We start from the raw sequence: 71,291 nt of genomic DNA on the forward strand, positions 1-71,291 counted from the left end.
TCTCCTACTCTGTACTGAGTTGTCTCCTCTTAGTCCCTTGCAGTCCTGTTTTTGAAGGCACATGAGACCATGTCACACCCCATTGTGAAAGTCATTTTTCTGTAGAATCTTTAATTTCTATGTTTCCCCTTTTTATTTGTTTAACCATTTGGCTTATTCATAACGTTAAGCCAGGGATGGGGCATTTTGAATAAATGAAAATGCTGGTGAGTTCTTTCAATGAATGTACAGCATAAGACAGATAGCATTTTTAGAATGCTTTTTCAGACTGTCTTCTGTGTTCATTTTAGAATGTGTAACAAGTTGACAAATGTAGAAAATTCATAGTTTCTGACACATGAGAAAAGTATGGGGAGACGAGAGAAAACAGCTTTGCTGATGCTTCGACCAGAAAGTGAGGTACAAAGGCAGTTAGTCTGAACAGAGGGGACAGACCCACAGGGAGGGACATCTCTGCCATTGAGACTCCACCTTCTCTTCAGTCAGTGGAATTTTTTTTCTTTTTTCAAACAACGAAATCTCTCTGACGTCTTAAATGCCACGTTTTTGCCTCCAAAACAGGAAGAGGTTGTCAAGGAGCCAGAAACATCCTGGAAATGAATCCCCGGGGGTCTGTGTCAAGGAGTGTGACTTAGCAACACACTGAATTAATCGTAAGAGCCATGGCAGGGAGGGGACAGGAGGGGGGACAGCAGCAGGACAACCAGCAGACCTTTGCCGAGTGACCACCACGTGGTGCCTGTCCACACAGTGCCCATCCGTGAGGCCAGGGGACTCCCACATCAGAACCCTGGGGAGAGGGGGTGGGGTGGGGATGCTAAACTAAACTACATGGCCCACTCCTCCCCAGCCTCCCAAACTCTTGTCATTGGTTGAGTGTCACATCCATCAGGCCTGCTAGAGGTGAGGAGTGTTGTGATCTGCCTGGCTTGGGATGGGTGGCTAGGAACAGAGGACAAGAACAGTCTCAGTCTTCGATGGTTTTATGGCATAATGTGCGAGGCCAGAACAACTCACATGGGACCGCTTGAAACATATAATACCACGGACAAATGGAGCAGGTTTGACTTGCCAACCCTGAAGCAGCTGGGAAACCCATCAGTTTCCCACACAAGGGAGGGAACCAGACGTGTTATTTGTCAGCGGAGGGCTTAGTCAGTTAGCAGCATTGATATCCTTTGCTGTGGGCTGGCTCAACTTCCTCTTGTGTGAAGCATTCCAAGGTGGGAGGTTTTCTTGGGGCATGGAGGTGATCAGGGCTAGCCGTCATCTAGCCGCTCTGTGTTCTGTCTTCTGAAAACAAAGAGGCAGGGACAGAATCCCACTTACTCAGGACACTGTACATCTAAGGTTTATAATTGTCCATTCATTCATTCACTTATTCAGCATGTGTTCCTAAGCACTTAACATGCTCCAGACTCAGCATTAGGCTTTGACATGACCTCTGTCCTTACAGTGCAGCAGCTGGATAGTATCATACAAAACAACCATGAAGGAAGGGTGTAAATGTCTAGAAGAGCCTACATTGTGTCCTTGTTTCCTTGTTGTTACATGTAAATTCCAACAATACTGTCGCCTGGGGTGTTAATGGCCTTGTGGCAGGCACAAAGTCAGAGGTGAGCACAGAAGTCCCCATTGCTTTCTGCGGTTTCAGTTACCTGTGGTCAGCCATGATCCAAAAATATTAAGTGGAAAATTCCAGAAATAAACAATTCTTAAGTTTCAAATTGCACGACCTTCTGAGTAGTGTGCTGGAATCTCATGCTGTCCTGCTGCATCCCGCCCACCTGGATTGTGCTGGTCACTTAGCAGCCATCTCGGTTACCAGGTTGACTGTCACGGTATCGCAGTGCTTGTGTTCACATCACCCTTATTTTACTTTTCAATGGCCTCAAAGCACAGGAGCAGTGAAGCTGACAATTTGGAGATGCCAAGAGAAGTGGTAAAGTGCTTCCCTTAAGTGAAAAGGTGAAAGTTTTTTACTTAATAGGGGAAGGAAAAATTATATGCTGAGGTAGCTAAGATCTACAGTAAGAATGAGTCTTCTAGGGCTGGCCCGTGGGGAGCGTGGGGAGCGTGGTGCTTACAACACCAAGTCAAGGGTTAAGATCCCTTTACCGGTCATCTTTTTTTTTTAAAAAAAAGAATGAGTCTTCTATCCATGAAATTGTGAATAGTATCTTGTTATAATTGTTCTATTTTATGAATAGTTACTGTTATTAATCTCTTACTGTGTCTAATTTATAAATTAAACTTTATCATAGGTATGTATGTATAGGAAAAAACAGTGAATATAGAGTTTGATACCATCTGCAGTTTCAGGCATCCACTGGAGGTCTTGGAACGTAAAAGGGGGACTACTATATACAGGTATCCCTTCCTATCCATGCTCTCCCTTCTCAAACTCTGCTATCTGCCGTTGGGGTCTAGCTAGATTCAGATAAATTTTTGGATGAGTCCCTCATTATCTGAACTCCCATATCCACTATCTGAAACCCAGGAACACGTGGATGCAATAACACTGTATTGCTCAAAGTTCAGACTTACTACCTGAACTCCTGATATTTGGATGCAATAACCAAATCGATTTGGATAGGAGGGACAAGTGAATGGGAAGTGAAGGGCTATACTGTCTCGTAAGTGGGAAAATAGAGGCCTGCGGTTTTCTGACTCAGTGACGACCAACCCTGAATGAAGGCATGCAGGTCTGCATGCAGCCATATAAAATGAAAATCATTAATGGAATTCAGCTCCCACTCAGGACTTTGGTAGCGTTTGGTGCATTTCTCATACTCTGTAACATAGCCTGGACCTTCACCTGCTCATTAGTGTCTGGCTTTCAGCAAAGGCTAGCTTTGCAGAACTTTGTCCTTTTGAAGAGGCCACTCTGGAGGATAACAAAAAAGGCTCCAAACTTTCTGAGCTTTCTCCTGGTAGGTATCTCTGGATGACCCTAACATTACCCCACTGGGTCTTTCTTTCCTAGCAGCTATCCTTTGACCCTGAAGTGCCCTGTATTTGTCCAGACTCAACAGACACCAGGAGTCAGACTCAGTTCTGCCCAATGGCCACAGACACAGCATTAACCACAACTTCCTCCCGAGCCTTGTGGTGTGTGCATTCTATCTGCTCCATTTGAGAGCTGAAGTGACTCTGATTTGTAGAGATGGTAGTTGCAATCCAGTTGTGTCTGAATCAGCAGGCTAGACCCAGTGGTGTATATGTGTCCCCATAGCACAAAGGGGGAGGGCTGAGCTCCTCTTCCTACAGCAGGAAGCCACTGTAGTGAACATCTGGTGTTTCTGCTGCCCAACGTCGGTATACTTCTCTCCTGATGACTTCACTCCACCTTGGATCACATTGTCTGAGTCACTGGATCAAATCTTACCGAAAGCCATCATTACGTCTGAACTTCCCACTTACCTGAGGTAATAAACTCCCTTCATTGTTAAAGCCAGTTGGGATGGATTTTCTAACACTATTGAAAGAATCCTTATGGACACAACTGTCTATTCTTTCCCCCAAGTATCTCTGGCTTTCTTCTGGCCTGCCCCTTATTTGTCAGGCAACCAGTAAATTGTTTCTGAAAAATATATTAAGGCAATTTATTGGTGGGGAGAGAGTTTGTGGAAGAGGAGGTAAAAAAAGAGATAAGCAGTTGTCTCCAAAGTCTTTCTTTATGACTGAGGAAAGGGTAGATTCAGTCATCCAAGGACATTTATTGAGTCCCTTCTGTGCACCAGGTGGTATTCAAGATGATGGAGATGGCTGTGGTCCACAACGTGAACATAGACACTGCTCTCCTGAAGCCCACATCCTAGGGAGGGGTAGGGGCAGGGAGACAAACAATAGTCAAAAGAATTAGTAAACAAGAGAAATATTAGGTAGTGATGGTGCTTGCAGAGAAGTAAAACAGGCTGGTGGTGTTTCAGCTCTGATCAAATAGAGAAGGATATTCCACCCTCTTCCTCCCACTGAGTGCAACTTTGGCAGTCTTGTATTTCATATAACTGAAAGTCCTGGACAGAACGCATGGAGCTGCTATCTGAGGACTCTTAGAAACAAGTGGGAGCTGGAAGATTTGGGAAAGAAACCAGGATTAAAAATACTAGCAAGCTGGTGTTGACTTTCCCATTTTCTTTCCTCTGGTACCTCCCAGCCTGTGCTCAGAGATCACCTGAAACCCAGAACTGTACACACAGTGCAGACAAAGGCATCTCCAGAGGAAGCCCTCTACTTCTTGTCTGGACAATGGGAAATAAAGCACTTATGGGTCAGAGAACTTATTAAAAAACAAAAACAAACTAAAAAACCACCATGTTTATGTTTGTTTTTTCCATTCTTTCATTCCCCAGCCCCTGGGCAATCTAGTGACACTGGTGGTAGCAATGGCAATAGCAGCCAGGCAGGGACCTACAACTCTGAGGGAGGGGACACCTTCTTTCTGACCAGAGGAACCAGAGTCCTGAGAGCATGTGGGAAATCCCTGTTTCTTTCTCTCTCTCTCAGGTTGCCTGTTTCTTTCTCTCTCTCTCAGGTTGCTTTTTGGCCCTGAAGATAGACAGTCACAGGAAGTGCACAGCAGAGTGGGGAAATAAAAACCCTGGTTTTTAGCCAGAGGACGAAGGTGAGAGTGGAAGGAGCAGGGTCTCCTGGGATCTAGAAATTGTCGGGGAGATCATGACAAGAAGGGAACTCAAGAAAGTGATCCCATATGGTAGTATATGAATGTGTGAGCTCACCCCAAAGCTGACCCTAAACAGAATGCCAAAGGATTTCAAAACTAAGCTACAGGGTCCCGGACTAGTCTCAGGCCCAAGACAAGCATGTACACCAAACAGATCAGAATAGTACTGCAAAGCCTTAAGAACTGAATTGACATTGGAACCATAGCCCAGAGAAAGCAGAGAGGAACTTGCAGCTTGAACCCAATCAGGCTGATTGCATGCTTTTTAAAAAAAATCAACATTCTCCATAGGATTTGATTTAATCAAAACCCATAATCCCATACCATAATATTCATGATGTCTGGGATACGATCCAAAATTACTTGACATTTGAAGACCTGGGAAAAATCTCAACATCTCTAAAAGGAAAAGACAAAAAGATAATCAAGAAACAACAACTCCAAAATGACACAACTGTTGGAATTGAGACATTAGAGCAGCTATCATAATCATGCTCCAAGAAGTTAGGGCAAACTCCCTTGAAATGAATAGAAAGATAGACAGTCTCAACAGAGAAATAAATGATACAAAAAAAAATAATAACCAAAATGAAAAAATGTAATAACAGACTCAATATATTGATGGACTCAAAACAAAGTGTAGATGACAGAGAAAGGGGGCAGAGAACTTAAAGATAGATCAATATAAATTGTCCAATCTCAACAACAGAAAGGAAATAGATTGAAAAAAATCAGGAAACAGATTCTCAGGAACCTGTGGGACAATAGCAAAAGGTCTCACTTCTTGTCATCAGAGTTTCAAATGGAGGAAAGAAAGAGTGTAGTGCAAAAAAATTTTTTTGAAGAAATAATGGCTGAAAACTTTCCAAATTTGGTGAAAGACATAAAGTTACAGATTCAAGAAGTTCAGTGAAACCACAGATAAGCTCAAAGAAATTCATGCCCAGCCTTATCACTTTTAAAAAATATGTTTATTAATTGTTATTATTATTTTACATTCTAAGATGTTGTTGTGGAGCAGTTGGGGGGATGGGGAGAGTGGAAAGGGAAGGAGAATAGGGTAGGAAGAAGAAAAGGGGGAGCATGGTCAAGGCCCATGGCATGCCTAGCCTTATCATAATCAAACTACTAACAATATAGACAAAAAAAATCTTGAAAGCAGCCAGAGAAAAACAATGTCTTATATATAGAGAAAAACATTTTTGAATGACTGCAGATTTTTTTTTTTTTAACAGAAATCATACAATAGAACATTTTTAAGGTGCCAAAAGAAATTCTATATTCCATAAAAATATCCTTAGGAATGAAGGTGAACTAAAGGCATTCTCAATTGAAGAAAAACTAAGGGAATTTATTACCAGCAAATTTACTCTATAAGAAATGCCAATGGAAGTTCTTTGGACAGAGAAAAATTATAACAGAAGGAAGTTTGGAACATTAGGAATAAAGGAACCACAACATAAATGGCAAATATCTGGGTAAATATAGCAGATTATTTTTTCTCTTATGTTCTTTAAAATAGGTACAGTAGTTGAAAGCAAAAATCATAGCATTGTCTGATGAAGTTTCAATTTATGTATATCTAATACGTATGATGACGACACTGAAAGGCGAGAGGGTAAAGGGACCTATATGGTGGTAAGGGTTCTCTACTCCATTTGAAGTGGCAAAATATTGATTCTGAGTAGATTTGAAAGTTAACTATGTATATTGTACCTCCTAGAGCAGCTTCTAAAGAAATAATACTAAGAGACATAGTAAAAACTCAATAGATGAATTAAAATGGATACTGAAATATTCAAAAAATCCAAAACATTTCAGAAAAATCCAAAACATTTCAGAGGAATTAATTACAGAGAGAACAAACAACAAAAAATAAAATGGTAGGCCTAAATCCACAAATATCAACAATTATATTAAATATAAATGGTATAAAGACACCAATTAAAGGCATAAAATTTCAGAATGGAGTTTTTAAAAAAAGCCCCAACTATATCATAGCCACAACAAACAAACAAACATTATAAATATAGTGATATAGGTAAGCTAAAAGTAAAAGGATGGAAAAAATATATACCATGCTAAAACACCAAGTGCTTTACACATGCAAATACCAGTTATAAGCAACTGCAACTTTTATACATTGTTAGTAGGACTAATGGTTCAACCACTTCGGAAAATAACTTGACATTATCTGCTAAAAACTCATACTATATGACCCACAGTCTGACCCCTAAGATATTCCCAACTAAAATGCATACACAGATACACAAAAGACATGTTCTAGAATATTCAGAGCAGTGTTTTTAATAACCCCAAATTGAAGTAACTCAATGTCCATAAACAATAGAATAAATAAAATGTAGAATATTCATATAATTCAGCAGTGAATGAACTACAGCAACATACAATGGCACAGATAAGTCTCACAAACATAATGTCAAGTGAAAGAAGCCAAACAAAAGGGAATCTTTTCAAAAACAGGCAAAACCAACCTGTGGGATCATGAGAGAATTTATTTTGAGAGGAAGAAAGGAAAAATGATTGAGAGTAGTCTTGCAATGTTCTATTTCTTCCTCTTGGTGGTGGTTTCACGGTCCGCATGTTTTGTGCATATTTTCTGTAAGTATATTACACATCAGTAAAAACTACTTAGGACAATTTTCAGAAATTGGAATGAAATATTAACAGAGGAGGTGCTGATCTTGCTGTGGAAAGGAAAGAGAGCCAGAAGAGAAATGATTTCAGTATTAGAATTAGGTTAATACGTATGTATTAAGCATCTGCCATATGCCAGAGTTGTCCTAGATATTTCCATATGTATTATCTTATTTAATCCTCCCCAACTGACAAATGAAAAACAGAGCCAGTGAGATAGTAATCAACAGTGCCAAGCACTATTTGCATGATTTTCAGGATTAATTCACCTACCCTTAGTCCTATAAGGTGGAAACCTGCAGGCCCTTTGTGGAAGAGTCCAGAAGGCCCTTCTTCTGGGCCTGGCATTCCCCACGCCTCACACCACACTTTTGACCTTGTGTCCAAGGATATTCATACCCACAGCCCCAGAAATACTGACTGGACTGGAAGGGGAAGATCCTCTTCTTACATTTATAAACTTCTACCCCTTATGGGATTGCACTGCCTGTGGTGCATTATGAATCCTATAGTTTCCTTATTAACAGTCTAATTACAGTGTGCTATACTTTGTTGCATATAAGAAAACATTACTTGGTTAAATGTAAACATATAAAATATGCCAAATTTTTTATAACCTTGTTTTGTCACAGCTTCGTTTCTTATCATAGACTGCTTCAGAAGGTGGAAGTGGCTCAGGCCTCAACCTGAGTCTGAGGGGCTGTGGGTTATATTATTACATCCATTTTTCTTCTTACTTTAAGGTTTTTGCACTATGCTGTGTTGTCCATGGTCAAGTCAAGTATCCTACAGTCCATAAGAGTGACACAGTGCTTATTTGCAACTTTTAGGAGAGGCAGAAAGAGGTGGGATTCCTGAGGAAATGCCTGCTCTGCTGGGGTTGATCCTGTAAACGAGGTGGGGCCAGTCGGCAGGTGGGATTGGGGCCTCCCTTACTCCTGGTTTCCACAGGCCTGGAGAAGGGAATGACGAGGCGGGCTTGAAGTTTTCTCAGGGTGCCCGGTGCCTTTCCTTGCAACACCTTTGCTTTTGTTTTCATTTCTCGAATCTCTTCTCTTCCCTGGCTCTCCCCAGACCAGGCACAGGCGGAGCTGGCTGCTCCACCCCTCTGTGCCCCAGGGCAGGCCCAGGAATTCACTGCTCTGGCTAATGAGGTCAGGGCACTGGCCTCTTGTTGAGAACATCTAATTACCCCAGCACTCTACCCCACATCCTCTCCTCACACAGGGAGCCGCTTCCCAAATGGCCCGAGGGGGTTGGCAGGGCAGGGAGAAGGCACCCCAACCCCCAGCATCCGAGCACACTCTGGGACGTCAGGCCTTTCTTCAGGGTGGGTCAGAAAGACGAAGATTCCAAGGCAGAGAGGAGAAAGGCTCCCTCTCCAGGACCTGTCTCTGCGTGAGAGGGGTTGCTTGCCCGGCATCACAGCCCTGCAGCCAGCCCCCATGCTCAGCAGGCGGGAGTCAAGAAGGAACTGCCTGGCCCCCCGTGGCTCCTGTTGAAGCACTGGCCAGGAGGGGACAGGGGAAAGCAGGGTCCCAGCTTGGGGCAGCAGCCAGCCCAGCAGAGCCCTTCTCAGGTGCTGCTGGGATGGTCCAGTCCCAGACAGGGAGACTCCCTCCATCTGCCCTGAGAGGAAAAGGGGAGAGGAAGACCATGAAGAGGGATCCAGAAAAAGAAGGAAACGCCGGGTCCCAGGGGATGGGAGTTGGAAGTGAGGGCTGCTCCTCTCCCTGCTGGGCGGAGGCTGAGGGTCCCCCGGGCCCCAGGGGTGGAGAAGCGGGGAGCCAGGCAGGAGCGGCAGCTCCATGACCTCGACGTGACTCACTGATTCTGTCTCCTCACTTGGAAAAGGGGGAACAGCCCTGTGTGCGGGGCTGGCTGAGCGCCAGAGCCGTCTGGAGGTGGCTTGGCACGCAGTAGGTCCTCAGCGCCCTTTGTCACTGCAGAACGGCCTTAGCCTGTACTCCGGGCCCGGGTTGGGGAGGGGCAGTGGCTGTGGCTGGCATCCCCCGGAGTACTAGGCTCCAGCAGTCGAAAGTTCCCGAGGGGGAAAGGTCTAGAAAGGGCTCCCGGCCCGCGCGGTGCCGCCGCGGCGACGGCCACCGGAGCGCGCCCCGCGGGTCCCCGCGGAGCTGCTGGCCGCAGCCAGTGGAAGGACCTGCTCGGCTGGAACTGCTTTCCCTCCCAGGCGACTTCCGATGGGTGTGTCGGGCAGGAGCTGATATTTGAAGGCTGCGGGCGCCGGCGAGCTGCCGCTGAGCCACGGGCGCCGCGCGGGGGTGACAGCATGGCCGCCCGGGACCCGCCGCCCGCCACCAGCTACGCCCCGCCCGACGTGCCCTCGGGGGTCGCGCTGCTGCTCACCATCCCCTTCGCCTTCTTCCTGCCCGAGCTGGTGAGTGCGCCGCCCGCCACCCCGGAGGGGCCCAGGCGGCGAGAAGCCGGCCCGGGGCGGGACCGTGCCCCCCTCCCGGGGGAAAGGGACCGAGAGCCGGGGCTGCCGGTCGCTCGTCTCCCACTGCGCTCAGAGCCGCGGTGCCCTCGCAGCATCGGCCTGATCCCACCCTGCGCGCTCTCGGTTTGTGCATTGTGGGTGGGTTTCCTCCCCCCAAAACAAAACCTCCCGTGGGTGCAGGACCGGCGGGCCACCTGGTTGTCCGACGGGTGGGGCACATTGCTGAAACAGCCAAGATCCTCAGGGAGACGCTGCAAATGGACTTTGAGTATATGGTTTATTTTCTACAACTATTTATCTTTTCTGAAGTTCAAAATGGGGAGACTCTCCTGAGAGGAGGTCTTACAGTATTTTCTCAAGTGTCACGTCAGCGACTTTGAACTTTGACTTATGTGGGCTCCCCACAGAGGTAGCTTATGGCAACATCTGCCATAAAACAATTGTGAGAAATGCCTGGTTACCCGGGAGAACCTGCCACTGCAGAATTGCAGCCCTGATCCCTGGCGTGACTGGCATGCTCCAGCCTGCACAGCTGTGCAGATACAGTGTCCCACAGAATACAGGTCCCCTCCCAGCTGGCTGCTATCAGACCGTTTTCACCTAGGGGGACATTCAAGTCTGCTGAACAATTGAGGGCAAAGGAGTGTGTTTTGTTTTTCAAACGCCTTCTGAGACCTCTAGCCTGGGGTAGTATTTTCTCCCCTGCTCTGAATTTGGCAGCGCTGCACTGCGCCTGGGCGGGGAAGAGACGGTAGAGAGTGGACCCGCCTTCACATCGGACATGACCAGCTCTTCTCACCCTCCTCCTCTGCCCAAAAGATTGGGCCCGGCTCACATTTAGGCAAACTGGTTAAAGGACGACTTCTGATGTCAACCAGAAAGAGAAGCCAGGCAGGAGGAGCCCGGCATTTGTGTGGCTCCGGTTGAAACCCGACCCACGAGTCAGGTTTCTTCCAAGGCTGCCACCCCCGGGGCTGATGACATCTTAGTGCTCTTATGAGTTCTGTGTGCCAGGACCTGGGTGTGTGCCTCACCTTGGAACAGCCACATGGACTGCCAGGTTCATGGTTGTTATTGAGCGGAGGCTTTCTGTCAGTTGTGCAAGCCACTGGCAACAAGGCCACTGCCTCCTGGTGGTTCCCTGTCTGCTGGAGAGAGACTTGTGAACATTTCCTCTCCACAGTTGGACTGTGGCACCAGCAGGAGAGACCATCTGACCTCAACAGGCCAGGGAGGGCCCAGGCCACTGGGCGTTGGACCTCAAAGAACAAGCTGGATTTCCAGGCAGCAGGGCCAGGAGAGGAAAAGGCCTAGAGGACAGGAGAGAACAACTGGCAGGAGGCTGGAGGGATGGAGCTCTTAGAATCAGAAAAGCACCCAGGGTGACAATCATTGTGATGGGGTCCTCATGTGTCCCCACCCGCACTGCTCCTGCAAAGGGAATTCCTGGAAGAGTAAAGTGCGTGCTTATGTCAGGCTCTGGGGCCGTAACTGGTTTTGAGGGGCGGGGGTTATTATCATTGGTTCTATTTTCTTCGTTTATTTTTATTTTTAAATAATTTTAGATTTACAGCAAAGCTGCAATAACAGTACAGACAGTTCTATGTACTGCTCACTCAGCTTCTCCTAATGAGCACATTTTCCATGGCACAACTCTCGACATCAGGAAATTAACATTGATTCTATGCCATCAACTATTCTGTACACCTTATTCAAATTTCGTTGATTTCCCCCACGATCGCTCTTTTTTGGTCCGGGATCCAGGCCAGGATCGCATGTTGTGTCTAGTTCTTGTATCTCCTTCGTCTCCTTTAACCTGGGGCAGTTCCTCAGTCTTGACGTTTTGGAAGGTGCTCATCAGTTATTTTGGACAATGTCCCTCCATTTGGCCTTGTCTGATGTTTCCTCATTACAACTTCATTTATTTTTAATTCACGAGTAAACTTTATTCACTGTTGAAAACTTAGAAGATAAAGAAATAACTAGAATGCACGTACAAGGGCACTTCAAAAAGTTAATGGAAAAATAGAATTAAAAGATAATACGAATCTTTCCGTGAACCTTTTGAAGTATGTGTATATGCATATGTGCGTATATGTACGTATACGTATTTAATGGAGTTAATCTGTCTATGCTGTCTCATACCTGCTTTTCCTTTCAATGAGAGTTCTAGCACGGAATTTAGAATCGTGTGTGCCTTATATCCGGGGTAAGGGATGGGGAGGTAAATGGGAGAGAAGGGGAGAATGTTGAGGTGGGTGGGTGATTCTGACCCCACTGCACAGAAGACACGCTGCGCTGGAGACGTGAGTGCAGAATCAGCCCAGCACAGGCCCCTCTCTGGCCCCAGTCGCCTGGGTTTGCTGCCCGCTGCTGCGCACTGGGGCTGGCCCCAGAGCACCAGGCCAGCCTTGTGGTCCAACACATTCTCAGCCTTGGCTCCTAAGGCAACATGAACAGGCATAAGTTTTTCTAAGGACACAAGTCCAGAGAGTGCATTGTAAAAATGGGAGTTCAGGCCAGCAAAGAGAGGCAGAGAAAGTAAAATTCAGTAACCTGGATTCCAGTGTCATCAAGATGGGGCAGCCCAGGGCAGACCTCACCTCTCAGCCTCTGGCTCTTTTTCTCTTCTTGACAATGACAGGCTAGGATAGCCCAGACTCCAAGGGGATCTGCAGTTTATCGCCTCTGCTCCCCTGCAGCCTGCTCTTACAGATCTTTGCCCAAGATGGTTTATTTTCAAGTCTTTGACATTAAAATTCATGTTTTTAAAACTTTTTATTTGGGAGCAATTATAGATCCATAGGAAGTTGCAAAGAGTTCCGAGAGGTCTCCCATACCCTTCCTCCAGCTTCCCCCAGTGGTTACTTCTTACCTATACTGTGGTTGCATCATAGCTATTGCAGAGGATCAAAAGCAGGAAGCTGGCATTGGTGAGATAAGTCTCTACTGCTATGCCATTTTTCTCACATGTATACATTCCTAAAATCACCACCATAATCAAGGTACAGGACTGTCCCATCACTACAAAGAGCTCCCTCGTGCTACTCCTTCAGAGCCCCTGCCACTGCATTCCACACTCCCCCTTGGAAACCACTACTTCCAGCACCGTAATTTTGTTATTTCAAGAAAGTCATAGAAATAAATGGAATCATACAGTATGTGACCTTTTAAGATTGGCTTCTTCCTCTCAGCATAACGCCCTTGAAATGCATCCAGTATATATATAATGCATCCAATATATATATAATGCATCCAATGCTATATCAATAGTTCATTCCTTCCTATTGCTGAGTAGTATTTATTCCATAGTATGGATTTACCCTACTTGGTTTAAGCGCTCACCTGTTGAGTTTGGTTGTTTCCAATTTCTTGGCTGTTCCACATAAAGCGGCTATGAATATTCACGTTCAGGCCCACATCATGTGCATGTAATTTTCGCTCCTCTGGGGAAAATGCCCGAGTGTGTCTGTTGGGTGGGATAATAAGCATATTCTTGGTTTTTCTTAAGAAACTGACAAACTATTTTCCAGAGAGGCTGTAAAATAGTTGTTGCATTTTACATTTCCACCAGCAGTGTACAAGACTTCTGAGACTTTAGCATTCAAATTCATGTTTTATTCAGTTTACAGTTGAATTCAGATTTCTCATGTGCAAACGATGTTAACTTCAAAATGTAATCCCTGAGTGTGAAGAACCTTTGAATTGATGGATTTTAAGATGAGAACAGACCTCTATTCATCTTCCCCTCTCCTTCCTGCGAGTGGGTGTGAGTGCCTGCTGGTGCCAGCTCCAGGCTGACTCACAGCCCTGCCTGGCTCTTCAGAGCCGATGACCGTCTGCGGGTGGCAGGGGCGACCACGCGGTAACCTGCGGCAGCCTGTGCGTTGCGAGTTGACATGTCTGCTTTTTTATAAACTGAAAGTTGGAAGCTGAGATCTCACCCTGGCGACTATGCCAGAGGAGATGCTTTATGAATAATTGTTGAGGAAAGTCTTTTAACTTTCCATCTTTTCCGTAGTTGACTTATTAATTAGATTTTTGACTAATTAAAAAGAAACAACTAAGAATTCTGGAGACTCAGCTAGTAAAAAGGGGAGACGATTCAGACACTTTGATGTTCGAGGTTGTTCTTTCAACTTTTTTTTTTTTTTTTTCTTTTTTGCGGCTGGCTGGTAAGGGGCTCTGTACCCTTGGTGTTACCAGCACCACCCTCTAACCAGGTGAGCTAACTGGCCAGCCAGTCTCTCAACTTCTTGCATGGTGGTCAGAAGGAAATATGCTGATGCCCTTAGAAGTTCATTCTAGACTCTTCCAGCTTGGGAAGTTCATCCTCATACCTTACCCAAATCCCCAGTTTCACCTAAATTTCAACCTGCTGCGGCTTCTCATTTATATAAAAGAGACTCTTTGAAACTTACTGAGTCCCAGCACAGGGGCCTCCCAGGAGTCCCCCAGGGCCAACTCTGTGTGTACTAAAAGTGACTGGGTAGGGCTGGGAGAAGGAAAGGCCTGGGCTTAAGGCAGGCACCTTCTCCTTCCTTGTAACATTTCCTTAGAAATTGAGTTTTACGGAAGGAGAAATCCTTTCCCTGGCTTTCCTCCGCTCCCCTGTCAATTCTGCATACTTCTGGAGAGCAGCAAAAGTTAACTCACTTTACCCCAGTTTATCTCCTCATTTCTCTTTCACGCTTCTGTGCCTCTGTTCACTCGCACCACATGCTCAGCCCTGGCTCCTGCAGGACACAGGAGCCAGAGAGCTCTGCACCCTGGGTACCACTGAATGCCGTCAGAATAATGCCCAAGGATGTCCCTCGGAAGGCATGTGACAAGGAAGAGAGAACAAGGGGGAAAGAGAAGGAATGTCACAGAGAGAGAAAAAGAGTGAGGCTAGGGCTGGGGCAAAGCAAGGCCCGGGGAGGGAGCTTTGTGGGAGAGGAGCCTGGGGCTTCCTAGCACCAGACCCAGCCCTAGTGTGTTCAGGTTCAGTAAAATAGGATCAGGACAGGGTCTAAAGCCTGGCTCTGCTTCTTAATCACTGTGAGACCCTGGGCAGATTCTTTAACCACTCAGCCTCAGTTTCCTCAACAATGGAAAGAGTAAAGGTGAAGAAAACCATGACCGTGCCCCATAGCTCTGGGGTTTAACAAGGACTTCCACAGAAAGCATCAGCACGTCATGAGAGAGTGCTCGAGGATGCCAGCCCATACTATTTTGTTGGTGGTGGTCATCTGGACCTCTTAGAAAGCGCGGTCTCTCGTGAGCAGATTCCAATTGTGTGTCAACGAGTGTTCACTGAGAGCTGCTACTGCTCTAGCCCCATGCTCTGCTCTTAGGGGTTTACAAGGATAAGAAGGTAATGAGGGGCTAAGCTAAGTCATGGACCTTAATCTTAATGGAATGATTTAACTAACACACACTGAATATGCGGAGGGAACCCCAAGACAGGAGACAGGGTATAAGGGGCGGGGGGGTGTGCAGCCACAGCCCCCCAAAGGCTCCAGGTGCCAGAGTGCTCATTGGGACAGCTTCCTCAGGGAGGAAGGAGCTTGACATTCTTGAAGGGTTTCGAATAAGGGTGAGACATTTGCTTGTTCACACCGGGACTGCCTAGGACCAGGGAGTTAACGAATACGTGAATCCGCGGTATGGGGAAAGAGAAAGACACTCCCCACTAATCCCATGGATTCATTCAGCCAGTGCTGATTGAGCACTGATTCTCTGCCAAGCACTGGGGATAAAAAGACGAACAAGACAGACAGGGCCCCTGCCTTGTGGAATTTGATGGCTGATGCGGGAGATGAAGACTAGCCAAGGAGACTAATAAATGGTGCTCTCTGTCAGGGTGCAGTAGGAAACCCAAACTATGACAGTGCTTCACACAGAGGGATTCAATACAGGGACTGGTCACACGTCGTTGGAAGTCTGTAAGAGCAGAAAGGAGGTGCTGAAGCAACGCAGAGAATGGCAAGCATGCGAAGCAGTGCCCACCCCCAGAGTCAGGGGACAGAAGAGAAGCGGTGGCTGATGCACTGACCTCTAGAGGCAGCCCTGCCCAGCAGGGCTCAGACTTTTGATGAGGGGGTGCTGTGAGGTAGCAATCACCCTACAGGAGAGGCACCAGATCCCTGGTGTTAGAGCTAGAGACAGTGGCAAGAAAAAGCAACAGGAATCCCCCACTTCTCTCCTCCCAGTCCAATCTCCCTGCTAGTCCTCCCATTGCCAGAAGCTACCAAGGATCCAGCTGCTGAGGGAGTCCTCATCACAGAGCAGATTTTGCTTGAGCAGAGAGATCCTTGGAGCTAACCAATACAGTCCCACAGCCACACACCCCTTCTGCCCATGTCTGTACTTCCAGGCCTGATCTGTCCCTGACTGTCCAACTGAACCACAAGCAGCCTTTCCTGACCTGGTGTCCTCTCTCAGTTCAGCCAAGACAGACAACCAAGCATACTGCCAGAAGGTCAGCACACCAGGAGGATTTCACATAAATAACAGGTGCCCTGAAGGAAATAGCTGGGTGCTCTTGTACAGGGTAACAGGGAAGGGCTAGTTCATTCTGACCTGCTGGACCCGAGGGGAACCCCAGATAAGACGTTTGACTGATAAGAAGTGCTCACCCGGGCATTGGCTTCATCTTCCCGCCAGTGCCAGGCATTTTTCCCCTGGAGAACTTTCCCCTGGGCAGGGCAGACCTGTGGGAGTCAGGAGAGGTTTCTGCAGTGTTGTGAAGGTTGGCATGTGGTAGGAAGCTGAAAAGAGCAGAAGGAGGTTCCAACGTTGTCACTGGCCTTTGCCCTTCTGGCCCCTTCTCTCTCCAGCCCCTCCCTTGCCTCATCCCATACCTGTCAGCCAGCTCTTGGCCACGGACCCCCTTCCTCTCTTGCAGAGACCACCCTGACCCTCAGCTGTCACCATCTGGTCAGGCCTTCCTCATCTTGGCCAGAATGGATGGCTTCTTAGGACCCACACAGGCCCGATCCCATTAGAGCAGGACTAGCTCCTGAGGCACCGCTTCTCGCCTCCTGGCCACAGCTGTGCCTAGAAGACACCAGCAGGGCCCCAGAGTGGAACCTCAGTGGAGTCTCCAGACCTTTTCTAAGAAGCCCGTCTCAGCCCCTGGGCGAGTGGGGAAGTTCTTCCATGCGGCCACTAGCGGGAGCACATGCATTTGTCCTGCTGCTTTCTATTTTTTGTGTGCTTGCTAACTTTTTAAAAATGCACAAGTGAAAAAAGAATTACCCCCAAACTGCTTAGTGTTTTATTTATTTATTATTTAATTGACAAAAGGAAGAGTCTTTTAGATTTTGGATAGATAAGGATGTTTTTATTAATTATTTTCCATTCCATTGTAAATCTGTGCTGTTTAGTCAATCAAGAGCAGGTCCAGTCGGGGGTCTGAATGGGTGGGTGTGGTCCTGGGTCCTGGGGGAGGAAACCGACCGGCCGGAGGGGGAAGGAGGCCAGGGATCCTGCCTGTGTGCTGCACACACCCCAAGGGGAGCCGGGCAGAACTCCCTCGGGGAGGGCTCCGGGCCCACCCGTGTTCCTGGGCCTGCTGCCCGCTCAGTCCCGACAGCACTTCTGAGGGCTGAGGACTCTCTCACATGACTTGTTCTGTGAGCAGCAATTGCAGACCGGAGCTGGGGCCAGCACTATTGTTCCTGGAGTAGGCCGGATAAGAGTGGCCCTCACGGGAGGCCCACGGGACCGGGCCAGAGATTTCCTGTTAACCTTAAAGCCACACAGACAAAATTCTCCCTCCATGAGGCAGGACATGGTGTTCGGGAGTGTCCTAGGTTGAATTATGGAGCGTGGAACTTCATAGAGTGTTAGTTGCTCTGGGGGTCCCCTTGGGGTCCTGTTCAGGCCTGCCTTGCCTGGCTGGGTAACTGTGGGGAAGTCCCTAGGCCTCTCAGAGCTAGTTTCCTCCCCTGTATGAAGAGATAGGCTGCCTGCCCAGAAAGTTTCCCAAGGCTGCCAGGCCAGCGACACAGGGATGAGAGCTCCTCACAGGCTGTCACCAGCACCCATGTGGGTACTGGGGTCTCTGAGCTGCCCACAGGGAGGCCTGCGGCCCGATGAGACCTGCCCAGGAGGCCCCAGCTCCCCTGGATGATGCCAGCACAGCCTGCCTGGGGCTCCTAGCCTCCCGCAGTGGCACTTGGGGCAGAGAGTACACGCAGAAGACCCTTGCTCCTGTACACTGAGTTCCAGTCATCACAGATGTGGGACACTCCCTTGGCCCCTCCCACTTGTCTTGACAACTGGCTTTCCCTCTGGGCCATGGTTCCCACCCAGGCCCTGGGATGGGGCTCCTGCTAGGGCAGCCACGGCTGAGGCTTGCACTGGGGAGTGTCGTTACCCATGGGGGGATGATGTGAAGGAAAAGTGCTGTCCAGGTGGGGAGAACAGGGGACACCAAAAGCCCTTGGCCAGAGAAAGGAAGGGATGCCAGAGCACGGGCTTCCACATGCTGACCGTGATCTACAACAAGAAAGACATTTTCATGGCAACTCACTACACTATATGTATGTGGGGTGTGTGTGTGGTGTGTGTGTGTGTGTGTGTATGTGTGTGTGTGTGTGTGTGTGTGTGTGTGTGTGTGTGTGTGTGTAACTGAAACAAAAGACTCAGGAAACAGTATTTCCCTTTGCTATGGACAATACCCTGCTATACTTCTCATTTATTTGCTGCTGTAGTCTCTTAATGATGTGAGCAGGTACATGCATGGGATAAAATAATATTGGGCCATTGTAAATTGAGATGAAGTAACCATTTCATCTCTTCTGCACAGACTAAATGTTGCTTTTGGAAAAAAAATACGCTCCTATAATTTCTATTCTAGTCTACTTCATTCTCAATGCTGGTTGATGACCCACTAAATGGAGTCACAAGCCAGGAACGGGTCTCACCCACAGCTTGAAAGCCCCAGTGCAGGGGACTGGCAGAGGCTCAGGCAGCCCGGCACAGAGAGGGTGGGTGAGGCAGGCAGGCCTGGGGCTGCAGCCCAAGCTTGGCCTGGGAGTTGTGGGGGCCAGTGTGGTGCTCTAAGAGGGGTGAGGGGTATGGGTGACATGTACAGACTCACATCCTAGATGGCTCATACTGGCTTGAATAGAACATAAATGGACTATCTTGTGTCCTGGGACATCTAGAGCTTGGCAAGTTCTCCCTCGGGGTTGATTCTTCAGCAGCTCAGTTGTGACATCGGAGACCCCAGTATCATCTCTCTCCTCTGCCTTTTCATAGCTCCCGGCTTCTCCTACTCACAGCAATGGCCAGAGCAAGAAAGGAGACCTTGCACCCTGTGTCTCCTTAGGCCTGAGGGAACCTTTCCCAGGGCTCCCCCAGTAAATTTTTTCTGGCAACTTGTCAGCCAGGACTAAGTCACATATGTGTCCCCAGCCAGGGGATGTGACAAACCTAACAGTTGTTGAAAAGTCACCTGCTGCATCCCCTCCCTTTCTATTCCTCCCACCATAAGCCCAGCTGGGGAATGCATCCCAGAGAAACCATTTAATAGAAGAGAGCTGTCTCTACAACATTACCTATGACAAGGAAAAGCTGCAAACCCCCAGCATAAACGAGCCTTCATCAACTGGATGGACTATAATTTTGGCATTGAAAGTAGAGTGGATTCTCATTACTCATTCTGTATTTGCAAATTCACCTATTTGCTAAAATGAATTTCTAATCCCCAAATTAATAGTCTTGCCGCTTTCACAGTCATTTGTGGACGTGTGTGGGGTGAAAAACTTGAGCAGCCCGGTGTGCGGGTTCCCGGCTGAGGGTGAGCAAGGAAACACCCTGCCTTCCTGTTTCGGTTCTCATACTGTCAACAAAGGTCCTTTTCACAGTCTGTTTAGTGTCGCGTTATTCACATACTTGTGCTTTTGTTGGTAATCTTGTTTAAAATGCCACCAGGCGTGGTGCTCAAGTGCTGCCTAGTGTTCCTAAGTACAAGTCTGTGAAGTGTCTTACGGAGGAAATACATGTTAGATAAGCTTCCTTCCAGCATGAGTGACAGTGCTGTTGGCCGTGCGTTCCATGTTAAAATCAACGATATGTTAGAGGAGGTGTCTTTAAACAGAAACACACATAAAACAAAGTTATGTACTGATTGGTTGGTACAAACGTTGCGACCAGAGGCTCACAGGAACCTAACCCCACGTATCCACTAGGAGCGATGGCTCAGTATTTGCTAATTCAGTCTTCGTGGGGACTTTATAGAACATAACTCCTGCAAACAGCAAGAATCAACTATACTGATAATTCATGTGGTGAAATAGGAAAATATAAAAAGTAGACTACAAAACACATGTTCACTATAATTTACAACTTTATAAAAATACGTATAAATAAGGATTAGGCCTGGGAAGGAATCCTTGAATCATGAATTAATGAAAAATTTCTTTACTGTTAACATTATCTTTACAATCAACTTAAAATCTTAGAGTTTAAAAATAATAACAGCTCTCATTCCTGCCGTGTGGTTTCAGTTTGAGGCATTAAAGTCTCCCTGGATTGAGGCATTTTGAGTGGACAGCACCAAACTCCTGAGGGACGCCTGCCCCAGCCACAGTGGCAGGAACGCGAGTGCATCCGCTGGAAGGAGCCATGACTTCGAGGCATTTTTCATAGGAACTGCCCCATGGAGGCCAAAGCACATTCTCCAGGATGGGTCTGGTCTTCTTCCCTTGTAAAGGGTGTAATTGAAGAGATATTCGCATACCGTGTTCATTGCAGCACTACTCACAAGAGCCAAAAGGTGGAAACAAACAAAGTGTCCATCAGCAGATGAGTGGATAGACAAAATGTGGTGTATGCATGCAATGGAATAGTATTCAGCCTTAAAAAGGAAGGGAATTCTGGCACGTGCTGCAACATGGATGAACCTTGGGGACATCATGCTGAGTGAAATGGCCCAGTCACAAAAGGACAAATAGTGCACGATTCCATTTACATGAGGTCCCTAGAGTAGTCACATTCATAGAGACAGAGAGTAGAGTGGCAGCTGTCAGGGGCTGGGGGTGGGGGAGACAGGGAGTTAGTGTTTAGTGGAGGCAGAGCTTCAGTTTGGGAAGATGAAAAAGTTCTGGAGCTGGGTGGTGGTGACGGCTGCACAGCAGTGCTAGTGCGCCTAATGCCACTAAACTGCGCTCTTCAAAATGATCGAGATGGCCAACTTGGTTCTGTGTATTTCACCACAATCTTTTAAATTGGAGTGTGGAGGGCAGTAGATGATGGCCAAAACCCTGGACTTAGCATGGACTGTGGATACCTGAATGTGCGGGACCACAGTTTCCTTCACCTTGAACCTTCACACTGTCAGAGGGGGCTGCGGGGCGTCTGGGTTCCCACCGTGGGCCCTCGTGTGTCCTTCCTGGAGCCCATTTCTCCCGGGCCCTTGGTGGGGGCAGGAGCCCCTGGCTCCCTTGGTGCACTGACTCCATGGGCCTCACCCGTCTTGATTTGAACCTTTTCCTCCCAGCCTGAAGTTTCGGAGGCTCGAGGTTTCAGAGGCTTCGAGCCCACAATCACCTGGTACCAGGGAAGGGAAGGGGAAGCAAAGCTGTCGTGAAAGTCAAGACAGGTTGTAAGAAAGGAATGTGGTGCTGGCGTGGAGAGGACCTGCCGTGCCGAGGCACCGCCCAGCAATGCAGGGAAACCTGCCACCCGGGTCCCCGCCTGGTGCTTCGCCGGTTCTCAGCTCCCGTCTGCCCCACCCCGAGCCCACACCTCCCAGCCACCACCAGGAGCCCCAGCTGCATGGACCAGAGACTGTACCTCTTTCTGTCACCTCTGTCACCCTTCCCATGGGTTGCCACTTGATTAGTGTCTGTCAGAAGCCCACAGGGTTGGAGTTCACTCCTCTGCAGTAGCCCGGCCCCTGCGCCAGCCCCTCACCTGCCAGGCCCACCAAGGCCACTCAGCTTCCAACTGCTCTGTCCAGGGGGGCAGGTCCATCCTCTCCAAAAGTGATTCTCTTCTTGTCTCTTCCCATTCAGAATTCTTTAATGAGTCTCTATCGTCTAGCACAGTTTCTTTCTTCTTTCTCTCAAATGTACATGTTGTTTGTTTTGGATTAGTTTAAACATGAACATGGTCCTACATTCAAAACCCTGTCCCCAAGCCAAGCCGTTCTCCCCGGAGGCCAAGGCACTGATTGCTTTTTTGGGTCTCATTCCAGAAATAGTCTGTGCATCTATAAACAAAGGCACAGAAACACAAACACACACACATACATTTCCTTTTTTATCTACATAAATCATAGTGCACTGGGCACACTGGTCTGTCCCTTTTAAAACTCTTGGGGCTTGTTCCATTTTGGGATATAAAGAGTTTTTTGTTCTTTTTGAAGGCTGCAGACCGTTGCACTGTGCAGACATAATCGATTTAACGGTCCCCTCTGGATAAACAGTTAAGTCATTCCTGTCTTCTCTGTAACCAACAAGGCCACAGTAAACAATGTTGTACATTCGTACTTTTGTTCATGTGCATCATTTGTAGGACAAATTCCAAAAAGTGAAATTACTGGATTGAACAGTGCGTGCTTTTAATGTTTTGACCGGTATTGCCAGAATAGTAGAGCAGTTGATGACACAGTTATTTAACCTGGAGGTGGCAATGGCTTCAACCTAGAGGCTGCACATGGACATTGGGGGTCTGTGAGACCCCAAATTTGTAAGCAAAAATTGTGCATGAATATAGGTACATTTTTCCTGGTGATGAATGCTTTTATGTATGTTTCAGAAGGATCTGTGCCCCTAAATGTTTATCTCACCACCAGGCTGATCGGTCTCCCATCTCTCCCTCCCAGAAGTGAACTTCCCACCCCTAAGGAAGACTGGCCTTGGACATTCCCTCCTCCGGCTTTTCCCCATGGAACATCTCCTCCTGTCCTCTGTGCCATTTCAAATGATCATGGCTCCCACGGCCAGCAATTGTTATCCAACAACTCAATATGTGCCAGAAAGAGACGGGGCAAATCCTCACAAGAAGCAGATGAGAGGGGGGCCAGCGAGATCCTCACCTCCTCTATTTGATGAACAGGGACATGGAGGCACAGACAATGAAATAACCTGCAACAGGCAGAGCTGGGATGCAAGCCCAGGAGGAACGATGCTGTGTGGTGCATTGATCAGAGTGGGTAACAGTGGAAGCAAAGAGATGGGTTGAGGTTTCTCAGTCCTGACTGCACCTTATGGGGAACTTCCAGCAATGTAGCCTCCATCATCAGCTCAATCAGAATCTCTGGGGCAGGACCCAGACCACAAGGCTCTCTCAAAGTCCCCAAAGCCTTATTCCAGGAGTAGCAGGACTCACAGAGTGCTGTCCCAAGGGTAGTGCTCAGGTATCTGTGTGTTTCAGAAGTTTCTTATTGTCCATCTTTGGCCAGCAGGAGCCTGCTGAGTCCTTTTGATCTGACCCCAGGAGCCTTTGGGAGTTTTCTTACTATCCTGTGTGATAAGATGTGCAGGCTCATGTCCTGCCCCAGACCTGCAATCCGTTTTCTCCCCAGATCCAATCTGTGTGTTGTTACTCCAGTTCATAAACTCTAGTTCTTTAACCAGATTTGTAAACATGAGGGAGCTAGTCTCCATGAAATACTGACCAAACCTATTGTTAAGCTCTGTACTATCTCAAAAGGTCCTTTCCAGTTTCAGTTCAGCCTTTTGGAAAGTGCATGCACAAGTCCTGTGTATTTGTTCATAAGAAAAAGACCCTGCCAAGGTTGTACTTGAAATACACTTGATGTAAATGTCTAACTGTAATAAATATTCCTGCACTTTGAGGGCCAGCCCCAACCATCTAAAAAATATTTCTTGCTCTGAGGAAATACAAAATGAGGATTAAAATGGGAGAGCAGTTTAAGTTGCCAGGAAAATTTGGAAAACTAAATATGAGCTTTAAAAAAGAAACAACAAGCAAATACTCAAAGTTCTCATACCTATAAAGAATCCAACTTAGACTGCTTGAGACAGAAATGAGATAACAAACTCTACTGGGTTTAAACTCATCTAGAGTTACTTCTTGGCCCTGGTCCCTTCTACTGTTTACAAGGTAGAGAGGTGTGGAAATAAAAAGTCAGTAACATTCCTCTGTATAACATTGATTATGCAACCCTAAAACCATTGTCAAAGATTCTCATGCAATTCGAGTAGATTCACAAATGCTCAGAGACCCTTGGCTTGTCATAAGAGTAAAAGGTGGGAACAGGGATCCCCTAAACCATAGCTGGAACCCAGAGGGAGAAGGCTGCTGAGGGGTTGTGGGCATGAGATCCCCATCACAGGCTCTAATTCACCCAGCAGACCTCAGCTGAGGCTCTAGTAGACCACCCTCCAGGCGCCTTCTAAGAGTTTCTACCTGCCCCTGCCTTTGGGGTGTAATATCTGGTTTCAGGGAGAGACCCACAAAATGTCCTACCCCACATCTGGGCTCCACCATGCACTGCCTGTGTGACCTCAGGCCTCAGTCCCCTCCAGGACAACACCACCTCACAAACTGAGGTGGGGATGAGATGTGGAAATGTAATAATGTGCAGATGGCAGCATTTGGCCAGGGCAGCTGCTGATGACAGGAGGGACACAAGGACCCCTTTGCGGGCACTGACTGGCATGGGGGACTGAGGGACCCTTGCTGGCCCCCATGCCGGGCACAGATGAGCTGGAAATAAGCAGCAGAGGACATAGAGTGGCAGTTCTCTAGTCTTTCTAAAGGGGGTAGAATTATTGTACAGACTAAATGAGGCAGTCTGAGTGAATGAATTCCATAAACCGTGAAGTACCTGGTAAGTGTGAGGTGGCAGTGGCATTATTATAGATCCATTCAAAAGCATGTTCTTTGACACACACACACACACACACACACACACACACACCTATCTGGTTCCAGGCCCTTTGCTGGGCACAGGAATATGGCAGTGAATGGCATGATTACTCTCTGCCCTTGGAGGTCTAATGTGGGTCTAAAAGTTGCAGGATACAATGTCAACATGTGAAAGATCAATTATTTTGTTATCTACTAGCAATGAACAATTGAGAAATGAAATTTTAAAGAAGCATTACTATTTACAACAGCTCCCCCAAAACGAAATGCTTAGGCATAAATATAACAAAATGTGTACAGCCACTGTAAGCTAAAAATTTGCATACATTTTCAAAACAATAAAAGTCAAACAACACCTTAGTAATTGGAGAGACATACCATGTTCATGGATTAGGAGACTCAACATAACAAACATGTGAATTCTCCCCAAATTGATCTATAGATTTGATAGAATAAAAATCCCAGCAGATAGATACTGTAGATATTGACAAGTTGATTCTAAAATTAAGTGTTCTACCCCAACCTCAGTGTGTACTAGCAGTGGCTGAAAACTTTCTTTGAATTTGACTAATTTTGAAAATTTAAGTGCTATTTACAAAAGCCAATGACAATGCACATTTTTCACTGGTGTTCAAGAGTGTTTTACTTCTATGCATCAGAGACATTTTCATAAAGCAGTTGAGCTGTGAAAAGATATTCTATAGCATGTGTAAGGCATTGATTTTCTACTAGAATATAATGAAACAGAATTCAAACAGTTTGCTTTCTCTATAACTTAATGCATAAAAAGTATAACCAGGCCAAACTTTTGAGCACAAAATCAATAATAATCTGATATCACTGCATTTCATTAAGTATAAATGATTAGTTGGAATATTATTAGGGCAAGTATAAAGGCCCAAGCAACAAAAAAGTCATTTGATTAATCCACTTTTAATGGCTCACATCATATAGTACAGTTTTAATACTCTTAACTCAATTTATTATAATTTACAAAAGGACTACATATCCAGGAAACAAGCATTTGGATATTTTTTAGGGAATATTTCTTAAAAGATTTGAACCTGGAATAATGAAATATGCCCCCACATCTGAATAAGATACTAGTGGCTCCTTCATATTCTTCAATTAATAGTGACCATTTTCTTTTTCACAATGGCTAATTAGAGATTATAGTCTACCCCTGTCTATGAAAAGCATTACAGTAATGAAAGAACTGGTGCTTTTGCTTTACTTATTTATTTATCTTTTGGCAGCTGGCCAGTATGGGGATCTGAACCCAGGACCTTGGTGTTATAAGGCTGTGCTCCAACCAACTGAATTAACCACCAGTCCGGTGCTTTTATTTTTAAAAATTAATTTTAAAGCAGCCAACTCATGCACTGCACAGTCCCTTAAATTCAGCCTGGTTCTGTGTTGAAGGTCTTTACTTCAGATATCTATATTTTACACTCTGGGATGTGTCTTTCCTACTGCAATAAGTTTCTGAATTCTCATGCCCCCTCGCTTCATCCTATGAACACTTTGTTGTGAAAGTTTGTATGTAAACATCAGTCTGTTCAATTTCACACGAAAATCCTGACATTCCACCCTGCCATGGAAGCAGGTTCAAACTCAACCTGTCTTTTTAATTATTAGGCTTTTCCTTATTATTTAGCATGCATATTTTGGATAAAGAGAAACACATTAATTTTCTAAAGTCCTAAGCATGATATAGGAAGAGATCTTTTTGTGGCATACAGAAAGGTTTCCTAGTGTCCAAGTGAATTTAGTACGTTAACCTGTTCACAGTAAAAACTGGGCGTATTGCAGTATTAATGTTTTCACGTAATAACCAGTGGGTTATATGAAATGCTTCTGTGATGATAATTTCACAATAAAATAGGTAAAACATTAAAAGTAAATAAATAAATTTTTAAAAGAAGCCAACGATGCAATCTTCATAAAGAATATTTTTTTCTTGAGAAACTTTTTCAAGATTAAAAAATCATAATAATAAATAAAAGAAAATGAAATTTAAGTGGAAAGGCAACAGAACTAGAGAGGGAGATAAACTATGTCCTGAGATGTGGGTCACCTGCACTGATAACTCTGATTACTGTAGCATTATAGAAAGGGTTAAAATCTGATAATATGGCTTCGCTAAGCCACAAATTCACATGTCATCCTTGAGTGCCTCCACCCCATTACCCCAAATCTCCAGTGGCCTCACAGTTAACAGGCTCTTTTTCTTTTTCAAAATTATTTTACTGCTTTATTAAAGATAAGCCCCTGTGTGCCCACTATAAAGCATAAGAAATAGAACATTATTGTCGTCATGGAGGCCCCTGTATACCCATTCCCCGTTCTATAACTCTCCTCCCCCGGGTGGGTCATTCTCAGCAGGGGCTGGGAAGGGGGCTTTCTCAGGGAACTTGTGAATAGCAGTGAGTTCAGATTGTGTAGCTGTTGAGTCTGTGGAGCTCGAGAGGCACCGCCAGGACTGGGGTGAGGCGAGTGAGGTGCCTGGGTGCAAAGTCAGTGAGGCTCCCTCTGGGGGTCATGCAAGAGCAGGGCTGCTCCTGCAGAGACATCCAGTGGGCAGGTGGGTGTGTGGGGCTGAAGGCCACAGAGAGAAGAGAGAGGTGGGTCCTGAGATCGTCAGCCTAGGTGGTGCTGAAATGCACAGATTGAGCAGGTGTAAGGAAGAGGAGCATGGGGGAGGCCTGCAGTCACACCCCAAGGAGGCCCTGGGAAGGAGGGGAGCTCAGAAAGTCGGAGGCAAAGGAACGACAAAACCACTTGGTGCTTGTGTCGACCCTGCCCGTCCAAGCCTCTCACTGGACATGCCATCTGCTGGACACTTAGTTCCTCCCTTGGGCCCACTAATATGGGGGCAAGCCCAGCCTGAACGCAAACAAAGGCAGAGCTCAGAGAGGAGGACAGGGGAAAGATTTGGTTCCTCTACCAACATCTGGACAGAGTTGAGAGGTGATGAAACTGGAACCATATTTCCCGGGTGGTTACTGACCCCAGGGCATCAGATACTATGACCTGGTGGCTCGAAACCAAATGCCCACAGGGCCAGGCAGGCACTGTCAGCAGGTGAAGGGAGCCGGTGAGGGAGCCAGGAGGAGAGGACCATTCCACAGCCCAAGTGAGCAACAGGACGGCGTGGGGTTAGGGGGAAAGGAGATGTGGTCCACTAAGGACGCCAGTCTTTTTAAAGAGATAGTCACAACTCGCTCTAGCCTACTCTGGCCTGGGAAATGGGTACACTGTGCCCAGAACGGTAGATTTCCCAGGAAATGTCCCAAATTTGGATTTTTCATGTGAAATATCCTGTTTTAAATGTTGACAACTTATTCAAAATTGTTTTAAAAACTGTACATACCGACACTGCTCGGGCCAAGAAGACACATCCACAGGCCAAAGTTGTCTGAAAGGCCCTCCGTTCACAACCTCTGTGTTAACCCCGTGAATTTCTAATGGCAGGACCTGACTTTACTGTGACTCAGATGGGCCAGGCTTCCTTCCTTGTTTCCCCTTGGTTTCCCACTGAGCTTTTAACCAGAGGAGAAAAGAGTCGCCCGGCAAAGGGAAGCGCGCCCCACACAAGCGGATGAAGCCCTTTCATTTATGCTTTTCTCTTGCAGATATTTGGGTGCTGGGTCTGGATCCTGGTAGCCGCCACCCAGGTGGCAAACCCGCTGCTGCAAGGATGGGTGATGTATGTCTCCCTCACCTCCTTCCTCATCTCTCTGATGTTCCTGTTGTCTTACTTGATCGGATTTTACAAACGATATGAGTCCTGGAGAGTCCTGGTAAGAAGCGCCGGGTGGCCCCCCTCCAACTGATGTCCTCTGGGTGGGGAGGGAGAACCAGATGCCAGGGACCAAAGACCCTTCCTGAGCTAGACCCTGATGGAGCCAAGACTTTTGGTTGTAGTATGTTTATTATTAAGCCAAAATGGAGACATTTCTCTGCAAGAGTCAATCTTTCACTGTGTTCTCCTCTACTGCCTTCTCTGTTAGGAGCATACACACCACCCTCTAATTAAGAACATTCCGATGTTTCCCCCTAATTTTTATTCATGGTAAAATAAATCTTTGGATCAAGGTTGAAGAAAATGCTAGTAGGAAAAAAAATAATCTCAATCTCAAGAACCTATCACAATCCCAGGGATAGGTTTATCCTTATGCAAAATGTATACATGTCTTAATCACACTGAACACACAGTTTTGGATGTAGATGCTTTCATTGAATATTACATCATTAATTTTTTTTATGTTGTCACATCATCTTGATAATTTAAATGTTCTCTATGTTGTGTAATTTAAAACATATAGAAAAATACAGAGAATTGTATTATAGATCTTCATGTAACCATAACCCAGATTCTGGCATTATCAAGATTTTACTACACTTGCTTCATCTAGCCTTTTTTTTTTTCCTGAAAAAATTTTAAACTACCCCTCAAACATTATGTCATCCATTGCACACGCTTCTGTATGCCTCCAGAAAATATGCAAACTTTCTCACATTATCACACTCACACAAAGTTAACAACAATTCCTCAGCATATCTAAGATGCAGGTCACATTCAGATTTCCCCAGTTATTTCTGAAATGTCTTTTTGTAGTCAGCTTGTTTGGATCGGGGTCCTCACAGGGGCCATGCTTTGCAATTGGTGGTTAAGTTTCTTAGGTGCCCTTAGTGTGGATTAGCTAGATCTAGTCACTGCCAGGGACTTACTGAAGAAACCAGGTCCGTTGTCCTATAGGAAGTCCCGCATTTTGGGCTTATCTCTCTGCTTCTTCCTGGTGTGCCTTGACTTGCTCCTCTAGTCACTGTATTTTCTGTAAGCTGGAAGTTAGCACTGAAGGCTTGACTGGATGTGGGTCAACATTTCTGGCAAGAATGCTTTGTGACTGGGCTCACGTCCCATCACACATGGTGACTGGAGGGCCTGCTCTCGGGGAGTGTGTCAGCCCTGCCCCATCGACTCTTTCTCTAGTACTGTACTTTCTTTCATCCTTTGGTAAGTTTTGCTGAATTAAGTATTTCATCAGAGGTTGCAAAGTGCACATTAGCCAATTATGGCACTCCTTCCAGAATTGGTTCCCATTTTTAATGGTGGCATGTCATTCCTGTTGTATTGAAGAACACTGCTGAGAGTTTAGCACACAGGTTCAAAAACTGAAGTCTGGAGTCAGATTAGTCTAACTCTACCAAATCTAGCACGTGTTAGTTAAGTCTCGGTGTCCTCGTCTGAAAATGGGGAATAATAATAGTAGCAGCCCAGAAATTTACTGTGAAAATGAAATGAGACATGTGTATGTTGTTAGGAGAACGCCCAGCACACTGCAGGTCTTCACGATGCTGATGGTTAACAGCATAGGCTTGGAGCTGGTGAGGCCTGGGTTCAAATCCCGACATAGCCATTTATTAACTGACCTTAACCTTGAGCTTCCATTTCCTCAAAATGAGGCTAATAATAAATAGTTCCCACCTCATAGTTGACAAGGTTAAATTAGGTAAATGAGAAAAGGACTTAGCATAGAGCTTGGGACAGAATAAGCACTCAGTGAATCTTAGCTGGTATTGATATTATTGTTGCTGTTTATTCATCTGCTATTGTGCACTACATAGTTATTTCATTAGAAACACTGCTAAAAAGAAAAGCAGTTTGGGGGTGGGTTTGTCTCTTGTAGTCACAGAGTGATGGAGTGACAGTGTAGTAGTCAGAGAGTGACGGTGGCCGTGTGGCCTCTGCTCTGGTTTCCAGGACAGTCTCTACCATGGGACCACCAGCATCCTGTACATGAGCGCCGCTGTCTTACAAGCACACGCCACCATCGTTTCGGAGACTAATGACCTGAACAACTACTTCATCAACACTGCGGCCTCGGTGAGTGCGCTGGGCCGCTGCTGGGCAGGGACACTGAACGCTGCGTCGCTGGAGGCTCTTGACTGCACGAGCTTGATTCTGTCTCTTGCAGGACGGACCAGCCTGAGCCCTCAACAGAAGGAGCTGGAGGACGGGGCAGGGGTGTGTGTGTGTGCGTGTGCATGTGCATGTGCATGTGCGTGCAAATACGGGCACCCAAGCTCAGGCGTCATCTGCCCTTCCCACCTCGTCCTGCTTCCTCTCACGCCTACCTCACTGCCTTCAGGATAATTGTTCTTTTGAAAACAAATTGCTAATGGGAGCACGTCTCTCTCCTGTCCACGGCTCCTCAGCATGGCTGAACTGCTCGTGTCCTTTTATTTCAATGATAGAAGTCCATGGGGGTGGCACGTTGGCTGACAGAGCCCCAGGCAAGGTGGTCCAGCCTCACTGTGTGGTGAGCTGCACTGTCCCGGGTCCTCGGGTCCACAGGGGCCTTTCCTGTCTCCCCTGCACACCAGCCTCCTTTCTCCCTTGTGCAATGGCGCCCTCATGTGGCAGGGAGATCACAGCCGCCAGATTCCTCTTCTGGAGTGGGCGTCCCTAATCCTACTTTGAAAACTTGTTAGGAAGGACTCTAACACCGAGGCTGAGTCCGTGCCACCCCCAGAACAGTTACTGAGGTCACAAAGGTGGAGTCCTGTGTCAAACTGGCAGCTCCCGTAGGGCTGCCATGGCCATGGCTACAGGAAGGGGTGCAGCGTGGGGTGCTGTCCCCAGAGTAAGAATGGGGTATGGGCAAGCACTGTGACCCTCTGCCAGGGCCACAAGATATCTCAGCTGCCTTTCGTCCTGTCTGCCTCCTCATCGAGATAGTTTAACTTCCTTAAACTTGCAACTCCAAAAATGGCCCCCCAGCCCCTTCCCCTGCACTCCCCCTCCCCGCTTCATTTTCTCCTGGGCACTCGTCCCCATTGAACCTAAATACACGCTGCTTGTTGATCTTGCTTATTTTCTGCTTCTTACCATTAAAATGTAAGCTCCATGAGGGCAGGACTTTTTGAATGTTTTGTTTACTGTTATAGCTGCAATTGTCCTTCAAGTACAGCAGGTGCTTAAAAGATATTCGTTGAATGAATGAATGAATGAATGAATGAATGAATGAATGAATGAGAACAGAGTGTGAGTGGCTGGCAGGACAGCCTGAGGCGTGTTGACAGTGGTGGCCTCTGTCCTGGGTGCAGAGGAGAGCCATCGTATGGTTTTAAACATGGGAGCAACACGATACTTTCCTTAGGGCAGGTTAGAGGGGGCAGAGTAGGCAGAAGTGGGTGAGTTGAGGCCATAAGATGTTGTTTTAGTCCGTTCTGTGTTGTTATAACAGAAACACCTGAGACTGGGTAATTTATAAAGGAAAGAGGTTTATTTGGTTTATGATTCTGGGACAGCTGCATCTGGCACGGGCCTCAGGCTGCTTCTACTCGTGGTGGAAAGTGGCAGGCACATGGTGGGTACAAGCAGACCACATGGCGACAGGAAGCAAGAGAGAGGAAGCAAGAGAGAGAGAGAGAAGGTGCCAGGGTCTTTTTAAGCAACGAGCTCTTGCGGGAACTAATAGAGCGAGAACTCACTCATTACTCCCCCCTCCCCAGGGAGGGCATTAATCCATTCATGAGGCATCCGCCCCCATGACTCAATCAGTTTCCAACACTGCCACATTGGGGATCAAATTTCCACGTGAGTTTTGGAGGGGACAACACATCCAAACTCCATCAGATGTCCTGGCGAGGGATGATGGTGTCTGAGACAAGGGAGAAAGGGAGGTACCCGGGGACAGTCAGGCAGTAAAATCAGTACACTTTGGGGATGGCTTTGGACGTGGCAGTGGGGAGCGGGGAGTTGGAGGGTTGCAGGTTTCTGGCTTGGGTAGCAGGATGAGATGAGGATCCTGGGGCCGACTGAGCTTGTGAGGCTTATGAGAAATGCAAGGAGTTCAGTTTGGGCCATTAAGAGCTTGCAGGACATCCGAGACATTCATAAGGTGTGGACAAACAGGCGCTCAGAGCAGAGTTCTGGGCCAGCTGTGACACTGGGAGTCCTCAGAGCACGCAGGTGCACACGCTGAAGGTGGGCCGGGGAGAGAGCGCCTGGGGCAGAAGGACAGCACAAGCCGAGGGCCCAGCATGGGCACAGATGTCTGCAGATGAGATGGAGACTGTGTGGTCAGAGCAGGACACCAGGGGAGTGTGGCCCTGGGGACGGCCTGGGGTGGAGAGTTTCCAGGAGGATGGAGTATTGGCCCGTGGCTGCTGCCCTCAGGCCAGGCAGGAGACAAAGAATCAGGGTCAGAACATGTAGCCTCCTGGGCTGCAGGGGCTGAGGGCCCTCGGAGGGGTGGGGGTGGGAGCTGACACTGCCCATCTCTAACACGGTGACTCTCCTGTCTTCTCCTAGTTCTTTGCCTTTGTCACCACCCTGGTCTACATTCTCCACGCCTTCAGCATCTATTACCACTGAAGCAGCGGGGAGCCTGGCCAAGGGAAAAGTGCTCTTGAAAGCCCGGATTACTGGCCCTCAAATGCAGCGTTCAACATTTGCCACCGGATGATAAACAGATCCGTGAAAACATCCATGGTCGTAACAGACCGTCTTTTCAGATGGTGGGATGACACCACACTTTGGCCTAGTTGTTTGGACATTCTAGTTCACTAGAGTGAATTTGAGAAAGCTGTCATCTTTTTTTTTTGAGAAAGTAACTGTCTCTTGAAATTATCTGACCATGAACCTAGCCCTTCTAGAAAACTAACATCGAAGCCCTCACCGTTGAGAATCCCAGCTCCACTACTGTCACGCCTCCTTGGGGATTTTCCCCTCAGCAGTGGGCTCCCTACTGCAGATTTAGGGGAATGTTCTTAGAATGGAAAAGGCGCTGCCGAGGCCTTCAGACCTAAGACAGGTGCACAGACCTTGTTTCCATCCCTCCGCTCTGCCTTGGCTCGGTGTGGGAGTGTTCAAACCAGCTCTCCTACCCCAGGGGGAGCTGACGGGGACAAGCCACACTGCCTCCCCCACCCCACTTCCCCTTCCCTTTCCTCCTCAGCATTGAGATCCAAGGAAAATGTGCACAAAGCCAACATTGGGGGTAGATTTGTGGGGGCGATAAGTGATTGACTGTACGAAATCGTTTTACAGTAGAACCGGGGGATGGGGGTTGGGGCTGGGGGATGGGGAGGGAAGGGCGTAGCCTACTTCTGCACAAGGCAGTAAGAAAACTGTGGGGCTGCAGGACGCTGGGGCAGGCTCCCAAGACCCCACCTCCTAAAAGACCCTTGGTGAAGGAGGCAGGGACGTTACATCCACAGATTCTCCTCTGGGCAGCTCCACACCACGCCAGAATAAATAGCTGTGTATCATCTTGGGCCGGTGAAAGGACCCCTGTCCCAGGGATGGCACTCTTCCGTGTGCACCCACCCCTCTCATCTCCTCTGGGAGCAGTGGTGCCAGCTGGTGGGGTCGGAGCCTCAGCTGGGCTCCCAAGGACCTCACGACCTGTACAGGCATTTGTGCTTTTGGACCATTCCCAAAGACAAGGCTGGCGTTGTGCACACAGAAACATGCAGAAATGTTAAATCGAGGTGCTTTGTTTCAAAGTCAATGTTTTTCACAAGAAGTTGTGCTCTCTGGCATTTCTTCACCTGGGGAGGGGTCTCGACCCCTCGTCATGGTCTCCACTCTGGGTCTCCTGAGCCAGGCAAGTAGGGCACAGCCCAGTGACTGCATGTGCCCACTGTCGTTTAAAATGAAATAAATTATCACATGAAAGGGACTTAACCGATTCTAGGGCTTACAGTTTTGTGTCAATTTTCTTCCTGCTCCTGGCAGAGGGGTGGGGGTGGACAGGAGTCACCAAAGAGAAACCCTGGCTTCACTGTTGTTTACTGCTCGCTTTCTAATCATCTTGACAGCTTGAAAGGCCACCATTTATCTCTCTCTCTCTCATTTTTTTGCCTGGCAGCTGTCTGAGATGATCACTGTTCAGTATTTACTAAGTATCCACGTGCAAATAAAAGTCATTTGTACAGGAAAGAGTATTTTTTTTAGATAATTTATTATACATACATGTGGGGTACAGCAGGAAAGAGTACCGAGCTGGTCACTTTGACCTTGTTAGGTCTGCAACTGGCCATCATTTCCTAGGTCCTGGCTGCAATGTCACCAAAAGCACCCCTTGGAGCACTTTCAGGCTTGACCAACGAAATTCCCCAAGGGTGGAAGCCCAGCCCACCTGGTCTTGCTTCTAGGGCAGCAGCACCGGGAGGTCGCGCTTGTCTCTGGGGCTCTGGGTTTGTGGTGTCGTTTCCACTTCAGTAAGGACAGTTTGGGTGCCAGTTCCAGAAGCCAAACTCATGTAGCTTAGGCAAAGTTGGGGATGCAGCAGCCAGGCTGGGAGAGGTGAAGTGGCCTCAGGAGAAGAGCTGATCCTGGCACGGCTCTGCCCCACACTCCTGCTCTTCTTCACAGTCCTGTCCTCCTCTCCCACCATACTGCAAGCCCTGTCTGGGCCCCAAGAAACACCAGCCCCCTAATCACTGCACAGCCACCCCAGGGCCCCCGAGCCCTCCTGCAGCCATCGTAGTGCTGCTGCCTTCTCACCTCGAGGGGTGAGGGGTGGCTTCCCTCCACTTAGGGGTCTCCCCAGGCTCCTGTCCTTGAGGGAAGACCCCTGGCTCTCTGCAGGCATGGGCCGCGGCACAGATTTTACTGGGTTTTCTCCTTTCCCTGCTCTGCACCTCCCTTTCCCACTGGGCTTCCCAGGATCCTGCACCCAACTCCTGCCTCAGGGTTAGCATTTGGGGAACTCAGACTAAGACATCCCACAACATCTCCTGAAGACCCAGTTGGGCACTGGGGACACCATGTGTGAGGACAGAGCGTCCCACGAGCCACACCTGATGCTCTGCACTGAGCAAGCTGGTAGCAGTTCTGATTTGCAGCTTTGTCCAGGACAGCCAGAGTCCCTGCTTTGTCCAATAACTGGGCTAAGATCTTTAAAAGAGACAGGAAAAACAATACAACGTTAAAGTTTGGAAAACAACATTCTAACCTCTAGGTCAGCCACAGTGGGACTGGAAAATCCCTCAACTGACGGGTGTTGGTCCCTCCTTCCTCCCACCCTGGGATCTTTCACTGACCTTCCCGTCAGGAATTTGAAGTGAAACACGCCTCAGTAAAAACTGGCTGCTGGCCGTGGAGAGTAACAGGCAAGCTCTCGCTCAACAGGACGGGCTGTGAGGCAGCATCGCCAATTTCTCCCCCGTATCTGCAGGGCTCAAATCCCAAGTTGTGCTGTTACATTCTCCCTCAGTCAGATCGGGGCCTCCCTGGGACACCAGCAGATGACAAGTCTCCTTGCTCCGCGAGCCTCTCCGACTCCCCAACACTGCACGTGCCTCTGTCCAAGCCCGATTCATTGCAGAGCACCTGCCCATCACCTCTCAGCAGCTCATGGGCTGGGTGGAGGGTGTGTCGTTTCCATGGGCCACTCCTGCGCAGAGGCTTAACTATCATGAGCTTTTACTGATGGAGTGGGCCGGGGCCGCATTGTGTGGGGGCTTATCTCTGTGCACAGATATGGAACAGGAGTGTAAACCCCTCTGTCTTCCTCATGTGTGCATTTTATGAGAGAAGGAACGTTGCAGTTAGTGGCAAAATATATGCCTGGGGTGAGTCAAGGCCCCATCTAGATGCCTCGTTTATTCAGACTTACCTGCCAGGGGCACCCAGGAAGCACACTCGTTTCTGTGCCCACACCCAGGGTCTCCATCTCCTGGATGATCATGTGGCTCTGCCCTGGCCCCTTGTCCAGCTCACTGGTTCCTCCTGCTTTGCAGAGTCCCATGGACCTGAGCCCATCCTCATTCCACGCCTGCTCCAGAGCCTGTGGCTGCACCTCCCCGGGGATGTGAGCCAGGTGGGGCATCTCTGGCCCATCCGTCCCTCTGTGCCCCGCCGTCCTGCTGCAGCCCCCGTGAAGCTCTGCCCCAGTTCCCCAGTCCTCCCCGCCCAGCCTCGCTCCTGCCAGGTCCTCCCCAGCCCCACTCGGCACAACAACGCTGCCCCTTACTCGCTCACGGACGCTGCTCAGAGGCACCCCCCACCCGATCTCACAGGTGAGGAAACGGTCGATTTCACATCCAGAACCAGTGTGATCAAGACTTAGATCAAGGTCTTTTAAAGGCCTTGTGATTCTTCACATTTTCTTATTTGTCTTGACCCTTAACCACAAGGAGTTTTCAAAGCATAAAAAAACAAACAAACAAACAAAATACGGCCTGGTTTATCAGTTGTCCCTGAACCTTCCCACTTTCCCATTAGCTCTGGGTTGATAAATTAAATGTGGTTTTAAAGTCTCTAAACTTTTTGTGTCAGTCAGTACCCCTGACACCCACTCCTGGCTTCTCCTGTGCTAACACAATCTCAATATTGCTCAGGGCAGTACTGTACGCAGGCTTCCTTGCAGGTAGGACTTAATTCTGGCCACCGAGAAAGAAGCAGAGGTCTGCTCTAGGGCAGGGTGGGGCAGGGGGTCTGGAAAACATTTTGCTTTCTCAATAAAGGGCTCAGACATTGTTACTGAACTGAATGTAGTTCACCCGCCCACGAGCAATGGATGCAGCAGTTTTTGCCCTAGAGAAAAAAAGGCTTATTTACAAGGCCACCATGCGAGAAGACAGGAGATCCGTATCCCAGATCAGTCCCGTCCACTGCAGAGGGATGATATATCCATGGGGAAGTGGTCAGGGTGCAAGGGTGGGGCGAGCACCTGTGCAGGTGCAGTAGAGAAGGTGAGGGCTCTGCTAGGAGAGCCTGGCCTTGTGTTGGGCCAAGCCGACTGCAAGGATCCTAGGCACACGACTGTGACTTCTGTGCCAGAGGCATTATCTTAAAAAAGGTAGATAGGAAGAAACACAGGTTAATTATGGAATTTTACTGAAAGAATGAGCAGTTTAAGCAGGGAATAGATTTTTAACTGAAAGCAACTGTTACAACAAAACTGCTGTCTTAGATTGACTTTTCCCAGGGACAGACACTGAGACTGGGAGCTGTGTGCATGCGGGAGGCTGGATGGGGCACGGGGAGAAGCTGGACAGCAATGAGCTAGCACCCTGGCTGTGTCGACCCTACGGGGAGCTCTGGAGCTAGCTGGCCTGCCCATCTGCCCTGCCTTGAGTCAAGTGGGCAGAGTCTGCCTCCCACATCAGCCAGTAGTTCCAAGGGAGGGGCGTCAAGGGTCCATCGCAGCTGCTCCCCCCAGCAGCTGGGGTGCCTCAGTCTAAAGAAGTGAGCTGGGCAGGGTGCCACCCCACCCACTACACTGCCACCTCCTCTTCCCACCTGGAAAAAGGACATCATGGCCAAGGCCTGGAGATGGCAAAGACATAGGCCCAGATACTGATGTCTGTTGACCAACACAACCACCTCTTTGCTTGGACTTTGTAAGAGAGAGGCCAAGTCCATTTCCCCTGTGATCAGCTTGCTAATGCATGCAGCTATGTGCACTGCTACTGGGTACACACCCTCTTTCCCACCTTCCAGTCCACCTTGGAAGCCTGGCCTTCCCTCAGCCCCCATCCCAGAGATTCTTCTTCCAGGACGGATCTGCAATCTGTCTTCTCTCTGCTACCTCCCAGGCCCTGCCCAGACCCTCATCACTGGATAAAGCAAGACCTGGGTCCTCAGTGCCAGGCACTGCCTCCAGGGACTCCTAGCCAGTCCCCAGCCACAGATTGTATTCTGTCCTTCCTTGGCCACAAATCCTTTACTGCCCCCAAGATAACTTCCAAGCCCTTTGGAAAATGACCTCCCAGGCCCTAACTGTGGGTCTGCCCCTGCCCCAGATCCAGCTGCACCCCCCACCCCACCCGCCCTCACTCTGCCCTGATGGTCCAGTGTCAGGACGGCTGCTGAGGCCATGCATGGAGCAGGCATTCTGTTCCTTCCTGCTGGGAACATGAAGGCCCTGGCCCTCTCGTCTATGCGAAAAACTCTCGTTATCTTTTTGGAAGTCTTCCTTGACCCCCTCTCCAACCCTCCAGAGTTGGTCTCCCCGAGGAGACAATGAGGTTTCAACCAGGGGCTTAGCTCTTAGCTGTTTTTACTGTCTTTGCCCTGCCCTACTCCCCAGGGCCCGGCACCCCACCCTGGCCCTGCCAAGCTCAGCTCTGAGTGCTCTGCCCCAGCATCGTTGACAGGAGACTTGCAAAGGCCACGGCCAGGCTGCAGGGACTGATGACAGAACCTGCTCCTGAGCCCTCTCAGTCCTCACCTCCAACCCACCGTCTGATATCCCGGGGACAAAGGGGCGTTCTCTGCCTCTTTCCTTTTCTTCCTGGACTACTACATGGCAGATCAGCCCCTTCAACCCTAGAATCCCATCTGTGCAATGAAGAGGAGCCCAGTCGGCCACCACCAGGGCTCAGTCCAGCTCTGGTGGCCTTGTGGGACCCTGCACCATGTACAGATGAGGCTACCTCTGCCATGGAAGGGCCCAGCCTGATGCCAGGCAACTCCTAGCTCTGGGCCCAGCACATAGTAGGGCTAATAAAAATGTGTTAAGTGCCCCCAAGAGCCCCGAGGGCCCATGTGTCCAGGACCCCCTCTGAGGGAACCACTGCAACAACGCCTCCCAACATGTCAGGCCAAGCTCAAGAGGCAGCTGGATTTAGGGGCCAGGAGTGGCAATAGTGACCTTTGAATGTGACTGAGCAGGGATCTTCACTCTCCACATGGGGACATGGAGAACACTGGCAGCTGGCTGAAGCAGCTCTTCTCAGGGCACTTACTTCCTCCCGCCTTTGCTTCTTACATGGAGACTGTGGTATTGTGGTTTATAATAAGAAATAGAGCTCCTGTAACCCTTGATAGCAAGGTGTCGTTTGTATGCTAATAAGACGACTGGTGTCCGGGAGCTCCTGGACCACAGGTTGGGACTGGTTGACAGGGAATCCAACCACTTGAGCAGAGGGTTGGAAGGGAGTAGAGAAGGGAGAGGGGCTGAAGGTTGAGTTGATCACCAGTGGCCAGTGATGTGACCAATCACGCCACTTAGTAAAGCTTCCATAAAAACCCCCAAGGATGGGGTTTGAAGAGCTTCCCAGCTGATGAGCACTGAAGGTTCCTGGAAGGTGGCACAGCTGGAGAGGGCACAGAAGCTCTGCTCCCCATCCCTTGCCCTCTGCATCTCTTCCCTCTGGCTGTTCATCTGTAGCCTAATATCCTTTATAATAAATGGGTAATAGTAACTGAACTGTTTTCTTGAGTTCTGTGAGCCATTTTAGCAAATTATTGAACATGGGAAGAGAGCCATGGAAACCTCTGCTTTACAGCCGGTGGGGTCCAAAGAACAGGTGACAAGCCGAATTGGCAACTGGCATCTGAAATGGGGGCAGTCTTTTGGGACTTAGCTCTTAACTTGTGGGATCTGATGCTGAGTTCAGATCAACAGTGTCAGCATCGAGTTAAATTGCAGGCCATCCAGTTTGTTCTGGAGAATTGGAGATTCCCCAGTGGAACCTCCCCCCCCAACACACATACATCTAGTGTCACAAGTGGAGTATTGAAAGCAGTAGCAGAGAGAAAGCAGGGTTTACACTTCAGAGATGCATTCTCCTTAGGAAGAAGGAAGTACAGGGCATGATGGGCTCTCAGGGCCAGCTCCACCAAGCTAGTCGACCCAGGCTGTGAATATGGGGACCAGGGAGGGCAGAAAGAAGAGTGTGGGGGAGGTTGCTTCTGCTTCTTTCTGGGTTTGCCAACTCGGGCAAGTCACGTCGCTGGTGCAAGACTCAGATTTCTGTTTGTAAATTGGAAGGCATGGGGATCCTTATGCCATTATGTCAAGGTGGGGTTGTGCCAAGATTAAGTTATGTCAAGGTACAGTTAGGTTAAGGTGTAATTACGACAAAGATTAGTAATGCAAGGTGCATTTACTCCAAGGCTTAGATATATCAAGTATCAAGGGATAGTTATGTCAAGGTGTTGTTAGGTTAAAGTGTAGCTATAACAAGATGTATTATATCAAGATGGGTGCTGTGGACTGAATTGTGTCCCTCCCCACCGCAAATTTATATGTCAAAGCCCTAGCCCCCAGTGGGACTGTATTTGGAGATAGGGTTTTTAGGAGGTAACTAAGGTTAAATGAGGTCATAAGCGTGGGCCCCTAATCCAGTAGGGCTGGTGCCCTTATAAGAAAAGGAAGAGACACCAGAGAGCTTACTCTCTCCTCTGCAAGCCAGATAGAGAGCTCTCACAGGAACCGAGTAGGCTGGCACCTTGAAACCTGGCAGGAAGCCTCAAGCAAACGTTCCTTCAGCAGTAAGAGGAAACAATTCCACCACCATTAAGATCACGGAACTATTTCTCACTTCAGATTTAAGACTTTTTAGGGGGAACTGCAGAAGCCTGATTGAGGCGCACTGCCTGAAAGAGCTGGGTTCAGTCACCCGAGTGCTCCACTGGGTGACGTGGGAGCTCCCTGCCCTGGATGCTTTGCCTGCTGCCTCGCACATGGGGCAACTGAGGCCAGGGATAGAGTGTATCTTGGCACAGATTGTGTGCTAGGTCAGGGCTGAAGGAAAGGGTTTGGGAATCCCACAAGAGGCCCCTTCTGTCCATCCTCTGTCAGTTTCCAGAAGTTTCTAGTAGCACCCTGTTCAGTGCCCCTGTACAGATGAGTTTACACATGTGTTTTGAGGGCCCTGGGCCCTGTGATTTGGTCCTACCAACTGGTGAAATTCTGCAGCTGGATCCAAAGAGAGGGGCTGTCCAACGTGCACTCACACACACAGTCTTGGACAAGGGCCTTCTCTCTGTGCCTTGGTTTACTTCTCTGTGGACCGAAGTGTATGCAAAGATGCCCTCCAAGGCCCTCCCGGGCCACTACTGCCTCCTAGAGAAGGACAGGGACGTGGAGGAGAAAAATCAAGGAGGGAGTTCCTGGGCCAGTTGTGTGCACTGAAACGGCAGGTCATGAGGCCCAAGTACAAGTTGGGGTCCCTTCGGAGCCAGACTCCTTTGGTGAGGATTCAGCAGACATAGGTGTGGGAGAAGCCAAGATTTGGGGGGAAAGAGCACAGCCCTACCAGGGCGCATGCCTTCTGGGAGCAGCCATGATATTTGTTTTCAGCAAAAGCTGGAAGCTTTGGTTCTGTTGCGTGCACATCTGCTGAACATTTACTGCATGCCTGGCCCTGGGCTGGGCCCTTCTGCTCTCAAGAACATAGAAAGCCAGGAGCAGAGCGGGGCAGGGCCAGAAGCCTCACTTCTTAGGTGAAAGGGCATTGGCCCCAACTGGAAGTGGAGGAGAGGGATTTACAAGGGGCCTCCTAGAAAGTGGTACCTCCAGTACGTGACTAGAATGATCGATGGTCAACCACATTGACTAATCTGGTCTAGAGTCACCCCGGCGACGGGGAGGGCATTGGCTGTTACTGATTCTCCTGTGTGGGGATGAGGTAGAGGCAGGGGTTAAGCAGAGAGCGGGCAGATCCTTGTGCCTGCACTGGCCACCCTGAGAGGGCGGGGCTGTGAGGACGAGTGTCCGGACAGTTGCCCCCACAGGCCGCCAACCTCTCAGGCCAGGCTGAGCCCTGGATCCCATCTCTCGCTTTTACTCCCCCTGTGTTTGATCATTGGCCAGAATTTGTCTTTAGCCTGTACCTTTACGGTGGGGAATCCTGGGGTTTCTTAGGAGGTCCAGTTGCACACAATAAATTTTCCTTTTTCAAAGATGACCCTCTAGCAATGTAACTTGATGTAATTTCATTTTTATGCTGCTGTAAAATTCTTTCATGCAAGAGAATTTACAAATCAGGAAAAGTAAAATTTAATTTTGGAAATTATAGCCTGCATAGCTCACACATACACACACACACAGGCACGCATGCAGGCAGGCAACATGCACACACACACGCACACGCAGGTGCACAAACACGCACAGACAGGCATCCCACATTGGGATCGCAGCCTGAACTCACACCTGTGGATACTGATGGCCTTTCTTCTTTGACTCAGGCCTGAGAAAAGGCCAGAAGACCAGTTATAGCTTTATTGTTGTGAGAATTGGCTGGAAGCTACAAGAAACATCTTAGGAGAGGCCAGGCAAGCCCTCCTGCCTCTGGCTACTTCTGTTAAGGTGGGTCAGGTGAGGAGCACTTGTGAAAAGTGGAAAGATATCAGACCGGACAGATGCTGCCCTCAGCATGGCTGGCCACTTTCTTACTGCTTCAAGCTGCTCAGTCACTGGGTGCCCTGACCTGGCTGTGAACCAGTAAGTAAACTTGCCCTGGGATGGAGGTTTGGGCCCTAGTTCAGTTTGAGAGCAGGGTTCATGGAGAGTGAGGGAAGGGACACAAGGTGAGATGTGCCAGGCGCTGGGACATCTACTCCTCATGCTCGCATCCCTCCTGCCCCCACCATAGTCCTGGGCAGTGTCCGCACCCACTTTAGCTCAGAGAGGTGAGGTGACCAGCCCACAGCTCACAAAGTGGATGACCAGTGGGTCATATTCAGGCCTGGGTCTGATCAGTGAGAGCCCCCTTCCTGCTGAGGGGCAGGCTGAGGGGTGCTCCTCCCTTGGCCCTCGCAGGTTCCTGAGTCCTCAGATGGCTGGTGTTAGAAATGGGGCTAGCAATATCTCCCATGCCTCCCAGAAGAGGGCAAGATAGAGCAAGGGCTCCCCCAGGTGGCCCCCAGCTCTGGGGGAACCACTGTCTGCAAAGCTATGAGCTTCCCAGGAAGCCCCCGGCTTCTGTCCTGCCTTAAGTAAAGTCACAACACCCAAGTCAGATGGATTCCTTGGCCCAAGGCTTCTGTGTTTTCAGTGGTGAGTTAGGCCAGAGTATTCTGCAGCCCCAGGTCGAAACACTTGTATGGCTGAAACCAGCCTGCCTCATAGGTAACTCTTCTGGTGCAGCTTAAGTGAAATACTTGCCTTTCATTTTAGAGTAGAGTTGAAATAATGCTCTAGAAACAAATTCACACCAAAGTGTGAATGGTGGATACAGGCCATTACTTCCTCTGACAAATGTTTATTGAAAGCCAACTGGATAGAGTGAGGGACTCCATCCTGTGCAATTCACTCACCTTCCTGCCCTTCCATTGTGAGAACTAAGTGAAAAAATGTGGATCAAGGGCCTGGCACGTGGAAGAACCTCCTTATATTTTACTTACCAGTCTTCTGCACATCATCCAACACAAAGAAAACAATACAATGTTTTGCACACTGGGATTAAACTGGGGTAACTGCATGGGACTTAGCGAAAAAATCATTATATTACCTTTCTGTATACATTTAATTATAATAAAAATAAATTTAAAAGTATTAGGGGAGGTATTAAATCTGGAATTGATATGAAACATCAAAATAAGATTTCTTTAAAAAACTTAATCAGAAAACTTGAGCTCACATTTATGTACATACTTTTTTATGTAAGTTTGTTTGTTTGAACTGGCTATAATTACTGACCAGGATTTTTAGATTATTCTTCAGGAGTGTGAGAGGAATTGCCCACAAGGTCTGCAGGTCACTGGGACAGCAACTGCCCTTTCCAGCAGGAACACACGTGCCAATCTCAGAAGGATTGTGCATGAGTTCACAAATGTTTCGGTACTAGCATCTGGGTGTTAAGAAGCAATCTGCACATTTGGAATTTTACACAGGTAATGTGTCAGAGATTTTGGACTCTTAGACTTTGGTGTGTGATTGCATAATTGCTTTAGATTTGTGGGTTTAGGTTGAAATCTAAGTTCATGAACAGTGTTGGAACATTTAAGAGAATGTAAAGTTCATATTTCAAATTCAACTTATTACATATAGACTCATTTAAGACGCTCAAAATGAATTTATTGACATATTTAAAAAGGAAAATGAATATACTAAACTTATAAAGACAGTTTAGAATGTTGGTTATTAGTTATTTCCTTAACTAAATTTGCAGTTGAAACCAAATGTTAATCAAGCCTCATTGAAAGTGATTGCTGGCTGTACACTAGCAACGGGCAATCGAAAAATAAAACTTAAAAAAAAAACCTCATATAATAGCATCAAAAAGAATAAAATACTTAGGAATAAATTCAACAAAAAAGTGTAAGATTTGTACACTGAAAACTACAAAATATTGTTGAAAGAATTTTTTAAAGCCCTAAATAGATGGAAAGAAATTCCTGTTTATGGATTGGAAGATCTAATATTAAGAAGGCAATATTCCTCAAACTGATCTACAGATTAATGCACTTCCTACTGAAATCTCAGTGGTCATTTTTGGAGAAATTGACAAGCTGACCCTAAAATTCATATGGAAATGTAAAAGACCCAATCTTGAAAAAGAAGGACAAAGTTAGAGAAGTCACATTTCCCAGCTTCAAAATTTAGTACAAACCTACAGTAATCAATACAGTGTGGTACTAGCAAAAGTTTAGGCATATAGATCAATGGAATAGAATTAAGCATCCAGAAATAAATCCTCACATTTATAGTCAATTGATTTTTGACAAGGGGGCAAAGACAATTCAAAAGAGAAAGAATAGTGTTTTTGACTGATGGTGCTGGGCCAACTAGATAGCCACAAACAGGAGAATGAAGTTGAACTCCTATTTCACATCAGATGCAAAAGTGGATAAAACTCAAAGTGGATAAAAGGCTTAAATGTAAGAGTTAATACTAGTAAAGTCTCAGAAGAAAACACAGGAGTAAACGTTCATGACCCTGGATTAGGCAATGGTTTCTTAGGTATGACAGCAAAAGCACAAGCAACACAAGAAAGAAATAAACTGAACTTCATCACAATTAAAAACTTTTGTGCTTCAAGGACACCATGAAGAAATGACAACCCACAAAATAGGAGAAGATACTTGCAAATCATGAATCTGATGAGGGACTTGTATCTAGAATATATAAAGAACCCTGACAACTCAATAGTAAAAAAACAAAAGTCCCATTAAAAAGTGGACAAAGGATCTGAATGGAAAAAAATATATACAAATGGCCAACATCCACATTCAAAAATGTTTAACTTTGTTCACCAGCAGGGAAATGCAAATTAAAACCACAAAGAGGTATCCCATATATCGATCAGAATGGCTAAAATAAAAAATGACAACAGCAAATGCTGCCATGAACATGGAAAAACTGGATCACTCATGCACTGTTAGTGGGAACGTAGAACGGTATATAGCACTTTGTAAAACTAAATATGTAGCTACCATATGACCCAGCACTCCTGGGCACTGATTTATCCCAGAGAAATGAAAACTAACATTCACATAAAAACCTGTGCACAAATGTTCATAGCAGCTATTCGTAACAGCCCCAAACTGGAAACAACCAGATGTCATTCAGCAGGTGAATGATTAAACAAACTGGTGCATCCACACCATGGAATACTACTCCGTAATAAAAATAAATAAGCTATTGATACACACAACAACCTGGATGAATCTCTAGAGAATCATGCTGAGTTTACAAGTCTAATCCCAAAATGTTGAGACTGTGTGATTCTATTTAAATAATAATTAAGATGACAAAATTATAGAAATGGAGAACAGATTAGGGGACCAGGATTCAGGAAGGTGCGGGGCAGGAGGTAGTGGGTGTGGCCATGAAAGGGCAACTGGGGGTCCTTGTGGGGATGGAGCTGTTCTGCCTGTTGATTGTGGTGGTGAATACACAAATCTACACATGTCATAAAATTATATAGAACTAAACACACACACAAGCACAAATGAGTACAAGCGAAACAGGAAATCTAAACAAAATCAATGGACTGTTTCAATGTCAATATCCTGGTTGCGATATTGTACTGTGTTTTTTTCATGAAGGAAAATCAGGCAAAGGGTACATGGAATTTCTCTGAACTTTTTCTCACAACTGCATGTAAGTCTACAAAGATCTTAAACAGATTTTTTGTTTGTTTGTTTTAAGTGCTTTGAATCAGGATGCAGGAGACCCAGGATTTGGTTGTGGCTGTTCCAAGTCACTGTGTGATTCTGGGAAGGTCACTTCTCCTGCTGCTTCTGTTTCACTTTTTTTTCCTTATCTGGAAGATAAAGGTTTAAATGTCCCAAAGGTGTCCTTCAGTGTGGAAGGCCTGGGGCACAGCTGTGGTGTTGGTGTGGCCAGAAGGCACAGGTGAGAGGCTGCTCCTCAGGTGTGTGGGGTAGATGGGCCTCCAGCATGCCCTGGGCACAGCAGGATGTCAGGAGACCAGGAGTCCTGGCCCAAGGGGGGCACTCGCTGCTGCAGGCTTGGTGCTTGGGGCCAAGCTGGTCTTAGGACAGATGTTCCATGCTATGACCCCACACCTGCTCTCTGGAAGGCAGAGAACATGACCAGTAACAAAACACAAAACACACACTGAGCTGTCCAGGAGCTGCCAGGGATAGTGAGGGGGCTGAGGCTATGCCTGCACTGTTAGCCAGGCTGATGTCTCACTTGGTGAACTGAGCCAGCCCCGGCCCAGTCTGGAAGACAGAAACCATGCTAGGTATTTCACAGAGAGGGGATTTAATTAAGAGACCTGGTCACAAATGGTCTGAAGGCCTGAAGGAGTGAAAGTGGGGATGGGAGGTAGCCCAGACATTAGTAACCGCAGGAAGTCATACAGACTTTAGAGCTGGAGGGACACAAGAGAGGAGAGGAGGTGGTGACATCGGAGCCCAGAAGGGTGTTGCTGCTGATACTGCTGCAGTGGGACCAATGCCACGGGGGTGGGAAGAAGCAACAGAGGCCCCCAGAGCCCAGGGCTGCCTGCTGCAGCCAATACAGAATCCAGAAAGGAGAGAGAGAGGACAGTGGCTTCTTCCCTGCACCGCCTTCCAATAGCCTGCCAGAGCCCACCATCAGCCAAACAAAATGCCACAGCAAGCCTGGGAAACGGTAAGAGCCAGAGCAGAGCCAAGCAGGAAAGTGGCTGTTTGAGAGTTTCACTCCCCAAATACACGCGCTCTCACACAGATGTCTGCTATTTCCTTCTTTCTTGATGCGTTGTTTATTTTTTAACATTCACATTCTTATTTTATTTGACTCCAGGAAGTTATTGGTTTTTCTCAAAGAAAATTTCTCATTATAAAACAATATATTATAGAAATTTTGAAAATATTTTAGGAGACTCCCAAAATGTACAAAGCGCAAACAGAGGTCACTTGGAATGCTCCTCCTGAGGACAGCCAGTGTGAATACTTCCTGGCTGTATTTGTAAATGTCACGAGTGATAATGGGGTCTCCGCGTTTCCAGAGAGAGCAGTTGGTGCCAAAGGTCCCCATGATGAAGGTCCCAGCACGTAGGACTTACCAAGGGGGAGTTCTGCCACCGTTATCAGTCCATGGCCCACCTTGATGGGAAGGCAGGAGGGTACCCCCAAGCCAAATAAAGGGGGCATCAAGAGAGTCGTTCAGAGAACGTGGCTGGGTCCCCTGGAGTTTGAGAGGTGGGTGCCAGGGCCTGACGCCAGATACGTGCGTGGAAAACCGAAGAGCAAGAGCTGTGGCGGGAGCCACCGCACAGAAGAGGGCAGAGCGCGCAGCAGGGCCGGGACCCCGGGTGGGCGGAAGGCCAGCAGCCTGCGCGCAGGTGGGTCGCAGCAAAGGCGGGCACGGGAGCGGCAGGGAGCCCCGCGGCAAGGCCGGGGTTTGCCCTTGTCCTCCCACAGCTCCTGCCCGCCGGCCCTGGGCGGTGGGGGAGGGGCGGCTGGGGGCGGGAGCTGTGGCGTGGGGGGAAGGTGGAGGGGACGGGGCGAGGAGACCCCCCACCAAGCCGGCGGCACGTTTCCAAGGCGGAGTCACGCGGGGCTGGGAAGGGGGGCGTTTGAACTGGGTGAAAGATGGCAGCTTTGGTCTCAGGCTGGCCTGGATCTTTTCATACCTGAGAAACAAAACCATCCCTCGACACCGGAGAGCCACGAATGGCTCCTGAGCACGCGAAACGAGGCGGGTCCGCGTGGATGCGCGCTGCGAGCGCAGAACACACCCCACATTCCGAAGACTGGCTGTGTGGGGGGGGAGAAAAGCATGTAAAATGTCTCAATCATCATTTTATTAATTGCGTGTTTAAATGATGATATGTGAGATATATTGGATTAAATAAGATGCACTGCCTGTCCCGTTTGCTTCTAGTGCGGCCGCTGGGACGTGTGGACGAGTCAGCAGCCCCGGGGCCGTGCGATCTGTCTGGGACGGCGCTGCTGGGCGCGGGGCGCTGCTGGGCGCGGGGCGCTGCTGGGCGCGGGGCGCTGCTGGGCGCGGGGCGCTGCTGGGCGCGGGGCGCTGCTGGGCGCGGGGCGCTGCTGGGCGCGGGGCGCTGCTGGGCGCGGGGCGCTGCTGGGCGCGGGGCGCTGCTGGGCGCGGGGCGGAGCGCTCCTCCAGGGCCGGGGAGAAGACTCCGCGTGGCCTGGCGGGGGCCTGGTGAGCAGGAAGAGAGCTGCTCCTACCTTCCCTGCCCGGCCCGGCCATTGTAGCAGACAGTGATGTTTATCAACGACTGTGCAAGGCCATCGAGAAGCAGCTGCCTCTTAACGTCCCACTGTGCACAGGCAGGTCGTCTGGTCATTCATCTAGGTGATAAAAACCGGATCCAACGTGGAGTCCCCTCCTCTCGCCCCCCCAGCCCCACTCCAGCCCGCTGCAGCCAGGGAGGGGCCGCACGGTGGGCTTCCTTGCTCTTCTCCATGGCCCCTCTTGCCAAAGCAGTTTCTGGCCCTTCCCGTGCTGAAATGGGAAACAGGAAGAAACGGCAGCAGGGGACGATTTTACTTGATGGGTCCCGCGGCGAGATCTGGCTCCTGCAGAAGCGGGGGCTGCCTCTTTCTCAGGCAGGTGTTCTCTTGACTTCTGTGGAGATTCCCCAGCCCCCACACCCTGCCCTTCAGGTGCTCTGCACACCTTGGCCTGCAGCCCCTGGGCAGCCAGCCTCACCTCCGGCCCCTCCATGTGGGCCTCTTCCCACTGGAGCTAACCACCCCAGGCCCCCTGGCTCACTCACCAGCCTCTGTCTGGTCGGTGAGAAGCACTCCGGCCTCCTTCCCCATGGCCCACTTGGGCTCTGACATTCAAGGAGGCCGCCAGCCTGTCGCTCAGTCTCTGGATATTTGGAGCTTGGATCTGAGAGCAGTCCCTGTGTCCCTCATACTGTGGGGTCACAGATTAAACTCTTTCAGCAGGCTCCTTAAAGCCCTTGACTTGAGATGAAGTAGGTCAATCCTACCCCTCTGTCTGCCCTTGGGAATCGACTCCTGGCTCCAGAAAGCTCTTTCTTATTTCCACCTCTCTCTCAGCCTTTTGTCCCTTGGTGTGAGTGAGCTTGTAGGACTCTTGCGACCCATTCTCACCATCACCTCCATTGAAATTCTGCAGGTGGTTGCCCAGGAGAAAAACACAGCTGCCAAGCTCTCTGTGGAATGAGGTTTATTTGATGGGAAAGGGTAATGCTAATGGCGAGGAAAGCCAGACACCCGCGGATCCGGAGGCTCTGCCACAGCCGCCCCTCTCAGTCCCAGCAAAAGCTTCCTTATAAGAGCATCCTGAAGCAGGGTTCGGTCAGGGCAACCTCCAAAGGCCCTTTCTGGGTTTCATCAGCCAGCAGACACGTGGGCATCAGTACCCTTGGTGTCACAGTGCCACGATCACTCTCATAAAGATGACTGCTCTCAGCAGGCGCCCCGCTCTCTGTTACAGAACACTTTCATTCTGGCCCCCGCGGTGGCATGGTCTGACCACATCCTCAGATGGTCAAGTGGAGGACCGGGCTTCTCACTTCTTGTACTTGGCCCCTCTTAACTTCAACACTATCAGGGTGCAGCCCCTCCCTGAAATGCCGAGTCTGTGGTCTTGGGCTGCCTGCATGGAACTTTCCACATAAGCATCCACTGCACACGTGTAAAGCAAGATGGGCTCACTCCCTTTATGTTTACGTGGTATATTTGTCTTTCCACGTTATTGTGGGCACACAGTGTAGTTGTTTCCCTGCAACGATCGCAGGATTCCTATGATGCAGGTGTGATGACATCCCCACCTCACTTGGCTTGAGGCCACCTATTTCTACTACCTTCACTTAAAAAGGGGTATGGCACCTTGAGAGGGAAGCAGCCTTTCTGGCCAGTGGTCAGAGATAAGCCCTGGCCACCATGGGCCCAGCCTGTCCCTGACCGAGGGCTTCATCACCATGGCCAGTGCCTGTGCCCCAGCCTTCCTGCTGCCCTGCCCAGCCCACTCCTCCCTGTCTGAGTCTCCATGACCCAGGAAGGTTTAGAATGAAGTACAGAGTTATTTGAGAATTAACCAAACCCATAATCATAATTTTTCACGTGAATTTATGCATAGTTCACAAGTTCTAGATATCGTCAGGTTTAAAAGTATTTATGTATCATCAATTGAGGTTTGTGATTTTAGATTAAATTGTCTTAAATTTATAAACAGTATTAGAATACTTGAGAGAACTTAAAGCACACTGCATTTCTAAATTTAATTTATTAGATTCACAAGTTATTTATTCAGGAAGTTTTTTCTATAAGTCAAATAATTAGAATACTTAAAAGGAAAATAGAAACTATTGGTTAGAGCTTGGCCTTATAACATCAGAGTCAAGGGTTCAGTTCCCCGTACTGGCGGGCTGCCAAAAAAAAAAAAGGAAAATAGAAACTATTATATTTATAATTACAATTTTAAAGGCTTAAGGGAATTTAACTATCAAGAAATAAAGGTGCCCTTAAAATGATTGCTAAGAATGTAAAATAGAATATGTAAGATTTAAAAATATGTTGCCCAAAATTAAATGCTTAGGAAAAAACTAGGTTTTTGAATTTGTGAATTTATTGAATGGGATATTAAAACTGTAAAGGAGAGTAACCTCTGGTGAACCTTTCCTACACCAAAAACCTCCTTCAAGGACAGCAAAAGATGCCATGGGGAGGCTTCCTCTGGGTTCTGGTTAGAGGGAACCAGTGACCCCAAAGCCCAAAGCACTGTGGGCACAGAGGTAGGATGAAAGAATGAGAAGATTAAGTGGTGATTAAAACAGGGAAGGTCTGGTCACAGTAAGACCTGTTTATCCCTTAGGGTCACAATTTTTATATTTGTCCCTAAACTTTCATTATCTGGGCAATAATTTCAAAATCCATCATGTATCCTATTATTTAATGGATCTGCTCTTCAATGGTCTGTAAAGTTTGATGGTCTAGACACAGAGCAGGGCAGGATTTGCTGTGGAGCCGTGAAGCTTGTCAGTCTCTTCCGTGGCCCTGGGAGGGGCCCTGACAATGTGGTCACAGAGTTATGTTTTGTGTAAATTTTGCAAACTGTGAGTATATAAATAACAATTTCAAATTTGAATTATTGAGACCTAGAGGTAACTTAGCTGGTTTGAGGCAGGGTAAAGCATTGTGGTTAAGACTGTGGACTCTGGAGCCCAGAAGAACCAGGTGCAAATCCCAACTCTGCCATTTTCTAGCTGTGTGATTCTAGGCAGGTTATTTCATCTCTCTGTGCCTCTGTTTTCTTATCTTTACAATGGGCACTCCATCATCACTTCCCTAATAGAGCTGATGTGAGCTAATCTACATCAAGATTTAGTCCCATGGCTGCTGTACAGAAAACATGGTAGCTCTTAGAGCTGTTGCTGCTTTACAGCTAAAATCAAAGGGTGTGGGTTCTGTCCTCGTGTATAGTCACCTCGGGCTGCCATAACAAAATACAGACTGGGTGGCTTAAACAGCAGACACTTATTGCTCATAGTTCTGGAGGCCGGGAAGTCTAAGCTCAAGGTGCCAACAGCTTTGGTTCCTGATGGGGGCTCTTTTCCCAGCTGGTGGACGGCCGCCTTCTCCCTGTTCCTCATACGGTGGAGAGTGAGGGAGATCCAGTCCCTTTCTCTTCTTAAAAGGGCACTAATCCCATCCTGGAATCCCATTCTCATGATCTCATCCAAACCTAATTACCTCCCAAAGGCCCCACCTCCAAATACCATCACATTGGGCTTAGGGCTTCAACATATGAATTTTGGGGGACATAAGTCAGTCCATAACCCCTTGGCAGCTGAAGGCCTCATGAAAGACAATCATGGGGTGAGGGTGTCTGCCAAGGGGCCAGATCATGCTGAGAAAAGGCATGAAGAACAGAGAGCTAGAGCATGCACACAAGACAACATGGGTCACAAGACAGGGCCTCGTGAGGGCTTTCTTCGTTCAGGAAACAGAGCTCTTCGGATCCACACAGCCACATTGGCTCACACTGCGGGCAAAGCCATGTCTCAAAGATCTATGCTCTGAGGCTCCCATGGGCTGGAGGAGCCTGCAGGAAGAGCAGGATTTTGGGGGTGGTGAGGAGGGGGCCACCCTGGATCAATTCTTGAGGAAAGCTCAGGGGTGGGAATGCAGGCAGGAGTGGATTACACAGACAGGAGGAGAGGTAGGAAGCTGTCTGGGTCACCGTTAGTTCCTGAGGCTGTCCTTTGCTAATCACCTATATAGGATGGGCTCAGTATAGGAAAGACTCACTTAATCTCTGCACAACCCATGGGAAGGCATCACTAGGATTCCTCCTTCCCACGTGAGCAATCTGGGGATTCCAGGTGACAAAGTGTACTGGAGCTTCACGCTACATGGTCTCACAACGACCACTGAGGGCCCATTCCTTAGGCCCCTCTGTCCCTGTCTCTGCCCTGACCACCACTCCATGCGCCTCCAGGAGGCATTAGAACAGGCTTCCCACCCAATGCTGCTGGAGCCCGCAGAGCTGCTGGACAGGGCCCCAGTTCCCCCTCCTCCCCAGGTGGTCAGTCCTGCCATGAGCTCTCTGGGCTCCGGGCCTGGCTGTCTGCTGTGGACAGAAGACTAGTGGTGCCCAGTGCCCAGCACCAGCCAGTGGTGGCCTGCCCTGTTTCAGCTGCAGAGTGATGAAAGCCCAGATTACATTCTAGGGTCTCTTGCCAGGCTGGAAATCCTGGAGCCTGTTGGCAGCCCCACCCCATGTGTACACAGCTGCCTGTGAGGGCGAGAGGCCTTGGGCCCTGCACCTTGGGCCCTGTGGTGGGGAAGATGGGATAATGGGGTTATTGGTGATTCTCTAGAAGACCTCAGGCTTGACACCATAATGCCATCATCAGCTCTGTCTTCTCTTTTTCCTCTAGTTCATGGGGGTAAATTTTAAAAGAGGAAGTCCTGCAGGGGCGGGTCTTGCAGAGGGGCCAGCACCAGTGGTCAAGGTTGATCTGTGCCAGGCACCAGCACCACCCACTCAACTCTTCTGACTCCACCTTATAGATAAGGGACTGAGGCACAGGGACAAGGCAACAGCCCAGCCTACCACCGAGGCAACTGCCCACGGCATTGGGTACCAGGGTGGTGACTCTGCATTCTGGGACAGACCTGGGTTCGAATCAGACTTTACCATTTCCTTCCTGTGTGGGCTTAGAGGAGTCACTTGGTCTCTCTGAGCATGACTTTGTCTGTAAGTTTGGTTGTATTGATTAGAGATCATGGATAAAAAGCCCTTGGCACTTAATACATGCTCAATGAACAGTCAATTCTATCCTCTGATCCTCAGAAGGGCAGGTAGGGCTTAGAAACCAGAAGTGGCTATCAGATTTCTCTAGCCACCAACTGGAAACCCGGCAGAGAGCTCCTTGCACCAGCAACCTTGCATGTAAGTCATGGATTGCAAGGAAGAACCCCCAAAGCCCAACCAGAACACAGGTGAGTTTTCTTTGGCTATAGGACAGGCTGCCATCCTTTGCAGGGGCTCCCCCATCTCCCAGGGGCCGTGGCCCCTGGTGGCCCAGGCCATCAGTACTAGCACCTTGGCCTCACAGTGGTGAGCACTTAGACTATTCCTCTGGCCTTCAGGTCATTACTGACAACAACAGAGGGGACGCTCCCCTCTTCTGCATCTTCCTCTTGTCTGGCTGCCCAGTGTGAGTCACTGCCCTCCTCCACTGCCAGAGTGGCCCATGACTCCCCTCAGCCCTGCTGACCTGCAAGTCCTGGCAGAGGTGAGACATCCCTCCTGAGAGGACCATACCCTGGCTCTCTAGGGCTGGCCAGTCCCCCAGTACCCCCCAGTGAGAAATGGGGCTTGCATTTTTTGAATAAAGTGCACATGAGACATGCACAGAGACATGCACAGACACAGGGGGATCCCACCGCTGCTCTAAGTTCCTTGGTGCTGTAGACCTGGGGCCCTGACATGCACAGAATCATGCAGCATGAGCACCAAACCAGTCTGCTTCTGAGTGCAAGGAACATAACCCCCAACCCAGAGTTGCATGAGCAATAAGGACCTTAGTGCCATAACTCACCTAATGAGAAGACTGGAGGCCTGGCACCTCCAGGGCTGATCAATTCAGTAGCTCAGCTACACTCAGGCCCTGGTCAGCTTTCCTGGTATTTCTGTGGATTTTCTCTCATCATCTCAGGGAGGCTGCCACAGCTCCAAGCATCACATCTTTGCACACTAAGACCCAAGGCCACACCCCAGGATCACTCCTCCTCAGTGTAAGGCCTAAAACCAATATTAACAATATTGTGTGCTACCTTGTCATCTGGTGAAACTGGGAGGGACCTGAGTAGCCTAACTACAAGTTCCCCTCCCTGCCCCCTGAGCTGTCTAGCCAAACACTCTCCATGTCAAGGGGCGGGGTGCAGCTCCTGTGGATCCCTGAGTAATGGGTTTCAGTTCCCTGCCAGCCCCCAGAATTATTCAAACAAGCCAGTCACATCATCAGATGGGAAGCAGGGGTCACCCACCCCAAGCCTGCTGCCCACAGCTCCTGCTGGTTCCCTCTGTTCCCACGCATAGCCCCCGTGTAGCCCTGACTCCTCTTCTCCCAAATCGTGAGCACATGTGATTAATAAACTGTCATCCATCTCTTCTGCCCAGTGTGTTTATGTCGTGTGTTGGGCCATTAAAACACCCTCACTCACCACAACAGACCTCTCCCCTAGGGCATGAGCTCCACGAAGAAGGGATTTCGTTCTGTTCTGTGCAAACTTTCCTGTACACACAATAGTGCCTAGTAAAGAGTAGGTGCTCAATACAAGTGGAATAAATGCACTAAGTAAGACTGAACAAATGAATTCTCTAACTGACTAAGGCTGTATGGCATGCCTATGCCTGAACTAATAACTGGCGAGGGGACTAGAATTACCATGAGTGGCCTAGGCCAGAGCTTCTTATCTTGTGTGTAGGAGTGAACAGGTCCCAGGGGTGACGAGATGCTGCCCCTGCAGGCCAGAACAGCACTTGCCATCTGCAGTTGTAATAAAGGTGGTTTTTTTTTTTTTAAATACTGTGTTGACCCAGTTTTGAGACCCTGGTTGGAGGCCAGTCAGTTCACCTTCTTGGGCAGTTAACGAAGTCCACACCACAACCACTTCCCTTATGGGGCCCTCACACTCCAGGCCACAATGCACCAGCCCCCGATCACCTGGGGTTGGGTACCAGACAACTAGGGACAGCCCTGTGTCCCTGAGTCTGCAGAATTATTTCAAGTAGCCAATCCATAGGGTGCTGGTGAAAACTAACTAGGCCCACCCACTTGCTGTATACAGGCTGCCCACCCTCCAGCTTGCTCGTCCCCTGTCCTGCACGCAACCCCCTGCGTGGCCCTGCCTGGCAGCCTGCTCCCCTTTGGAGCTGTAAGTAACAAAGAGCTCTGGCTCTCATCTCTCCGAGTGTCTTTGTGCTGTGTCCACCATCAAAAGAACCGTTAATCATAGAAAACAATTGGTGCCGTGAGCAGAATGGCATGGTCATGACGCTGACTCTTGGACAGCTTCACTGGGGATTGCTCTTGGCTCACTAACTGGCGTGGGACAGAACTCGATCCGGCTCTTTAGCCTTGTGGCCTGCAGCCGTGTCAGCCAGTGGTTGCCATGGGTCTCCTTACCCAGCTTTCCTCTGCATGAGAATATCCAGATGAACAGTGCTCATGGGCTAAACTGCAGGGATTAGGTGCCAGCCCAGGTGGGGCCCGCCTTAGGGCATGGGAGTGATGGGCCACTTGAGCCTGTGATTAGCGGAGGCCCGTTCTAGGGCCTCATCGCTTCTTCAGCCTGGGTGTTCCTTTATTGTTATTTGGGGCAGAATCCTGGGTTACCTGTGTCTTTTGCGTGGCCCCCGTGGAGGCAGGTGATGTTTGGGCTCCCCGTGGTGCAGAAATGCACTGGGTCTCGTCGTTGACGTTGCTAAGATGGGGTAGCAGCCCACCTGTCTTCTTAGCTGCTGCATACCTTGCTGCTGTCACCAGCAAAGCTCACGCTCTCCAGACCCGCCACGACCCCCGTTAGTGCCCTCGAGACTCCTTCACTGTGGGCACCTGGGCAACCTCCTGTCACGCCTCCTGGAGTCTCTGGACCACCCGCGCTGGCCATAAGCTGTGGGCTTCTGATGCAAGAAATTGCCCTTCTTGGTTCCATTAGAGAGAAAACTGCTGGCCACATACTGAACTGTCCTGAAAATACAGTCTCTCACAGACCCTGAGCCTCCACACCAGCCTTCTATTATCCATTGGGTCGTGAAAGCGGCACCCCACAAGCTCAGCACAGCTGCCGAGGCCTCCTCAACACAGGAGGAAGCCAAACTGGGGCCCTCTGATGTATCCCACCTGTAGGAGGGGGTGGCCTCCCCTGTCCTCAGTTCCTTGCTAGGTGCCAGGTCACCCCTCCCCCAGACCCCTTGGCTACCTGGGAAGACCCTTGAGATTAACCGAGTGAACAGCGATGGGGATTCGCAACCTGTACTAACCATCATAAAAATGATGGAACTCAGTGGAATGTCGCTGCTTTCCGTCCCTTATCCAGGGTGTCCTGATAAAGGAAGGGACCCAAGGGTCAACACAAGAGGCCACATTCAGGTAGTTATCTCAGCACTGGACACCCTGGTCAGCACATGGCCTTATCTGCACACGTTTGCAAACTGTCAGGCCAAGGCCTAAGAGTTGTTCCCTTCAGGGTAAGAACTCTGGGAATCTCTTGCCTCACAGACACCCAAAATATAAATCACACACATATACTGAGGCCACAATACAGGTCCTCACCAGGACACCCCTTACTTCCTTCCAAACTTGAGACATCACTGATAGTAGCCAAGACACACATTTTGCTTCTCAGAATTCACTGTGCTGTGCTCTCTAAAAAGGCACTCAGTAGAACTCTCATTTACCCACAGGCCGCAGGCAGCTGTTTAACTGAGAGGCCTAATGGGCTCCTCAAAGAACTCCTTTTTAAGTTACATAATGACAAATAAACCCCTGAATAGGTCTCCATCTTGCTCCCAGCCTTAGGCTCTCTTAATTCAAGGCCCTCTGGCCAACTCATACCTCACACCAACTTTTAAAAAAACCTTCCCACCGCAGGAGCTCCCAGCGTCATGAGGTGGCAGGGGCAGGGGGGCGCGGAGGGTGGGCCTCTGCCTCGCCCACTGCAGACACAACCAGGCCAGCAACTGAGCCAGCCATGCCCTCCCTTTCCCCCTACCCCTTCCCCCTGGCAACATCTTAGAATGTACTTATTATAAAAAATAAAAATAATAAAAATAAAATAAAATAAATAAAAAACCTTCCCACTGCCCTGGCCTATATTTAAAGGGAGATGTGTCTTGCCTCCATGTAAATGAAGACTCATTATATATAAGGTCCTTTAATAATGTCTCCCCCCATCTTTATGGATTTTCCATGCTGCCCCCATCCCATAAGAGCTGTAGGCCAGCCAGAGGGCACATACTCTCCTGGGATCTGCTAACCATACACTGTCTCATAGGTCAGACAGCTGCCCATCTGGTATGGGACCCATTTGGGCCTAGATTTCCACCACTCGGGACGCTTCTTCAGTATTTCGGTTATAAATGTGAATAATTAATCCAGATTTCACTCTGATTCCCTCTAGGGAATTATGATTAGTTCCCCGGGGCCATTCCCATAGACAGTGTGTGGACTACCAGAAAGAGAGATTTTTAAAACTCCCCTTAGTAAATAAAAATCACATTCTGAGATGACACCATATCCTTTAATGATGAAACCAGGCCCCCCCCCCCATGTAGTCATATGTGCCAGAGGAAAATCAACACCAGAAGCAAAAGCCCATCAAGTGCAACTACACACCACTTGTGCTGTCACAACTGGCCTGGGTGTGTTTGCTGGTTTCTGATCCAGAGGTCCCAACCCTCCAGATGAGCTACTGTTTCAACGAAACACAGCAGTGCTAAGGCCCACATGCCAGTCCATCCAGGTTGGTGAATGCAAGCCCTGCAGCCCAAAGACCACACTGGTGTGCTTGTCACCAACTAACCTGACAACTGAGGCAAGGGGCCCATAGTCAATGGCTAAACTGGAGGGCTGCCAATAGGCTGCTGCTGGAGCGGCCACCTCAGCCACAGACACTTTAACTGGCAAACTATCTGACACCCTTTTGACAACTTGCATCCAAATCAGGCTCTGTGATTCAAAACCTCTCTGCAACAGAACCCCTCTCATTGCCCATCTGGACAAAACCTTGGACTGTTAGGAACCATCAGATTCAGCTGCCCTTAAATAGGGCTTGAGTTGTGCCAGTCAGGTTCTGGAGCATTGGTCCAATTACAAAATCTCACAGATGCCAGCCTCACTTTTGCTTGCTGTGCACCTGTAAAACCCCTTAATTTGAAAGTTACTCATAAGTCAAGCTCCCAAGCCCAATATTGTCTTCAGATTTTTTTCAGCTAGGTCTCATACCACAGAGCCCCAAAACATGACCCACATCAACTCATGTGAGTATCCACTTGAAAAGGATGTCCCAGTCCCACATTCCAGATGACATTGCCCCAGCCCAAGATTTCGCTATTGGAGATGACTTCACCCCGGACACTGAGACCACTGGCCTAGAGGCATCCACGGGCTGCCTCTCCCAACGCACTGACACACAGGCCACAGGACATTTATTGCCTTTTTTCCTTGGTGATTAGGGATTCTATTATATTTCCTGAGCTCCCTGTCTGCTTAGCCCATGATCCTGTTATATTCCTTGCTCTCTGCCAAAACATGCACCGCTATACTCCCAGGCTGAATGGGAAATCTTGCAGATGTTACTACTGTCTATACATCTGTGGCCATGACCAACACCACCAGCCCCTTTCCTTCAATTACGAACAAGTATCACTCATTTTACACACACCTCAGTAAACTACCAGGGCACAGCCTCCAACAACGTAACTGCTAGAACTGCCACCTGACCAAGCAATATACCCAGACATTACTGTCATAAAATATAACTCCTACTTTTAGCACACTCTATTTTTTATTTATTTATTTAATTTTTTATTAATATTATTTTTTACCTTCTAGGATGTTGTCGAGGAGCACTTAGGAGGGAGGGGGTGAGGGGAAAGGGGAAGGAAATGGGATGGAAGGAGGAGGAAGGCGGAGGAACGGGATGGAGGCCTGTGGCACCCCCCAACATTCCCACAGGGGAGACCGGGGGCTTCCAGCGGTGGTTTGGTCATTGCCAGGCTGGGTGCAGATGTCAGGGGTGTGTGGCAAAAGCCCTCGTCTCCCACCTTTCTAGCTCAGGAACCCAAGGCCCTTCTTGGTGTGGCTTGGTGGTCATGCTGGGCTGGCTGTGGGGGTGGGGGGTGTAACTGAGGCCTTCGGCCCCACACTGCCCCAGTTTGGGAGAGCCCAGGGTGCTTCCTGCAGTGGCTCTGTGGTCATTGCTGGGCTGAATGCTCATGTTGGGAGGGTGTGACTGAGGCCCTCAACCCTCCACTGCCCTGGCTCAGGGGAGCCTGGGGCGCTTCCTGTGGCAGCTCAGTGGTTGTCACTAAGCTAGTTGCTTGTGTTGCAGGGACATGACCAAGGCCTGAGGCCCACCACCACCCTGGCTTGGGAGAGCCCACGGCACTTCCTGTGGTGGCTCAGTGGTCATCACTGGGCTGGTTGCTTGTGTTGGGGGGCGTGAGCGAGGCCCAAGGCCCTCCTCCACGTCAGCTCAGGAGATTCTGGGGCACTTCCTGCAGCAGCTCAGTGGTGATTGTTGGGGCAGTTGCGCTTGTCAGGGGGGTGTAGCTGAGGTCCTTTGCCCCCACACTCGGGACTGGTTGAGGGTATTGGGGGGCATGGCTGAGTCCCCCCAGCCCTCCCCCTTTCTGGTTTGTTAGCCCAGGAAACTTCTGGTCCTTCTAGGTGTTATAAGTGTTCTTTGGTGAAATGAGACCTTTACCAGTTAATATCAAACTGTGTCTCTGGTTGTGGGTACTTTGCTTTTTCTTTCAGTTCTGTGTTGGATTATTTGCTGTTCCCACCACTCAGACTCTGTGCTGGAACTAATTTGCTGTCCTTTGCTTACTTCTAAACTGGGGGAACTTCCTGTGGGGACCAGCACTTGAGCTCTGTGGTTGAGCTAAATTGCTGCTTTGCTGCTGATTCCCTAGAGAAGGCTTTTTGTGCAGTTCAGGTTTTAATAGTTGACTTTATAGGTACTTCTGGTTCTAGTGAAATCCGGTGCACCTGGGTTATGTAGAAACACTGGTCTGGGCCTGAGTCTTTTCATCAAACTGCACCCCATGCAATTTTATATTCCTGACCAGTCTCCTCTGAATGGTCCTACCATGAGTGGGGGAAGATCCGCTGTCCTTGCTGTGCCTCAGTGTTCCCCTGGTGTGCCTGTCTCCCCCACTGCCTGTGCTCCAAACACTTCCCATGGGATGGGCTGTGCTCCGGTCCCTTGCGATGACTTACCAGCCTCTAAGTGGCTCGTTTTTTTCAGTTGTGGCTCCTCTGTCCTGTGTGGGTCCACGGGAACCCTTGTAGTGGTATCACTGGCCTGGGGGCCACCAAGACCCTCTTCTCCCCTGTCACCACCAAGCAACTTCATCCAAAAGGCACTGCTGTGGCTTTTACCAGCTCCTTCTCTGTGCGCTCAGCAGCTCCAGCCTGGAAGTGGCCAGGATTGGATATGGTTGGAGGGGTTTTTCTTTCTCTCATCATGGCTTCTTCCACCTTCAGGCACTCTGTAGGTCTCTCCTCTTCTTCCCCTGAGCTCTAGTGGCCCCAGCTTGGCTGTCATTGCCTTTTTATAGTCGTTAATTGGTTGATTTGTGGGAGAGAGTGATGCTGGGGACCGTCTATTCCACCATCTTGACTAGAAGTGCCTTAGCACACTTCACAATCCATCAGTGTATTATTAGAGACCCCAAAAACTTCAGGTCTGGTTTCTTGGCTAATGCCGTATAAACAGGAAACTCAGATATGGGCTGGCCTACACGGACTCTTGCTTTCCTCCTCTTTAACTGTCATAAGAAAATGTTCTCAACAAAATTTCTCCCTGAAAGTCTCTTCTGCTCTTTGGGCCACTCAAATAATAAAGCTGAAAACTGATCAAGGGGTAGATTGTAACAGAGGCCTTTTTTTTGGCTTGCACTGTTTTATTTTCATGCTATCTTGATCTAGTTTTGAGGCTGTCAGTTCACCTTCTTGAGTGATTAATTCCACACCCCTATCACTTTCCTTATGGGCCTGTCACACTCTGGACTCCTGTGCACCAGCCCTAGTTGCCTGGGGCCAGGTGCCAGACAACTAGGGACAACCCTATCTATGCTCCAGTGTTTACAATGCAAAATTATTTAGATTAGCCAGACCACAGGGAGCTGGTAAAACCTAGCTCACCCCACCCCACTTGCCACACGCAAGCTGCCCTGCCAGCACCAGCTTGCTGGAACTCTGTGCTCGAGTGCAAGTCCCTGCATGGCCCTGCCTGGCAGCCCGCTGTCCTCTGGAGCTGTAAGTAACTGTGTCCTGCCTCTCATCTGTCTGAATGGCAATATGCTATGTCCCACCATGAAAAGAACCTTTAAATCTTATAAAACACAAGTACACCAGAAGTACACTTCTTGGCTCAGGAAAGGTTGGGAAGTACTAGGCTGGGGAAGGAAGGTGCCATGGAGCTCATGGGGGCCAGAACCTCACCAAAATCTGGGTCTTGACCAAGGGAAAATCCAAGGTGGGGATGGATATCTGTAAGATCTGCCAAACTTTGCTGCTAACTCACACCTCTCCCCTGCACGTCCTGTGACAGAACCACCATATAGACACCACAACGGCCAGGAAGGGTGGGTCACTCACTCACACTCTCACCCGTTCACACACTCATTCACTGATCTGCTGGCTCCCACACTCATTCTTGCATTTGCTGGATCATTCACGTACTCACACACTCACTCGCTCACTCATTCACACACTCAGTCACTCATTCACTCACTCACTCGTTCACTTATGTACCAAACATGTATGCTCAGACCTTAAGAATAGAAAGATGACCATGATTTTCTTTCTTTAAAAAGTTCCCAGGCGTGTTCCATGGAAAATAAATACTGCAGGAGAAATGCTGCGTGAAGAAAGTGCCAGGAGAGACCTGGGAAGGAGCCGACCTTGGAGGCACCAGGAAGAGAGGCAGCGGGGGCCACATGGGTGGGTCCCCAGAATGGATGCGTCGGTGGGGGACAGGGCAGAAAGCATTCTAGGAAGAGGACCCAGCGCACAAGAGTGCACAGACACAGAGAAGGGCAAGGAAGGGCCTGGTAGCCGTGCAAAGGGCCTGTGAGCTCCACGTCAGACAAGTTCTAGGGTAAAGTGAGCAAGCACTGAGAAAATTCTGACTGATCTCCACGGGGAGAGGAAATGCACATTGACAGAGAAAATGATGATGTTGACCAGAGATTGCAGAAGGTAGGGCAGCCTCACGTAAGCTGCAGGGATGATGAGCCAGGTGGTGGGCGATTCAGAACATGGTGCTTCCTTGCCTGGCTCACAGACATGGGGGGTCTCCACCCAGGGTGTAGAAGCTTGCTCAGAGAGAGCTCAGAATCAAGTGCTAACTCCAGATTAATGCTCGTTTGGATAAACATAAAGTATCAGCAATGCTTTATGAATTAGTCTGATTTCAGTTTCTCAAAGAATCTCACCATATTACATTTTGAGATTCATTTACTCACCCAGTAACTGTTTATTGAGGACCTGCTCGGTGCCAGACGTTATTCCAAGCTTGGAGAAGAGGCAGAGAACAAGGCAGGCACACCAGAGGGGCAAGCATTCATTAAACAAGTAAAAATAAGATCATTTTCCATTAAAAAAAAAGTGCCATGAGAAGTAATCAGGGAGACATAATAGAGTACATGGGAGGAAGGGGCTTCTGGGGTGGGCTTGTCAGAGGGAGAGGAAGTCATGTGGCTGAGCCCCCCAGGAAGAGGTGTGCCAGGTGGAGAGAACAGAGAATGCAAAGGCCCTGAGGTGAAAACAGGCTTCCTCTGCTTAAGGAGTGCAGAGGAGGGGCTGGCGGGACTCTCAACTGCCCAGACCACCGAGACGTGGTTAGGGTGGCCCAGGGTGAGACCTGCAGCACTACAGAGGGGAGGCCATCGAAGTCTGCAAGCACAGGCATGATGTGCCCTGAGCTATGCCCGAGAATCCTCCCACACAGCCCCGAGACCAGCAAGGAGCTGCACAGCAGCTGTGGTATGGGAGGCATCGGGCTTGGACTAGGGTGATGGGGAGGGGAGGAAATGGACAGACGGCTGAAATCTTTTGGAGGCACCACAGACGTGGATGTGAAACTGATGAGAAAAAATGAAGCTGCACGTTGGTGTCGCACGCGTGGGTTCAAGCAGGTGCCTTGAGGCTTCACACTCACTTCTGCTAGTTTCTAGGGCCGTCATCCCACTGCCCCCTTTACACATGGTCTTCCATGTGTTAGACCTCTGCTCTAAGCTGCTAAGTGTTGAGCAGGGGGCTTTGCAGGTTTTGGACCTCCTTGTTCCAAAGTTAGGCCTCTCTCCTCCATGCTTTGGACCCTGTCAATCAAGCCACGACTGATAGAAACAAGCAGCAGTCATCTTTTTCCTCTGTTGGGTGCCCTGGCAGACAGACCCAGAACCGGGAGCTAAGAATCCGGCTTCTCCTCTGCCCCCAACTTGTGGGCTCTTGGGCCAGGGTTTGCAAGGTTTTTGCTGGCAGCCCACCAGACTTGTTCCTGCTTTCCAGTGCAGGAAGAACTTGGTGACCACAAAGACCATAGCAAAACAGAAGTGATAAATTGACCCAGGAACAAAGCAATCAAAAGAAGCAGGCAGTAAATCACTCTAAAGCTCTATTCATCTCCACAAGGGTGGCAGCAGCTGAAAACCATGAGAAACTCACAGCAACACTTCTGATATCCTGGCCTTTTTCAAAACTTTAAAAATTGTAACCATCTGTGTGTGTGTGTGCAGGCCCAACAGCTGGGCACCTCAGCTAAACAGTGCTTGCCAGACAGATTTCTTAGGAAAATACTGAATTAGGGCCTCAGAAAACTCTAGTACCAAACTTACCATTTGTGAATGGCAAACTCAGCAGGGCCTGGAGCGTCCCTGAAGAGTCACCCCATGAGCTGTCCAATTATTCAGAAAGTCCAGGGAGCCAGCCGTCCTTTGTCAAGAACAATAACCACCTGGGCATTTAGGGGGTGAGGGAATGAGATACCGGCCAGAGGGTACAAATTGTCAGTTACAAGGTGAGTAAGTTCTGTGGATCTAATGCACAGCATGGTGACTATAGTGATTAATACTGTATTGCACATACTTGAAATGTATTAAGAGAGTAGGTCGTATGTGTTCTCACCACTCACAGAAAAAAGGTTAACTATGTGAAGGGACAGACAAATTAATTGGCTTGTTTGTGGTGGTGGTTTTGCAATGTGTATGTATATTAAATCATCATGTTATGCACCTAAAAATATACACAATCTTTATTTGTCAGTTATACCCCAACAAAGCTGGAGGGGAAAAAAAAGGAAATTTGGGGGGATAATTGGAAATGTGATTATATGGTGGTTTCATAGTGCATACGTATGTCAAATGTACCAAGTTACATGCTTTAAATTGTGCAGTGTAGTATACATCAACTGAACCTCAATGAAATGCTAAAATAACATAAAATAATAAAATAAAATAGAGCAACTGCTGCCAAAGAAGACTCAGGGTAGGATTTGTTAAATCAGTCCTTGGCCTATCAGGGATAGCCTGACAATTCCCCAGGTCTGGGCAGTGGGGGAGGGGGCAGCCGGTTGTGCTTGAGCCAATCTCTTTATTGCACTGTGTAAATGCAGTCCTTACCACCCCCTCCCTAACTCAGAAATAACAGAAGGAACAAGTCCCTAAATCAATGCAGTGAGCCCAGAGCGCGGGTGGGACTCCAGCCACAAAGGAGCCAGGTGATTTCAGGTTGTAAGTGGACTTGGCAATAAGCAACACTTTAGTGGTGAGAAAGTAACTCCCTTTTCAATTTTTAAAACGAAGCATTCTTTTCATTTTATTGATTAGTTAAAATAAAACTCAAAAAGCACAAAAGGGTACATGGGAAAAATTTAGTTTTCTTTCTAACCCCCTCCCCCTACCACCTAGATGCTCTCCCAGAAAGCAACTGCTGCTATCAGGTCCTTGTGCCTGTGTCTAAAATATCCCAGGAATCTAAAAGCAGGGGCTAGGGTGGGGGGAGACTGGACGATTCAGTGAATGTTGCTGGGAAAATTGATAAATCATATAAAAAACTTAAATTGGATTTCTACCTTCCCCATCCACAAGTACCAGTTCTAAGTGCAATAGAGTCCAAAATGAGAAAAGAAAAACCGTGATCTTAGGATAGGGAAGAATTCCTTATGACATAAAAAACACAAACCATAAGGAAGAAGATCGATACGTTCTACTACATTAAAAACCAAAAACAAATAAACCAAAAAACTTCTGTTCCTCAAAGGACAAGTCACAGATCGGGAAAAGGTATTTGCAAAGGGTAAAACTGTCACAGGACTAGTACCTGAGTATATAAAGAATGCTCATAAATACCATCTCAGACCCCTTTGAATGGCAATATTCAAAGAGCTCTACAAGATAAGGTGTCTGAGATGTGTGGAGTGTCAGGGTCTCCCCCCTGACAGGGAGGGTCAGTTCCCACTTTATAGGAGGCAGCAGGAGGCTGCAGCCACCCTCCTGAGGGCCAGCGGGCCTCATCCTTCTCGTGCTGTTGTTGGGGCCACATTTCCACACTTTCTGGGGCCCCCACAGAGATCATAGTTTGGCCACAGAATCTTCTGGAATGTAACCGTGCTGTTTGGTTTTCATGGTATCTATCTCATAGCTCCTTTTATATGTGGCAAAAGAGGCTGTTTTTCCATTTACAGTGGTGACGACATTTCCCCTTAGAAAGTACTAATTGTTGGGCAATTAAATGAGACAGCACTTGCGACCCCGTGAGCACACAGAAATGCTCCAACACGCAGGGGCTGTCCTAGTTCGTAGACTCAGCCACGAGCATCCCCACCCCTGCTCTATCACCAGAAGAAAGTCAGAAGCCCATGTTGTGCACTCAGAGGTCTGGGAGAGGGAAAGGGCATTTGTGACTGAGCTGGTCTGGGACTGCGGTGGCAGGGGCCTGCAGATGGCAATGGGGACAGGGGGCAAGAGTCAATGGCAGGGAAGGTGTGAGCGGGATGGGGGGGTGGGGAAGCAGAGGGGTGAGAAGCAGGAACGGGAGTCACGTTTGTCCCCTTCTACCTCCCCGGGCTGGGGCTCAGAGGCAGCGTGTGTCATAGGATGGGCGGGAGCACCTGACCCCTCTGAGTGACTGGCAGTGACAGAGCAGGAGGTCAGGGTCTATCACAGAGCCCCCAGTGAGCCAGGCCTGACCCAAAGCAGACCCGAGCTGCCGATGGCAAGCCTTTCTGTCCCGAACGTCCTAGCTGGGTGGTTCCCTGTCCACCCTCACGGGCCTGAGAGGCCACTCAGAGGTGAAACCTCCAGAGCCGGCTGACCGGGTGAGTAAGGCCTGGTGAGGCAGGGGAGGGAGCGTCTAGCTGCCGCCTGGGTGTGGTCAGGTCCACGCATGTTGTGACTGGTACCAGCTGGTGACACAGCGGAAGCAACAAGGAAGAAGCCTGGAGGGAGCTGGGTTTCCACTGGGGCTGAGCGACTTTATTCTCTATTGAAAACTCTGGGATCTCTCTGAGTTTGTTTTCCTGCCCTCGCATTGCAAAACCACGAAGACCCCTTCCAAGAGCTCAGAGTTAGGCAATGGTGACACTCGCGCTGTGTGATCCTCTGGGTTAGTTGCCCACTGTGGAGTTGGCTCGCCTGGCATTCCCATCTTCAACTTTGCCAAAATTCACATGTAGTGGCTCCTGGGGTGACCACAACAGGAATTTCCACTTGCTGGAGGGGGAAGGGACAGGAGTAGCTTCAGGTCTAGGAAGTGACTGCTTGGAAATGACACAGGGACACAGGTGTGTGTGTGACAGTCAGAATGTTCTCTAATGGAAGCTGCATTCAAGTAGGAGAGAAAATCCTTCTGAGAGTGAAGGTATGTGGCAAGGAACATGCATGTGTGACAGTGATATGAGCCTCTGTCAGTGCCAGTGCCAACTGCCACATCTGAACTGCCTCATGCCAGGCACTAAGAAGGCACTCAGCATACAATAGTTATCTGGTTTAATCCACAAATAGCCTGTGAGAGAGTTTGCTCTCACCATTGTACAGACAAGGAGACAGGTGCAGAGAGGCCAAGTAATTTGTCTGAAGCTGCACAGCAAGTAAACCGCAGAAGGGAGACGTTGAACTCACGTTCCAAGCTCATTCTGCGATCTGAGGGCTCCCTGAGGTCTCACAGACTGAACCTCTGCTGTCTATCCAGCCTGGGAACAGAGGGAAGCCAAAGGTGGAGAGAGAACAGAGGTGCGGCCTTGACCCAGGATGGGGCTGTCTTTCGCGCAGGCAAAATGCAGAAAAGAGAGCCAGAGGCCAGAGCTCAGAGCTCAGAACTGCCAGGCACTGGATGGCCAGTTCCTTCCTGTGGGAAGGGAACCCAAGGCAAGAGAGCTGTGGCAATGCAATGGCCCAATGGAGCCTGAGCAAGCAAAGGACATGGGGCATTCACCACCCAGGGGCCTCCTGGGGATGTGGGCATTCCTCCTTGTCCGTGGCCTCAGGGGTGTAAACATTCCTGTCCAGCTATACTTCTAGCCCTGTCTCTTAGAGATTGTGGCCCTGGGGCGGGGGGCGGGGGGAAGGGATGACTTTCCCAGAAATGGGGAGCTCTGAGATCCAAGGTCTCCTGCCCCAGCCGGCCAGCTGTGCCTCACGCAGGAGCTCCCAGCCAGGGAGGAGGAAGGGAATTCCGCAGGTCAGCAGGCTGGAGCCAAGGTGTGCTTTCCTTTAATGAATTTTCCAGTTACAATTTTTCTATATTCTATGCCCACGGTTTAAAGAAAAAATGAAATCTCTCTCCTATCCTCAGCCCCATCTCTCTCTCTCACCCACTAATCCCATCCACACCATGAAAAGTGTGGCTTCTGTCCTTCCAGATGCTTATTTATCTATGCATTTATAAAGTTATTTTTTCTTCAAAGAATAAAATGGATTATGCTTTACATATTGATCTGCAACTTCCTCTTTTCACGTCCAAAAGATGCTCTCGTGGCCATTCTCCAGTGACCCACACAAGGATATCTACTGTCCCTCTCCCACCCCCTGCCATACTATCCACAGTCTGGGCACAGACCTCCTGTGTCTAGGTGACTGTCCTAGGCTAGGTGGATTGGACATAGGCCTTCTTGAGAGTGGATTGTCCTTTCCCACATAAGGAGCAACTGATAGGGGTGGGAGTAGGTGGAAAGAGGCTGTCGTGTCTCAGAGGACCTGCTAGTGCTAGAATTCTGGTCCTTCTGATTTTTTAAGGGGTTTGGGGAAGGTGATGGATGTGAAAGGTGGCGGGGTCTGAAAAGTGATAGTTTGGGAAGACAGTGGAGTCTGGGAGGTGATAGTTTTTGGAAGATGGTGGGGCCTGGGAGGTGATTGGTCTGGGAAGACGATTGGGTCTGGGGGGGTGGTGATGGGGTCCAGGAGGCGATGCTTTGGGAAGAGTGGTGGGGTCTGGGGGGTGATGGGGTCTGGGAGGTGACAGGTCTGAATCATCTCCACAATATAATGGCCAGTTCTGTACAGTCAGGACTGCTCCCCAAACAAGCTGGGCTGGTCAGATGAGGGGCCAGCCCTCCTCCCCACGGGCCGGGCTGCCATCTACCCTCGGTGGCCAGGCTTTGTTTCCTCCACACCACTGAGAGGCCTCTTCCTCTGTCACCCAGGTGGGGCAGTGGCAGGTTCCCTCCCTTCCTTCCAATGCGTGGCTGCCCTGAGTCACAGACCAACACCCAGGGCAGCCAAGAGCTTTCCTTCCTCTTCCTTTAAGCGCCACAGCTGGAAAAACATGTCTGTCTGTCATGACAGAAACCAATTCACCCAAAGGGCACACTTTGTGTTATGGGTGGCAAGTTTAGGAAACCAGTGGAATGCAGCCCGGTGGAGCCTGAGGGTTGCTGGCTTTCCAAAGCCTGCCCTCCTGCCTCGCCCCTTCCCTCCCCACCCCACCCTCCCTCCCAGCCTTCAATACACTCCTTGCCCCTCTCATGGGCCAGGCACAGTACTTTCGAGATGAATTAGCAACTCACTAACATTCCATTCTTCTTTTGCAGCAAGTTTTCGTAGTCTGCTTGGTTGTGGTTTTGTGGTTTTATTGTGTTTTCTGATCTCGTGCCGTTCCTGATCGCCAAGGTGGGCCCTGGGCCACCCCAGAGACCTCTGGACTAGTCTCTGTATCTCTGTTTCTTTTGGCTCTGTTCCAAGTGCTCGGCACTGGCCAAGCATTCCAAGAAACGTTGACACTCAGTGGACGCTGCTCCCTTCCCCGAGAGAACTCACCCCGGCCTTGATGGTCTCCACCCTTTAATGCCTGTGTGTGTAATGGCCTCACCTCCACCCCTGTCTCCCACAGGCACCACCCCGTCCAGCCTGGTGACCTGTGCTCAAACAGCTTGAGAGTGGCACTCGGAGAGTGCGCTTGAGGCTGAATGGACAAGTCACTACCCGGAAATGGAAGCTCAGAGAGGTAATGAATTTGCCTCTATATGACTTCTAAGAGATAATAGGCAGAGATGAAAATAGTTACCTTTATTTGGAAGAGTCAAGGGGCATTAGTATAGATGCCCCTTGATTCACGATGGGGTTACGTCCTGATAAACCCATCATAAGTTGAAAATATCCTAAGTCAAAAATGAATTTAATACGCCTAACCTACCAAACATCATAGCTTAGCCTAGCCTATCTTAAACGTGCTCAAAACACTTATATTAGCCTAGAGTTGGGCAAAACATCTAACACAAAGCCTGTTTTATAGTAAAGTGTTGAATAACTCATGTAATTTATTGAATACTGTTCTGAAAGTGAAAAACAGAGTGGTTGCGTGAGTACTCAGAGTACGGTTTCCAGCCTTTGCACCACTCTAAAGCTGAAACATCATAGGTGCAACCATCCATTGTAAACCACCGGGATATTCGTACAGTGTTCTTTTTCCACGTTTTCTAAGTGTGCGTGTATTTTTCCAATAGCAAAAAGAAATGCTAAGAAGAATATATAGCAGGAGAGCCCACCGCCAGGGTCAGGGGAGGGGGGTCAGAGGTTCACCTTTCTCTCTCCCTGATCAGAGGGCCAGGTGGCTTCTTAGGAGGTGAGTTCCTGGTCATCCATGAGGGAGTCAGTTCCCACAGGGAGGCCTTAGAGGATGCCCCAGTAGAAGTATGAGATTGAGAGGGAAAGGCCCAGGGGCCAAGGGTGTTCCAGGTTGCGTCTGCTGAATTCAGATATTTACTCAACGACTGCTTCGGAGCCTAAGGAGGCACCCCCTGTGTGGCAAAGG

General features: G+C 48.8%; 1 protein-coding gene and 1 non-coding gene across 2 annotated transcripts; both read left to right on the forward strand.

Moving 5' to 3' along the window:
• The first annotated feature begins 9,607 nt into the window (after positions 1–9,607).
• MALL (mal, T cell differentiation protein like) lies at positions 9,608–33,703 on the forward strand. Its single transcript, XM_063078892.1, has 4 exons — positions 9,608–9,743; positions 28,274–28,441; positions 30,406–30,528; positions 32,962–33,703. The coding sequence occupies exons 1-4, from the start codon at positions 9,636–9,638 to the stop codon at positions 33,022–33,024; spliced, it is 462 nt and encodes a 153-aa protein (XP_062934962.1). The 5' UTR covers positions 9,608–9,635; the 3' UTR covers positions 33,025–33,703.
• Positions 18,482–18,611, forward strand: LOC134363468 (small nucleolar RNA SNORA20). The gene has a single exon (XR_010021723.1). It is a non-coding gene; the product is annotated as a small nucleolar RNA SNORA20 (small nucleolar RNA).
• Positions 33,704–71,291: the final 37,588 nt, after the last annotated feature.

This window comes from Cynocephalus volans, chromosome 14 (genome assembly GCF_027409185.1).
Source record: "Cynocephalus volans isolate mCynVol1 chromosome 14, mCynVol1.pri, whole genome shotgun sequence".
NCBI classification, from domain to species: domain Eukaryota; kingdom Metazoa; phylum Chordata; class Mammalia; order Dermoptera; family Cynocephalidae; genus Cynocephalus; species Cynocephalus volans.

What these genes read in the sequence shown, in the direction of transcription:
- MALL (XM_063078892.1), top strand. Translation starts at nt 9,636, where the DNA reads ATGGCCGCCCGGGACCCGCCGCCCGCCACCAGCTACGCCCCGCCCGAC. An exon ending in CCTTCTTCCTGCCCGAGCTG is followed by an intron (nt 9,744 to 28,273) that starts GTGAGTGCGCCG and finishes TTTCTCTTGCAG; the next exon opens with ATATTTGGGTGCTGGGTCTG. An exon ending in ATGAGTCCTGGAGAGTCCTG is followed by an intron (nt 28,442 to 30,405) that starts GTAAGAAGCGCC and finishes TCTGGTTTCCAG; the next exon opens with GACAGTCTCTACCATGGGAC.